We start from the raw sequence: 72089 nt of genomic DNA, 5'->3' as shown, positions 1-72089 counted from the left end.
AATAAGTTGATTGAGGACCAGGTTCAGTGGATGTTCGAGTGGTTTCCCACCGATGCATTCATCATAAGGTCCAGAGATGTCCCACATTTGGTGTTGATCAGGTTAAGAGGGATATACCCTTACACTTCCCTTAGGGTTATGAGACAGGCAGGCAGGAGACAAGTCATACCACGGGTTGCTACGATGAGTCACGTTAGAGCCAATTTCTAGGGTGAAGCCATCCTATACAAGAATGAAGCACAACATATGTGGGATTTGAAGATTATTGTAGAGAAGGATACCATCGAGCCAGACCGATACCATGCGGGCTATTCATACTTTTCCCCTCATGGTTGGACGATAATCTATCAGGAGTCTTTGAGGCAAGGGTTGGTCCAGGAAATAGGGTCATAGATGAGTTTGTCGAGGCAGAGGTGGAGTACAACAAGCTGCGCAAAAGAGTTCGAGAGTCTGAAGCTGAGCATATGGTGCAGCATAAGGCCGACATGGAAATGATCAACAAGTGGAAAGAAAGAGCTGTCAAATCCAGTGAATGGCTGGAATATCTGGAGTACAGTTTGATGGAATTGGAGGGGAAGATAAGAAAAAGGGTCACCGACTATTAGAACGCTGAAGGAAATGAAGGAGGGCATCTGGCAAGGGCATTTTTACTACTGAACCTACGTGAGCTGGAAGAGTTGATCGACAACAGCATCCCGTCTAGAGAGGGTTCTTCTGGGACCAAGTAGATTAGATTTACTTGCTTTACTTTTAAATCTAATAAGGCCAAGTGCCATTAGCGACATTATCTTATTTAGTTTCATTTTGGGTTGTCTAATTTTACATTAATGAAATGAGGCAATTATTGACACTAAATTTCTCCAAATTTATTTGTCGCTAGGCCTACTCGGGCACAACGAGGTTCCCAAATTAAGACGCAAATTTACATTCCCACAATATGTGTTTAAATACTGCAAACATTTCAGAATCCTTACTGACTTGTTTACCTTTTGTTTTTCTTTATTCTTTATTCTCATCCCCTAAGGTTGGTTCGCACATACTGGCATCATCAGCGTATCACACCAGATGTAGATTCCCTCTACCTCCTCCTCCTCCAAGTAATACAAAGAGCAAAGGGAAAGCTAAAATGGATGACTTAAGTGGTATTCGAAAAGAGAACATGGAAAATGCAGAAACTTCAGACGGTCGGAGTACTCCGGCGCCAAATGATTTAGTTTTGAGGTTGGAACAAAAGATAATAGAGTTACAGGGAGAGCTTGAGCAGGTCCGCAACTTGACAAACCTATTCCTCACTCTAAATGTCCTTGACATCAACCAATAAAACACAAAGAACCTAGCACCTCCCCACAACACACCAAACCAACATCCACAAAACCCTCCTACACCGCATCAATATGCAACCCACCTCAAAATCTCAATCCATTACCGATACCAACTCCGCCACAACACCACCATCAACCAATCTATTACCCACCAACCATCACTTATCACACTCCCCAAAACACACCACAACCCATTCCTGATACTCAAAACTCAACCAATGACCACCACTACACCCAGACACCTGACACTCACCAAAACAACCCTATATACGTGGAAACCGTACCTCACTCTATCCAACCAACTTCTTATACACCAAAATCCACTGAGAAGGACCTGCTAATCAAGAACATGGCTGAGGAACTCAAGAAGTTAACAATTCGAGTTCAGGGTGTCGAAGGAGGCAAAGGGATAGAAGGTTTGAATTATGAAGACATATGCATACAACCAGATGTAGAACTGTCAGAGGGGTTCAAACCTTACAAGTTCGAGATGTTTAACGGTACAAGTGATCCTAGGGTTCTTCTAAGGACCTATTATGACAAACTTGTCGGGGTCGAAAAGGATGAAAAGATCCAGATGAAGCTTTTTATGAGGAGTCTTATGGGAGACGCTTTGTCCTGGTACATGAACCATGATCCTAAGAAATGGTCCAACTAGGTCAGTATGGTATCTGATTTGATAGACCGATTCAGGTTCTACACAGAAAATGCACTAGATGTTTTCTACATTCAGAACCTCAAGAAGAAGCCCACCGAGACTTTCCACGAGTATGCTACTCGTTGGAGGTCGGAAGCAGCCAAAGTCAGGCCATCTTTGGACGAGGAACAAATGAACAAGTTTTTCGTCAGAGCACAGGATCCGCAATACTATGAAAGGTTGATAGTTATTGAAAATCATAAATTTTCTGATATCATTAAACTCGGGGAAAGAATCGAAGAAGGCATCAAGAGCGGGATTGTAACAAACTTTGAGGCACTACAAGCCACAAACAAGGCATTACAATCAGGCGGTATATCAAAGAAGAGAGATGTTGGGGCAGTAATGGTGGCTCAAGGCCCGCAATCTCCACTTACATATCAAACACCTCCACCCACATATCAAACACCTCCACCCACATACCAAGCACCACCACCCACATACCAACCCTCATTTCCCAGATACTCCCAACCAGCCACTGCCTATCATACCTATAATTCCCAACCATTTCACTTCTAGTCACCTCCAACTCGCCAAAATTTTCCAAGGTCACGACCCAATTTTGACCGCAAACCACCCAAATAATACATCGCTATTGCTGAACCCATCGACCAGCTGTATGAAAGGTTGAAAGCCGCTAGTTACGTCACTCCCATTCCCGCTGTAGCATTAGAAAACTAGTCCCAACGGGTCAACCCAAACAAAACCTGTGCATACCATTCTGGTATGAAGGGGCACACCATTGACGAGTTCCGAACATTGAAAGACAAAATCCAGACATTAATTGACAACAAGGTCATATAGGCAAAAGAAACTGCACCAAATGTCCGCAACAACCCTCTCTCGGATCATAGGAGTGGCGGGATACATGTGATAGAGATGGATGAAGAATGGGATCCTGAGAGGTCAATCAGGCTTATTCGAGAAGGCGATGACTTTAAACCTGCAGTCACATTTACTCCTGTTGTTGTACAGACTCAGTCACCAATCGAGGTTACGATAGCTACATCAGTTCCATTTGAGGTAGAGGTAGCTCCACCTGCGGCCACCCCTGTTCCATTTGAAGTGGAAGTGACCGCACCTTTCATAGTGACACTATAAACCACACCTTTTTTCAACTCAAAAGTAATACCTTGGGATTACGTTGCCGAAGCTAGGCAAAAAGGAAAGGCAAAGATGGAGGAATCCGATACCGCACAAGGAATGACTAGGACCAGAAGAATCTATACACATGAACACTTGGGAGGACCAAGTAAGGATGCCACTACCAAGAAGCCTATCATTGAAACAGAACCAGATGAATTTTGGAGGAAAGTACAAGCGAGAGAATATTCCGTCATTGATCATTTGAACAAAACCCCGACTTAGATATCCATATTGTCACTGTTGCAAAATTTAGAGACACACAAGAATGCTTTGATGAAGGTATTGAGTGAAGCTTACGTGCCCAACAATATCACCTGCAGAGAGAAGGCTAATATGGTAGGGCAGGTGATGCAAAGTCACAAAATAATCTTCCACGAGGATAAGCTGCTGCCTGAAGGGTTGAATCACAACCGAGCATTGCATATCACAATGCAATTCGAAGACAAATTCATCGTTAGGGTCTTGATTGATGGGGGTTCAAGCCTCAATATTTGTCCGTTGGATACTTTGAAAAGATTGGCCAAAGGTTTCCATGAAATACAGGCAGGAAACATGAACGTGAAAGCCTTCGATGGGTCTTAAAGGACCTTGATTGGGGAAATCAATCTTTGTCTGCAGATGGGGCCAACTTGGTTCGACGTTGAATTTCAGGTGCTCGATATATCAGCCTCATACAATCTTTTGTTGGGCCAACCATGGATACATGCTGCTGGGGCTGTGGCTTCCACACTAGATCAAGCTATGAAATTCGAATGGAACTATCAGGAGGTGATCATTCACGAAGACGGGAATAACCCCATTTACACCAATCAAACCATCCTGGTTATCGGGAGCAGAAGAAGGCTAGGAGGGGAAACCTATCATCACATCGAACGTGTTAATGCTATTGAAAAAGACAAATGGTGGAGTAGCAAAATAGAAAGCATACTGACATGGTCTGGGTATGAACCCGACAAGGGGTTTGGGAAGAATCTCCAGGGTATTACTAAACAAATACAACTGAAATGTCATGGTACTACTTTCGGGCCAGATACCAGTATACGTGGCAGGAGGATGATGATTGGTCGCCTCTATGGCGTGGACCTTATTACCTTCTCGAGCAACCAGTACCACATCTGGGTCAAACTTTTCACCAAGCTGACAGAATATAGGGAACTGCAGAAGAAGAAGCATTAGTTGGGCTGAGGAATCTATTCCTGGAGGACAGGGACATGGACTGCAGTCCAATAATTGAGGAGGAAGAGGAAGAAGGCCTCATTATTCAGACTGTGGAGAAGGGAGCCGTTCTCAGAAATTGGATCGCCGCACCATCCCGGGCCCGCCGAGTCCCTGGGTAGCTTGGCAGATTTTATTTCTATAGCCATTCTAGGCATCTATGATTTTCAGTAATTTTATTTTAAAGACTCACTTGTTTCAAAATAAATGCTCGATTCATCGAGCCGTACTTGTTTAGATGTTTTAAATCTTAATCAAATGCATTTCTCTTTATTATTTATTATTATCTTCTATATTTTTCTTTCTACAACGTTATTATTATTTTCCTGATGAACCGGTGACTGCAACATGTAATGAGGCAACACAACATGAGGATGGTGATTCGGATGAAGAAGATGAGATACTTGAGGAAGTTGTCAGGGATGTTGAAAACTTTGAGAATAAGCCTAAGTCCAACCTGGACGAAACCGAAGCAGTAAATTGAGGGGACGCCGAGACCGTCAAGGAGACTCACATCAGCATTCACTTATCGTCGACAGAGAAAGAGGAGTACATTCATTTCTTAAAGGAGTATGTGGACATTTTTGCAAAGTCATATGACGACATGACCGGGTTGAGCACGTCTATAGTGGCTCACAAGTTTCCTACTAATCCCATAGGTCCGCCAGTGAAGCAGAAACTCAGAAAATTCAAACCAGATATGAGCTTGAAAATCAAGGAGGAAGTTACTAAGTAGATCAAAGCCAAAGTCTTCAGGGTGGTTGAGTACCCAACTTGGTTAGCCAACATTGTGCCAGTTCCGTAGAAAGATGGGAAAGTCAGAGTATGTGTTGACTATCGAGACTTAAACAGAGCAAGTCCTAAGGATGACTTTCCACTACCAAATATACACATCCTGATCGATAATTGTGCCAAGCATGAACTTTAATCCTTTGTAGATTGCTTCGCGGGTTATCACAAGATCTGGATGGATGAAGAAGATGCAGAGAAAATAGCTTTCATTACACCATGAGGGGTGTATTGCTACAAGATGATGCCATTTGGTCTAAAGAATGCTGGGGCTACTTGCAGGAGGGCCATGACAACCATCTTCCATGATATGATACACAAAGAAATAGAGGTGTATGTGGACGACGTCATTATAAAATCCAAGAGGGTCGCGGATCACATAGCGGACTTGAGAAAGTTTTTTGACAGGTTAAGGAGGTACAACTTAAAATTGAACCCCCGCGAAGTGTGCATTAGGGGTTCCCATAGGAAAGTTACTAGGATTCATTGTCAGTCGTCGAGGGATCGAGCTGGATCCATCTAAAGTTAAGGCTATTCAGGAGTTACCGCCGCTTAGGAGCAAAAAGAATGTGATGAGCTTCCTAGGATGTCTCAACTATATCAGTCACTTCATAGCACAGTCTACAGTTATATGTGAACCCATCTTCAAGATGTTGAGGAAAGATGCCGAAACAAGCTGGACCGTAGATTGTAAGAAAGCTTTCGACAAAATCAAGGAGTACCCGTCCACACCACCGGTCTTGGTCCCGCCAGAACTAGGACAACCTTTGTTACTCTATCTATCTGTGTTGGATGGAGCCTTCGGATGTGTTCTGAGATAGCATGACGAGACAAGGAGAAAGGAGCAAGCCATATACTACCTAATTAAGAAGTTCACACCTTATGAAGCACGATACTCTCTGCTGGAACACACTTGCTGTGCTTTGACCTAGACGACCCAGAAATTGAGGCACTACTTCTGTGCCTATACCACATACCTCATATCTATGATGGACCCTTGAAGTACATATTTTAGAAACCCATGTTAACTGGGAAGTTAGCCAAGTGCCAGATACTGTTGAGTGAGTTCGATATAGTCTACGTAACTCAAAAGACGATCAAAGGACAAACATTTGCAGGCCATCTTGATGAAAATCCGGTGGTAAGAGAATACGAACCCTTAAAAACATATTTTCCTGATGAAGAGGTATCATTAGTAGGAGAGGACATTACCGAAGCATACGACGGTTGGAGGATGTTCTTTAACGGGGCTACAAATTTCAAAGCAGGAGGCACTGGTGCGGTTTTGTTATCAGAAACAGGTCAACATTATCCGGTATCTGCTAAACTCAGATTTCCCTGCACCAACAACATGGCAGAGTATGAAGCTTGCATACTAGAACTCAACATGGCAATCAACATGAATATTTAGGAGCTGCTAGTAATCGGTGATTCAGATTTGCTTGTGTACCAACTACAAGAAGAGTGGGCCACCAAGAATTCCAAGATACTATAATATCTACACCATGTACAGGAATTGAGAAAGAGGTTCACGAAGATAGAGTTTCGGCATGCACCCAGAATTCAGAATGAGTTTGCCGATGCATTGGCCACCTTGTCATCTATGATACAGCATCCGGACAAGAATTTCATTGATCCCATCCTAGTGAGAATTCAAAATCAGCCAGCGTATTGTGCCCACGTTGAAGAAGAAATAGATGGAAAACGTTGGTTCCATGACATCAAAGAGTATTTGGCAAAAGGAGAATATCCGGAGCATGCAAACCACACTCAGAAACGCACACTTCGGAGGTTGTCTAATCACTTTTTCCACAGCGGAGGAAACTTGTACAGAAGAACTCCTGATTTGGGATTGTTAAGATATGTCGACACAAAAGAGGCTTCTAAACTACTTGAGAAGATACATGCTGGGACCTGCGGCCCACATATGAATGGTTTTGTCTTGTCCAAGAAGATACTTAGGGCCGGTTACTTTTGGATGACCATGGAGACAGATTGCCTCCAGTATGTCCGCAAATGCTACCAATGTCAAGTGCACGCCGATATGATAAAAGTGCCTCCAAATGAGCTCAATGCAACAAGCTCACCTTGGCCATTCACCGCTTGGGGAATGGATGTCATCGGTACTATCGAGACTACCGCTTCAAATGAGCACACGTTTATTCTAGTAGCCATTGATTACTTCATAAAATGGGTAGAGGCTGCATCCTACAACACTGTAACTAAGAAAGTCGTCGCGGACTTTGTCAAGGATCATATTGTTTGCCGATTCGGAGTTCTCGAGTCTATTATCACTGATAATGCCGCCAATCTCAACAGTGATCTGATGAAAGCCATGTGTGAAACTTTCAAAATCAAGCACAAGAACTCCACAACATATAGACCTCAGATGAATGGAGCCGTAGAAGCCGCCAACAAAAACATCAAGAAGATATTAAGGAAGATAGTAGAAAATAACAAGCAATGGCACGAGAAACTACCCTTTGCTTTGTTGGGATACCGCACTACAGTTCACACATCAACCAGGGCAACTCCCTACATGTTGGTTTATGGTACCGAAGCTATCATCCCAACCGAGGTAGAGGTTTCTTCTTTAAGGATCATATGGGAAGACGAACTCAACGATGCAGAATGGATAAGGAGCTGCTATGAGCAATTGGCCCTTATAGATCAAAAAAGGATGAACGCAGTATGTCACAGTCAACTTTACTAGAACAGAATGTATAGAGCTTTCAACAAAAGGGTCAACCAATATAGTTTGCACCAGGACAACTGGTACTGAAGAAGATCTCCCCACATCAAGATGAAGCAAAAGGGAAATTCTATCCCAACTGGCAAGGTCCTTATATGGTTCATAGGGTGCTAACAGGAGGAACACTCATACTTACAGAAATGGACGGAGAAGTCTGGCCAAAACCATTCAATTCAGACGCAGTCAAAAGATATTATGCTTAGATGTTTCATATTCACATGATGTAATTGAATACGCTTGACCTGATTCCCGTTTAAGAGGAGATACGTAGGCAGCTCTACGGGTTGGGTCATATCATAATAAAATTTCCATTTCCCCCCCAAGATCAGAAACTGGGGCAGAATTTTTAGGAGGACCCTCAAAATTCCGGAGCAAGTCCAGCTGATGCCAACGTATGCCAGATGGTCAAAAATTGGTTAAGAAACTGGGGCAGAATTTTGAGAAGGATTCTCAAAATTCCGAAGAAGGTTCAACAAGGCTCGTTACCCGCAAATAGCCGAAGGATCATCTACCAAACTGGGGAAAATTTTTGAGGAGGACCCTCAAAATTCTAGTACGAGAAAGCTGCAATGTCTCTGAAATGTGTTACAGTCACTAGTTCGTCTAAAAACTACTTGATATTTCGCTATGTTTCTAAAATGACTCTATTTTTATCAATAATTGCATATTTTCGAAAACTCTATTTCCGTAATAGCCAGGTGTTACCCAGGAAAACTCAAACAAAGCAAGGCCAGCGGACAAAGACATGAACCAACCTCCCCGTTACAAAACTTAAAATTTTTCTTTGAGCGCATGCACATCTGACGTAGCAGTAGCATTCGCAAATATATATATCCACGGAGTAAAATCACTCGGGCCACCAGACACTGAATATATCTCCAGCTAAGAAATATTCTACTCTTTTCTACCTGCTCTTTGCATGGGACTAAGCCCTGTCCCGCATCTTGCATGAGGCTAAGCCCTGCCTCCATATTTGCACAAGCCTAAGCTCTGCCTTCTCTTTGAGTGGGACTAAGCCCTGTCCCGCATCTTGCATGAGGCTAAGCCCTACCTCCATATTTGCATAAGGCTGATCTTTGCCTTCTCTTTGCATGGGACTAAGCCCTGTCCCGCATCTTGCATGAGGCTAAGACCTGCCTCCATATTTGCATAAGGCTAAGCACTGCCTTCCATCTGCATGGGACTAAGCCCTGTCCCCCATCTTGCATGAGGCTAAGCCCCGCCTCCATATCTGCATGAGGCTAATACCGGCCTCTATATTTGCATGAGGCTAATCCCTGCCTCTATATCTGCATGAGGCTAATCCCTACCTCCAAATTTGCATGAGGCTAAGCACTGTCTCCATATTTGCATAAGGCTAAGCTCTACCTTCCATCTGCATGGGACTAAGCCCTGTCCCGCATCTTGTATGAGGCTAAGCCCTGCATCCATATTTGCATAAGGCTAAGCTCTGCCTTCTCTTTGCATGGGACTAAGCTCTGCCCCGCATCTTGCATGAGGCTAAGCCCTGCCTCCATATTTGTAAAAGGCTAAGCTCTGCCTTCTCTTTGCATGGGACTAAGCCCTGTACCGCATATTACATGAGGCTAAGCTCTGCCTCCCCATTTGCATAAGGCTAATCTTTGCCTTCATTTGCATGAGACTAAGCTCTGTCTCCATACCTGTATGAGGCTAAGCCTTGCCTCCATATTTGCATAAGGCTAAGCACTGCCTTCCATCTGCATGAGACTAAACCCTGTCCCGCATCTTGCATGAGGCTAAGCCCTTCCTCCATATTTGCATAAGGCTAAGCACTGTCTTCCATCTACATGGGACTAAGCCCTGTCCCGCATCTTGTATGAGGCTAAGCTCTGCCTCCCCATTTGCATAAGGCTAATCTCTATCTTCATTTACATGAGAATAAGCTCTGTCTCCATACCTGCACGAGGCTAAACTCTGCCTTCAATTTACATTCTTTCACTGAGACTAAGCGTTGTCTCTCCAGCACTATCTATTTGCTCCTATTTCGGGTTAAGCTCTGCCCTCAACCTCACAAGACTAGTCTTGTTAAACATCATTATTGCATTTTCATAGGCTGAAATATCGCCAATCTATCCAAAGGCGTCATAGTCTAAAAGCATCATCCTCATAGCCGGAAGACACCATGCCATAGCCTAAGGATCTGTCAACTTTGCATATCATTATTCAAAGGCGTCATGGTTCGGAGGCACCATCTTCATGGACCGAGAACATTATTTCATGGCCTGCGAATCCCTCACTGAACAATTCATGGCCCAGGACATCATGGTCTGAGGACGTCATCCCTAACCGTCCGAAGACAACTTTCATGGTCCAAAAGGGAATCGGCATCATGTTTAAGTTTTTGCACAAATACATGTTCGTAGAATCTCTTTATCTGTAGGTGACCAGTAAGAAACCACTATCCCAGCAGGAGGAACCTCGCTCCAGTTCCTTCAACCATCTCAAACTTGACCATTTACCATAACAACTATTTCACCCATCCCGGAATCTCGTGTCCATTCTTGAATGAATTCATCGATATATTCTGCCAATGAATCTGGAACTACACATGGCCTGATTCCTGTAAAACAGGGATATGTAGGCAGCTCAAAGACTAGAGTCCGACCTCTATCTTTCAAAACATCTCATCCGGTCAAAATTGGCCATCATTTCTTTACCCGAAAACTCTTTCATCCTTCTCGGGTAAAGATGGGTAGCTGTTGTTACCCAATTTTTCCTATAATATTTTTTGAAATGCATATATACCTTTAAAACTATGCATTAACATTAATGGGTATTTTCCCGTAATTATTACACCATTAAATTAATTTATTTTATATTTTCTTCATATAAATAATTGTAAAATTACATCACAAATGAATTTAGAACATGTCTTGATTTAATATTACTATTATAGGTCCTATTGAGTCCAAATTATTTCATAAATATTCAAATTGGCACCTTTTGGCTATTATTGCAATAACTTTGCAATTATAGCCCATGCGTACATTTTTGGTATTATTTTACGAGAAACTAGTCCTCCGTATTTTTGAATACTAAATAACTATTTTTAAGACATTTCTATACATGAGATTCATTTTTTATAATTAGTAATTATGTTACAAATTATTTTTTAATCAATTGTTTGGGGTATTTAATAAATAGCCTCTTTTTATTTCAGTTTTGTCCTAAAATTAACTAGTCCAATACCCCTTATAAACCAACCCAAAAGATCCCAGGCCCAATATCCACCTGCCCGACCCAAACCCCGTGACCAATCCTGGCCGTTGATCACTTTTGATCAACGGTCAGGATATTTCCCACCATAATTAAACCCACCTACACCCCCAAACCCTAATCATTTTCCACTCTTTCCCCGCCGTCACCTGTTCCCTCATCTCTCAGATGCTCTCTAACTCTAACCCTAATTCACCCTCACCGTCACTCACCTACTGCCCTCCTATAGTGGTTCTTCACCACCCCAGGCCTCTAATGGCCTCCTCTATGCTATGGTATCTCCATTTCTTGGATCTTTGAGGAGATTTTCAAGGGACCTAGGCGGTCTGTTTACACCTTGTGGTTTTCTTGCCTATTTAAGGCCATTTGACTCAACCTTGAGTAAGATCTTTCTCATTTTTATCCGTGGACTCCTAAGTCTATGTTCTCATCTCTGTTTGACTTCTAAAAAACCCTAATTTTATCTTTGATTTTCTCAGATCTGTACAGATTTGAGATAGATTGAACATACTTCACATGTTTTCTTGAAAGTTTCCTGTTTTTTCATGTGATTTTCCGTTGTTCCTAAAACTAGGGTTTACTGAAACTCGTCTTCTGAAAGTTTTCCTGATTTTCGAATGTTAATCATCTGTTCTTAAGTATTATTGATTGATTTCTGCTAAAATTGTCTGGACCCTAATCGATTTATGCTGAACCCCCAATTTTCTTATAATTTGCTTCGATTATGAGTCTTTCCGTGTTACTTGTTACATCGTTTTGTTCTGTGCTTTGACTTTTATGATTTCCCCTTAGTCTAATTCAATGTCTTGTGATTTTTGCCCTAGTCCATCTCTATTAGGGTTTATGATTCGATTTCTTGGCTAATTTCTGAAATTCTATTTGGCCTAGTTATCTATTTATGGAAACTGATATTTTTCCCCGTAAATCAGTACTATTTTGAATTTTGATCTACTGATTTGCTATGTCAAAACTTATGTATTTATTCTTGATTATTTCCATTATTTACAACCTTAATTAGTTTTCTTACCTTATGTTTAATTATTAATTGGTGCTGCTAGCCTGATTTTGCCCTTTGATTTTCAGAACCAACTTCTAATTGATTTCGGAGTTAGTTCTTACCTTATTTAACCTAGCCCTTAATTACTGATTGATTCCATATACAATTTTCCTTAAATTAAGTACCTAGCCCTTATCATATGCATTAAGTACTAAAGCTGGAACTTCATACAGTGTTTTGTTAAATGTCACTAAAAAGCATGCCTATAGGATAAAAGAACTTCAAACTCTTTCCCAGAATCGTGACTGCATATACACACTTAGGCAAGCCTTAGGACATTAAATAATTGTGAAACCAGTCCTGTTTAGGTGTTTATGTATCCAGGCTTAACATGCTATAAAACTAGTAGGCAACTGGTTAGGATTCTGCCACTTCTCTTAAAACAAACGCTGCATGTATCCAGGAGTTTCCTATACTAGACCAGCTAGTCCTCCTATCTCCTCTAGCAAGGGCATCATTTCAATGTCCCCAAAGCGGAACACGGCCCTTTCACAATCCCAAAACAGTATGGCAGCTTCTATGATCATGTTGTTAGGTTGGATCTCCAGGAGGGATGGTAGATTTCCCAGATATTTGCGGATGAGAGTTTGGTCACTAGAGGGTATATCTCTCCACCAGCTTAGCAATCTTGGGTGGACGTTGGTGACCATGCCGAATCTGGGGACTTCGTGCCTCATATTTCTACAAGACATATAAGGTTAGGCCCTTACCCCCACCAGACTCGACTATTTAATACCAACAATTAGCATGAAGCATTTAGTTCTCCAAATAAATGCATAGAACGTGGTGATGTCCGTTTGGGTTTAGGGAAACCTAGTGTACTTTGGACAATGCTATCTTAAAGGATCATTATATGGACAACATAACTGATTTGGCTAGGTTTGACCATGATGCATGCACAATTTGAACAGAGTAAGGTTTCTATGGGGTTTTAAACTAGTACCCTTGAGCGAACAACTCAAGGGGGAAGTCACAAAACTGTCAACTACACCGCTGATTGACTAGTTTTACCACAAATATGCCTTTCCGAATTTAGGGGGTAATGATATAGGAACAGCGCAACCATACATTAAAAGCGTTGCTATAGTATTTGTTTGGTACGAGTGGAGTATGATGTTGAGCATGATGATGCAATAATTAAAAACAACCATGTTGACATGTATTTGCACGTTTAGAAAGCGATAAATACAACACTTTTATAATTTAAAGCAGCAATAAAGGAAGGAAACAAAGAAGATATGTCAGTTTTGCTTTTGAAAAGAGAAATTAAATGCTTAAAGAAATTTAAACAAGTAATTGCACACAAGGGAGGTACAAATTCACAAGAACAATCTGAAATGGTAAAAGCCTAAAAATCCTCAACAGAGTCGCCATGCTGTCGCGCCCCCCTTTTTTCCTTTCCGTTGGAGAGGAGTCCGGGTTTCAACATTCATGGGGTGTAATGACTCATTTCCTTTTGGGAATTGGGTATTTTTAAGAGTCGCCACCTAATGATTTAGGGTGCATTAGGACACCTATAGGGCTCAACTACGACTATGTTTGATAACCAGAGATAGGGTAAAGGCTTGAAATTATCCCAAGGGGAAGGTGTTAGGCACCCCTCAGGATCTACTAGTGTGGTTCCCGGCCAAATAGTTTTTTTTTTTTGTAAATTTGCAATTAGCAAGTAATCAAATAAGGCTCAATTAAGAGGGGATTTAAGTTAAACACCAAGTGTAAACAATTATTAAAAGGGAAAGATTTTAGAAAAAAGAGTTATAAGCAAAACATGCTTGTAAAAAATAAAAGGGGGTCCTAGGTTTGTTTATAATATGGATCACCTCAATGCAATACCCGGTATAACACTCATCAGAAGAGGGGATACACGTGGTATTAGCGCACCGGTCATCATATCCATATATACCCTTCCCACCCCGTGAAGGTAATAAAGTGCGGATTGGTCTCGACCTCTATTGCATGCTATTACCCGTCTCATTCCTATCAGTCCCGGAGGAATTTAGGACTACTATTCCTACAAGAGGGAGGTTGTAGGCTGAAACTTAGGTTTAAAGGTGAAAAGGCTAAGGTTACATACAAAAATATGTAGGACTGCATTTAGGGGGAGCATATATACAATTAGAAGGCTCATGTATACCTCCACAAACAATGCATATAAATAACATGACTTAAACATAGTTAAGGTCTGAATTTTAAAAATCCTAAAGCAGAGTTTGAGTTAGAACCATATTCATTATATAACTCAGAAAAGAAGTCTGAATCAGGTCGGCCTGCTGGTTGTAGCAGTTGGTAATTAGCAAAGGCAATTCCAGTTTTATTCGAGTAATTACCTAAGGCTTGCCTAGGCGCAACAGTGATGTCCTATGAACATGATATCTATACTGATTAGGAAGCAGTAGAGCAGTGATTAAGCAGACAACTTGAGATCCTATAAACATGCTTTCTAATGGTATTAATTTAAGGCAGTGTCTGAAAACTTATTAAAGAAGAGACAGATTAATTAACTAATCCAATTCAGAATGACAACGTGAACTAAACGGCTTCTCCAACTAAACTGGTTTAAGCTCTATAAGCACGATTTCTATTATAGTTATTTAGATCCTGTAGGCATGGTATCTAAATGTTAAAAAACTGACTTTGGACTTATAGGCATGATTTCTAGGGAGATGAATCTGAATGTATGCTGTAATGAAAACTGAACTTCAATTACTTTACACCCTATGGGCATGATATCTGATTATAAAGCTGATTTTAACCCTATAGGCATGATCTCTATTATTAAAGCCATTTAAATCCTATAGACATGGTTTCTAATTATGTGAAGTAAGGCAAGCAGAATTTATCTTAAACTAGAGCAGATCCTATATGCATGATATCTAACAGGCCATGTATGGAATCGAAACAGACCCTATAGGCATGTTATCTACCCAATTTACCCACAACATACGACTACCCACCCTTTTCACTAATCATCCCGATATTGTTTACAAATTATTACTGACCAAATGATTGAATTACAAAATAAGTGCATAAATAAGAAATTACAACCAAAGAAAGCTTGATCTTGACTTCCTATCTGAGTTATGTAATGAACCACTTCAGTGCCAATATTTCAAAGCCTTTCTCATACCTGGGTGTGTCAAAGTTCCCTAAGGACCTCAAGGGATCACAGGCAGTGCTCATACCCAGATTTGCATAACCAAACAGAATTGGTACAGTGTGGAAGGGCCAACTCTTATGTGTCCAAGTTTAGAGGGAGCTCAAGGGTCCCAAGGCAAGGCTCACACAAGAGGGGCAGAACCTAGATTTTAAGAATATAGTGGGAGTGCAGAACACATGTTGAAAGAGATTTTGTTTAAAAAGCTGGACTGATAGTCTATTTTTTTGAAAGCAATTAGTGCCAATCAACAGTAGTAGTAATACTCAAAACTACACAGAATCAGTAGCCATTCAAAAGGGGTCAATGGATTTTGGGAATATATTTGTCTGTAAGCACATAAACCCAACAAGGGTCGAGTTTGAGTCATGCACAACAATAGCTGATGCTGACATGGCTACAAACCAGCCAAAGGAACACAAACACATAGAAGGGATATGGGGGTTTGGGATTCATAAGACAGTAGGTACACAACAAGTGACTGGCAAAATATGCTTTAAAACACACATAGGGGGAGCATTAATCTAAAGGGAAAGGGAACATATTACAGCATGCTAGTAATGTAACTTGACTGCAGAACCACAAACAGAAGTAAACAAGAATGAGGCAAACTAAAACAATTAAAGGAGCATGTTGTTGTTGAGGCTTTAAAAATAACTAAGACATACTAGTAGAGAAAGCAAGGTGCAGAAAGGTAATGTAAGCAGGATTCCACAATCTAGCCTTGGCTTTTAGCCGACTAGACAAAGCAATAGCACAAGTAGTAATAGAGAAAGAGAGAGTTTTGAGTGTAAGTGTGTTTTGAACTCAATTATTCGTGTGTTTGAAAGATGAGAGGGTAGGTTATTTATAGTTTTGAAAACAAGTGAAGAATAAGGTAACCAGTAAAGTTTCAACTAAACATGGAAATAACCACAATCAGAATCAATTAACACACGTACTCCCCTTTAGTCAAGGGATTACTTGCTCAAACGGATACTAACAGGGTTAATTAAGGAAAGAAATCAGTTTAAGACAGATTGATTATTGCCATATAAGGGGGCAGTAAAAGTATGAAGTAAATAATTGAGTCTATGTACAAAGTATGCTTAGTTTTGGGAAAGAATTTAGCAAGGTAAAACATCACAGTAATTTAATGAGGGGAATCAATTAATTTAAACAAACGAGTAAAATTAGGGTTCATAAGAAAACTTTTGCAATCAGTCGCAATATTGAGGGAATAAGGATCATTCAAGAAAGAGTCATGACTCTGCATTTCAACATATAAATAACAAGGAATGAACATACGTGCAGGGTCAAACATGTTGACAAAAGAAGCAACACAAACATACAATAGTAGCAGGAATAAGCGAGGATTCAGTAGTAAAAGAAATATACTCGAAGCACAGTAGTCGACAAGGTCAAGTAATAACATAGAATCAGAGTGCAGAGATCCAAACTAACAGATAAGAAAGTCAGAAACAAGTAAAGACCTTTAAACTCATAGTAATAAGCGAGGGAAACCCTTTTAAGAAATTAAGGCTTCAACAATGGTCGAGTTTAAGAGATGATAAGAACTCAGAATCAGACAATTCAAACAAGGAAAATAGAGTCAGAAACAAAGAACTTAATCAAACAAGTATACAATCAAACAAACAAGGATAGTTTCAGGACTCGGATAAAACCAAAAAAGACCTAGGGTTTTCAACATGCTGAATCAAGTAGAAGAAAAGCATAAACAAGTCGTTTGAACATAGTAAAATTATAAACAACATTAAAATTAGAGAAGTGATATTTAAAAAGATTTAAGAGAAAACCCGAATCGTTGAAAAATGAAGAGCCATTTTGAAAGAAAATCGGAGAACCTTTGGGAAAACACTTAAGAAGCTCATAATATGCACAGATCTAAGATAGATCTGAAGAAAATTGAAAGATCTTAAAGGTTTAGGGTTTCATAGAACCCAGAAAAAGTGAGAAAGATTTTGAAAATTACCGATCTAGCCAGAAAAGTCAAGGATCTGACTTGAACGACCATGGATGGCCGGAGGAAGGCCATAGATGGCCGGAGAAAGGCGATGAGTAGAAGTTGAACAAGAACTGGACTAGACTTCTTCGAGATCTGTCCATGAAATCACACGAACGGGACACCAGAAGATGTAGGAGGCTGGTATACATCTCAAACGGACGTGGGAGTCCATGGGTGGGGATTGAGGTGGATTAGGGTGGAATTGAGTGGAGGCGGCTAGGGTTTATGTGAGGATGCAGAGAGAATTGAGAGGAAAGGGGTTCAAGGGCGGCAGGTGGTGAGAAATGAATTAGGTTAAGGGGTCATTTGGGTTTAATTATGGAAGGGTGAATGGTGGTCGTTGATTTGAATGATCAACGACCTAGATTAAAAGGGTAGGTGTGGAATCCGGGTTTGGGTTGGTTAAAATTGGGTTGGGGTCGGGTTAAAAATAAAATTAGGCTGCGGAAATTGGGGCCTGATTTGGGATATAATTGAAATACAAATGTCGCTACGAGTTAAATAGCCATTTTCCCTTTTAAATAATAAAAAAATAGTAAATAGTTTCTAAAAATAAATTGAAAATACTGAAATGATTTATAACACATAACTAATAATTTAAAAATACCAGACTCGATTTTATGAATATAAGACACAATTAAACCTTAAAATGGCTAGTGCTGCAATTATATGCAATTAACTTTAAAAAATACTAAATAAATTTGTAAAAGTATGTAAAAAATTGTTTTAGCCATATTTTGGCATAAAAAAATCCCGTAAATGAATCATCAAAATACTAATTCTGGAAATAATTATTGAGATTTTATGGATAAAAAGGGGAAATAAATCGATTTAAAAAACTTACAAAATTATGGAAAAATAATAAAATATTTGGACATGCTTATATATGCATATATATGCTATTTTGAAAGTATTTTGCATATTGAAAATATATAGGAAAAAATTGGGTATCAACAATGTGTAGTACCATCAAAGTACATCCTCCATGGAGACCATTGCGCCCTCATCTGGTAGTTCGTCAGTTTGCTCTCAATCATCAGGTATAGGGTGATCTGCCAAGAAGTCCGCTAACGCTTGTACTTTTATATCCTTTTAAGGGATGTACACAATTTGAAATTGTTGAAACTGGAGGTACCACCTTGCTAGTCGATCACTAAGGATAGGTTTTGACATTACGAACTTGATGAGATTTGCTCTAGTAACCAAACGAACAACATGATATTGAAAGTAGTGCTTCAACTTTTGGATTGAGAAGACTAGCGCCAAACGTAACTTTTTGATTTGCGAATAATTCAGCTCATTTGGTGTCATCATCCTGCTCAAGTAGCAAAGGAAGTTTTCTTTTCCTTCACTATTTTCTTGGGCCAATAGCGCTCCAACATACCTTTTTTATGCTGAAATATATATTATCAGCGGCTTTCCAAGTATAGGGGCTGCCAAAATCGGAGGCTTCATCATGTAAGTTTTGATACTTTCAAAGGCATTGCTACAAGCTTGGTCCCACTTGAAAGGAACGCCTTTCTTCATGAGGTGACTGAATTGTTGACACCTCCCAGCTAGGTTTGAGATGAATCTACTAAGGTATGCTAGCTTTCCTTGCAGACTTTTTAATTCATGAATATCTCGAGGCTCGGGCATTTTCAAAATTGCATCTACTTTGGCTTGATCAATTTTGATCCCTCGATGCCGGATAATGAAACCAAGGAACTTTCCAGAAGTAACTCCAAAGACACATTTTAATGGATTCATCCTAAGTTGTACCTCCGGAGTAATTCAAACACCATTCTCAAGTCTTTCAAGTGAGTCACTATTCTTTCTTGATTTTACCGCCAAGTCGTCAACATAACATTCGACATTCTTGTGGAGAAGGTCATCAGAGAAATTCTGCATAGCTCTTTGGTAAGTAGCACTAGTGTACTTCAAGCCAAAAGGCATTACCTTGTAGCAATAAATATGCTTAGGGGTACGGAATGCAGTAAACTCTTCATCTTTTAGCGCCATGCGAATTTGGTTATAGCCTGATGAACCATCCATAAATGGCATTGCCTTGTACCCAGTAGTGGCATCAATCATCAGCTCTAGAATAGGAAGTGAGAATTCATCTTTTGGACACCCATTGTTGAGATCCCTGAAGTCAACGCACACTCGAATATGGCCATTTTTCTTCCTTATAGGGACAATACTTGAAACCCATGTTGGGTATTTAACTTCACGAATAAAGCCAGCTTCGATGAGTTTGCTAACTTCGATTTCAATCAAGGAAACCAAGTTCGGCCTAAAGCAACTTTGAGCTTATTTAATAGGGCGAGCACCATTCTTGACTGCAAGGTGATGCTACTACTTTCGGGTCCAAGCTAGGCATCTCTTTGTAACTCCAAGCAAAGACATCCCTGAACTCCTTAAGTAACTCAATATTAGTGCTTTCTTCATCAACTTCTAGTAAAGCACTTAGGTATGGGGGTCTTGGTTCTTCACAGGTGCCAAGGTTAACTTCTTTTAAGGCATCACTTGTCGTCTTCACTCCTTTAAGTTCAGGTGGAGCATCTTTCACATCTTCATTTTCTTGAGGGTCCCCATCATTGAAGGATATGTGATAACACGGCGAAACATCCTCCAATTCTGCATTATCTTCTATTGAAGATGGAACACTATTCTTGCCTTGTATAGTAACATGATACGAAGAACCCATATTTTCTTCATCTTCGTCACGTTCCTTAGTGTAGACCACAATATATGGTTTTACCTTCAGTACTTCTTTACATGAAACCACAAGTTTTGTTTGTCGCCTCATTCTAGAAGGAACAAAACTTTGGAAATCCTTAGAGATCTTATGGATTTTGGGTGAAACGAGTGTTCTTATGCTTTGATAATTTCTCTAGAACTTGTTCCCCTTCTTTAATGGACTCAATATCTCAAAAGTCCTTACAGGTGATTTTCCAAGTCGATCAAAGATTGAAGGCTTGCTATAAGCGGCAGATTCTTCTTCTACAGTGATATAATTGCTGCTCACCCTTCTTATGGAGATGCACACCGGTAACAGTTTCTCTTATCCCAAACCTTCATGTGGTTGCCTCGTCACATCTTCCAATGAGATCTTCCCTAACTTTTATGACTCATTGGGATTGTATTCAGCTTTTGAGAATAGCCTATAAGCGTTAGGATCAAAACTTTCATATATTCTCTTTGTAGGGAGTGCCATATTCTGCAAACAATTTTGGGCCACATACCCTGCAAGTGGCTTTGAGGATAACTTTACTGCTTCAATTCGTTCATGTTAATTTCGAGATTAGATGATTCACCTTTATCTTTCCTTCTTTTAGGACATATTGGAGCGCAAGAGTTACTTTCTTGCCATAAGACGCAATATCCCCTCTATAAGATTTATTCGAGTTAGGTTGTACCTCCTCAGTAACAACTTTGGCTCTACCAGCAGTCATCTTAGCTTTTTTAGTTATGGGCTCGTCATTCTTGCTTTTTATTACATCATCAACTTTTAGCTCCTTAACAATGTGGTTCTTCAAGTAGAACTTTGCATCGGCGAAGTGTGACTCAACCTCGGTGAATGGCTCATTATCAGCAATTATCTTCTTCTCGACTTTACCCTCGTAGTATTTTAAACACTGATGGTAGGTAGATGGAACCACTTTATTCTCATGTATCCAAGGCCTTCCAAGCAAGACATTGTATGAAGTCTTTGCATCGATTACATGCAGCCATGCACTTAATTGTATATCTTTAATGGTGATTCCCAACCTGATCGCACCTATGGCTCTTTGCCACCCTTGGTTGAATCCTTGGATCATCATATGACTTTTCGAGAGTTCGTTCATGTGAATACCAAGTTCTTTCACAGTGCGAATTGGCAAGATGTTCACTGAGGATCCTCCATCAACCAAATTCAATTTACCCTTTCATCACGCATATAACCAACCAGGTACAACAGGCAGTTATGAAGAGTGTCACTTAGTAGAAGATCGTCATTTGTGAACGTGACTTTCCTTGCACACGTTAGCTTCTTGAGGAATAGATTCGATGAGATTTTCTAAAGTTGGTGCCAACATTAGGTCATCACTCTTTTTTCCCCTTTATCAGCATTGCAACAAGAGACCTCAATACCATCACGGGAAATCTTCATACGGAACCAACACGACAAGAAATCCTCCAAGGTCACTGGATGTCGTAGCTTTTGAGGGTGGTGTACCTCTACATTTTCTTTCTTCAAATGCCTAACTGGATTTTGTTTCCTTGGTCTTTTTACCATCATTTTTCTTGTTGGTTGTCTATTGATTCTTTTCGTGGGTTCCTTCTGTGGCGCCTACGATGAGTCACCAACGTCTAACCTTTATCATTATCAGGTTGATCGACTTCAACTTTGTTGTTCTCTAATAATTCTTTATCTTTACTTTATTTAAAACCATACAATTCATCCTAACTGAATTAGCCAAAGGTGATAGGACTTGGTTTGTGCTTTCTTTCTCATCTTCAACCACGATCTTCTTTTCATGAGCCAAGTCCATATTGTCCTTGAAGACAAATCACTTCTCTAGAGGGTGGCTCACAAATTGATGGTATTTGTAGTAATTTGGGTCATTCATTTTACCAGCTTCATTTGGCCGCTTCATCTCCGGAAGCTCAATGAGATTTAACTCGAGGAGATCTTCAAAAATTGCTGGCACATCAGAATCCAGAAATGGGTACTCTTTCTCTTGCATTTCTTTTAGATTCAACTTCCACTTGGTTTATCTTGAAAAGAAGTAGATTTTGTACTCTACTTCTTGCTCACCTTCGTTGTGAACTTCACAGGTGATGTGTTAACATTCATGGCTTTTTTATTTTCAGACTTGGGTGCAAACTTGCCCCATTTCCTGACTTCTTTCTTGTCGTTCCCTTTGCGAAGCTCATAGATAGGTGGCCTTTCGTTTCCAGCGGAGGCCATGCTCAACTCCATGTCATGGGCGCGAGTCACAAGTTCTTCAAATGTGCTAGGCTTGATACCTTGCAAGATGTAGCGGAGTCCCTAATGGATGCCTTGGATGCACATCTATAAGCCAGAAACTTCACTAAGCCTCTCTTTGCAGTTGAGGCTTGCATTCCTCCAATGATTGATAAAGTCGATAACTGGTTCACCCTTTCGTTGGCGAGTATTTGTAAGTTCTATCATACTCACAGTACGTCTCGTGATAAAAGTGATTGAGGAACTCTTGCTCTAGTTGATCCCAACTATCAATAGATCCAGCCTCGAGGTCTGTGTACCAGTCAAATGCATTTCCTTTTAGCGAGCGCCCAAACTGCTTGACGAGGTAATCTTCATAAGTCCCAGCATTGTTGCACGTCTCAACAAAGTGCGCCACATGTTGCTTTGGATAACCTTTACCATCAAACTGTTGAAACTTTGGAGGTTGATAGCCAACAAACATCTTCAACATATCGATCCTTGTAGTGTACGACTTTGCATATGTAAGGGAGGACTTGGCAGCAACTTCATACTTGTTCTTAATAGTTCCTTCAATGAGTTCCTTTAGTTGATCAATTGGAATCACCCTTTCAAATGAGACAGGGGGTAGCCTTAGTGGATGCTACTTGTCTTGGGGGAGAATCACTCTCTAGAACTTCTAGGATCTCGCCAGGTACGTGGGTGGATTCTTCTTCCATCAAATTTTCCACCTTATATGTTAGCTTGTCAATTCTAGCATCTTGATTCATGCACTTGGTCAAGCCAGCGATTGCTTCCGTCAAGTTTGCCTACTGCTCCTCCACAGATAAAGTGTTTGTCACCATGGCTTGCATGATTGTTGTGGGTGATGGAGTGTAGCATGGATTGTCACACAGATTGATCTTCGATTGGCTCATACTATGTGGTGAAAGTGGAGAGGATCCATCACTTGAAGCATCATCGTCTTCCTTTACAGCAGAGTTCCTGGATCCGGAGAGGTCAAGCAGAACAAGAGTTTTCTTAATCTTTTCAGCAACATCGCTTCCTCCTTCGGGTGCATTTGTGGAACATCTTGCTCCTTTTGAGGATGAAGATCCGAAAATAGGGATTGATGCAGAAGGCACTTAGAGTGCTTGTTGTCCTAAAGAGCTTGCATTGCTCCTAGTAACTGGTCCAAAGCTTCCAAAGGTAACATCGAGAATTCTTTCCACATCACCGTAGAACCTGAAATTAGCAGCCTTGGTGGAAGTTGATCCGGAGTTGATTTTATTTGAAGTCATTTTGACGTTCTTGGACTTTAGAGACAGAAAAGTTGAGATGAGAGGTAGAGATTGTCCCACCGGGCATGCCAGAATTTGTGGACAATAAATTACGTCAAGGAAATAAAATCAAGACCGAAAAATATTGCAACAATCGTAGTATTTGATTTCAAATAATTGAGTATACAATCTCTATGGTTCCTCTAATTCTAATTTCCAATAGTAAATAAATCCAAGGGCCTTTAAGCATGATCTTGAATATGTAGTTGTTGGCATGAACGATGATCTTGAATTCAACTAGCACGAACTTTGATTTGAACTTGTACTCCTTGAATCTTGATTTGTTCTTCGTTCTTGAACTTGAACTTGATTTCTTCAACTTGGATTTGATTGCTTGAGCTTGAAACTTGTAGAGAAATTTGCGACGTTTGATCCACGAGCTCTCTCTTTCTTCTTGTTATAACTTTTGGTATTTTTTCTAAGTTATGAAGACCCTTATTTATAGTTCTGGGGGGGGGGAAGAGTTATGATAAGAACAAACTCTTTCCAACCAATCAAATCGAAGTGTGACAAGGCCGCATTTGATTGGCAAGAACATGTCACTTGCACACGTGGCGCGATTTCATTAGCCCTTTAATGTGACTTGGCATGCCTTGTCATTTTGACACATAGCATGATCCCATTAGCTCTTCTGTTTGACTTGACGTGCTATGTCATTTGACACGTGGAACCAAACTGAGCCTCTAGAAAGATGATATCTTGGGCTTAATAAAGTGGGCTCATCACATTAGCCCAATTAAATGGGCTAGCCCAATGGATTAAGACTTGTGGACTTATCCATATATATTGGACTTACATAATTAATCCAATTATATTAGCCTATAATATTTATTTGGACCGAAACATATTTAATTTTAGATTAAATCCAAATTTGTTATGAATTTAAATCTAATAAAATTTTCATTGCCTACAATATATTTACAGGTGCATTTTCGTATCTTATTTTTATGGTGTTCTTGATGATGCATTGGTATTGAATTATTAGAAATCAACTTTCAGTAACATCGCTGCTAGTTGAGTTTTTAGCTCATGGTCTTCAATTCAGTGGTAAGAACATTGTTTATGTTGTATAATTAGGTATACGTCATAATTTCGAACTTAGACAATGATAAAAAACATTGATATTTATATAGAAAAGGAAAGATGAGAAAAAAAAATTTAAAACTCTTTTTTAACCATCCCTACCTCACCTTCCAATTCACACCCTCACCCCTGCCCCCTACACCTCTAACCTCACCCAACAAACCCCCGCGCAACTCATTATGGCACCTTCCTACCCACCCTCTAATCTCCACCCCTGGCTACCACCTACCACCTACTCCTCTCCCGGCCCTATTCCTTTACCCCCATACTACCCATTCTCCTCACCCCAAGCCTACTAACTCCCGCCACCCCTCTTCTACTCGCCCTTGGACCTTAGGACGCAAAACAAGAACCAAACGTTAAGGGGTCAGGGTCTAAGGTTTAGGGTTGGGGTCGTGCAGTCAAGGTCAGGTTCATGATCTAAGGTTGAGGTAGGGGGTTAGGGTCAAAGTTACGGTTAGGATTTGGGGTCAGGGCTGGGAGTCAAGGTCAAGGTCTAGGGACGAAAATAGAGATCAAGGTCCGTGGTACTGGATCACAAATAGGGATGTGGATTGGTGTCTAGGCTAGCGCCAGGGTCGTGATACAAGACAGGGTTTAAGGTCAGGGTTCGTAGCTAGGTCTAAGATCAGGTAGGGGTCGAGATTAAGGTTGGGGATCGTGGTCGAGGTTGGGGTTTAGGCTTCGAGGTCACCATTAGGGACTGGGGTCGGGATCTAGTATGGGGTCAGGGTCGGGGTTCGAGGTTAGGGTTTAGGATTCGAGGTCACCATTAGGGACTAGGGTCGGGTCTAGGTTTGGGTCAGGGTTAGGGTTCGAATTTGGGTTCGGGGTCGGTGTCGAGGTTCGCAATCCAATGCGAAATTGGAATTTGAGGTCAAGGGTTACCAACCATGATTTCTGATCTCTATGCCGACTATTAACCTCAAAAGTTGACCCCAACCCCGAGTATGTAACCCAATCCCCGACCCTAATCCCTATCCCCGTACTCTAATCCCTCCTCGAACCCTGACCCGTCGACCCTAACCCTAACCCTAACCCATCCTCGAACTCAACTGCAAACACCGACCCCAACCCTAGACTCGATCTCGAACCTCGACCTTCATCTTGACTTCGACCCCCATCATCCCGACCCCAAACCCTAATCTCAACCCTAAGCCTAATCCCTAACCCCCAACCCTATCATCTCGACCCCAAACCCTAACCTCGACCATAAAATCTGACCCTAATCCCTAACCCCACCCCCATTATCCCAACCCCAAACCCCGAACTTGATCCCTCGACCCCCATCATCCCGACCCCAAACTCGATCTTGACCCCCTGATCTCCGACCTCGGCTCCGAACCTGGACGCCCCACACCCCTCCTGCCCCTGCTCCTACCACCATCCTCACCCATTTCGTCTCTCATAATGTTTGCCTTGATTATTTATTTTCTAAAAAATATTTTTTGCTGACTAATACATCAGAAAATAATTAAGAATGACCACTTATTTTTCAAGAAATTTTTTTTCAGAAAAACAGTTTCGTGGAAAATATTTTCAAGGAAAAAGTTTCCGCGGAAAATATTCTTCATTCCGAACACACCCTTAATAATTCTCATGAAGTGGAGATAAGAATTTCTATTTGTGAAAGAGCTTATATAGAGAATTTATAAATAAAGCAGAAGATGGAATATGCTTATAATGTATAAAGATGTAGCAATACACTCTTCCAAAAGAGAGGCATATGTGATTCTAATGTTGGAGTTCTATTTCTTCAAGTAAATGTTTATGTTAGGTTCAGTTACTCCAATTTATTGTGAAGTGCGAACAAATTACGTTGATGCAGAATTCATGAGGTAAATGTTGAAGTTTGGCAAAATGCCAAAGTCCCACATTGGTTGGGAGTTAAGTTTGGAGGGGATTTTTCCCCTATAAAAGAAGGCCTAATGTTTAGGATTGAAACACACCTCTCATTTGCCTTCTCATCTGTTTAAGGCATTTGTATCTTCTCTCTTTAGTATTATTTCACTTGTATTTTTGGAGTGGAATAAAATATTGGTTGTGTCCGAGGAGTAGGCAAAATTAGCCGAACCTCGTAAATTCTAGTGTTTCCTTTATTGTTGTTTTATTGTCTTATTTATTATTTGGTGGCTGTCATAATTTTTGGTATAGTAGTTGTGACTTATTCACACTATATACATTTGGCTTCCGCAACAATTGGTATCAGAGCCAAGGTACTGTCTAAGTATGCTCTGTGGTTGCAGCATAGTCTGATCTTCCACATCAGAAAAGATTTATCTTGGTAACTGAGTCAAAGTTCTGTCTGAGTATGCTCTGTGGTTGCAGCTTAGTCTGATCTTCCACACCAGAAAGGAAATAATCTTGATTTGTGTCGTCAGCTATTAAATAATATTTGTGTCAAAGATGGGAGACAATAAACAAGAAGAATCTACATCAAGTGTCAACAATACGTCATCATTGGCATCTTCGCTTATGACAAGAATTGTGTCAAATGCGAAATTTGCGGTCGAAATATTTGACGGGTCCGGACATTTTGGGATGTGGCAAGGCGAGGTTCTAGATGTCCTTTTTCAACAAGGGCTAGATCTGACCATTGAAGAAAAGAAACCAGATGTTATTGGAGAAGAAGATTGGAGAATTATCAACCGTGTTGCTTGCGGTACTATTCGATCCTACCTTGCTAGAGAGCAGAAATATCCATACACAAAGGAAACTTCTGCAAGTAAATTATGGAAAGCGCTGGAGGATAAATTTTTGAAGAAAAACAGTCAAAATAAATTGTACATGAAGAAGAGACTGTTTCACTTCACCTATGTTCCTGGTACCACGATGAATGAACATATCACCAGTTTCAATAAGTTGGTCACAGATTTGCAAAATATGGATACAACTTATGATGATGGTGACTTGGCCTTAATGTTGTTGGCGTCACTTCCTGATGAGTACGAGCACCTTGAAACTACTCTACTCCATGGAAATGACGAAATTTCTCTCAGAGAAGTTTGTTCGGCTTTGTACAGCTATGAACAAAGAAAGCGAGAAAAACAGAAGGGCGGAGAAGGAGAAGCACTGTTTGTGAGGGGTCGTCCTCAAAATCAAACGAGGACAAAGAAGGGAAGATCCAAGTCAAGATCCAGACCCAGCAAAGATGAATGTGCCTTTTGTCGAGAAAAGGGGCACTGGAAGAAAGACTGTCCGAAGTTGAAGAATAAGGCCAAACATAACAATGGAAAGGCTATTATGGATTCAAATGTAGCTGATTGTGATGATTCAGACTTCTCATTAGTTACAACAGAGTCATCAACATCATCAGACATATGGTTGATGGACTCGGCTTGTAGCTATCATATGTGTCCCAACAGGGACTGGTTCGTGGAATTTCAAGAAGGAGAATATGGAGTCGTCCACACAGCAGATAACAGCCCTTTTACCTCATATGGCATTGGTTCAATACGATTAAGGAACCATGATGGAATGATCAGAACATTAACAGATGTTCGATATGTACCGGATTTGAAGAAGAATCTCATCTCTGTGGGAGCCCTGGAATCAAAAGGGTTTAAAATCATTGCAGAAAATGGAGTGATGAGAGTATGTTCCGGTGCACTAGTGGTAATGAAGGCTAATCGGAAGAATAATAATATGTACCGCTATTGTGGCAGTACAGTTATTGGGACAGCGACAGTGACATCCAGTGACGACAAAGAGGCAGAAGCAACCAAGCTATGGCACATGCGCTTGGGACATGCTGGAGGAAAATCCTTGAAAACTCTATCAGATCAAGGATTGTTAAAAGGAGTCAAGGCTTGCAACTTGGAGTTTTGTGAGCATTGTGTTAAAGGGAAATAGACAAGGGTTAAATTTGGTACAGCGATCCATAATACTAAAGGCATTTTGGATTATGTACACTCTGATGTTTGGGGTCCTTCCAAAACACCTTCATTGGGTGGGAAGCACTATTTTGTAACCTTTGTTGATGATTTTTCCCGAAGAGTATGGGTGTATACAATGAAGAGCAAAGATGAAGTGTTGGGAATTTTTCTCAAATGGAAGACGATGGTGGAGAATCAGACAGGCAAGAGGATCAAGTGTATTCGCACAGACAATGGAGGTGAATACAAAAATGATCATTTCAATAAGGTCTGTGAAAATGATGGCATCGTCCGACACTTCACTGTTAGACATACACCACAACAGAATGGAGTGGCAGAACGTATGAACCGGACCTTGCTGGAGAAGGTACGGTGTATGTTGTCCAATGCTGGCTTGGGCAAAGAATTTTGGGCTGAGGCAATTACATATGCATGCCACCTCATTAATCGTCTACCATCTGCTGCTATTGATGGCAAGACACCATTTGAAAAATGGTATGGAAAACCTGCTATAGATTATAACTCTTTGCACGTGTTTGGCTCAACTGCATATTATCATGTGACGGAGTCAAAATTGGATCCAAGGGCAAAGAAGGCTATTTTTATGGGAATTACTTCTGGAGTCAAAGGATATCGCTTATGGTGTCCTATGACAAAGAAAGTAATATTCAGCAGGGATGTTACCTTTGATGAATCTGCTATGGTAAATAAGGTAACAGAAGATACCAAACAAAATGAAGGTGCTTCTAAGCAGGTGGAGTTTGAGGGAAAATTTATTTTTCCTACACAAGAAGCAGAGGAGGAAACAAATGAAGATTATCCTCTAGAAGGAGAGCCAGTAGAGGAGATTCCAACTCAGGAATCTCAACAACAACTTGAATCAATAGCAACCAGCAGGCCAAAAAGAACAATAACGAAACCTGTTCGTCTCATAGAGACGGTTGCTTGTGCAACCTCAATTGTAGCTGATGATGTTCCTACTACTTATAAAGACGCTGTCCAAAGTTCAGAAGAAGATAAGTGGAGGATTGCCATGAATGATGAAATACAGTCCCTTCATCAGAATCATACATGGAGATTGACCAATCTCCCGAAGGGAAAGAAAGCAATTGGGTGCAAATGGGTATTTGCAAAGAAAGAAGGATTTCCTAACCAATTAGATGTTCGCTACAAAGCAAGATTGGTGGCCAAAGGATATGCTCAAAAGGAGGGAATTGATTACAATGAAGTGTTTTCTCCAGTTGTAAAACATTCCTCCATTAGAATTATGTTGGCTTTGGTAGCACAATTGGATTTGGAACTAGTTCAGATGGATGTAAAAACTGCGTTTTTACATGGAAACTTGGAGGAGGAAATCTACATGACTCAGCCAGAAGGATTCAAAGTTGCTGGAAAAGAAAATATGGTGTGCAAACTTGAAAAATCGTTGTACGGATTGAAACAATCTTCTAGACAATGGTACAAGCGATTTGACGAGTTTATGTTGCGGCAAGGGTACAAGAGAAGCAAATACGATCATTGTGTGTATTTGCACAAGCTTAAAGATGGTTCCTTTGTATATCTTCTCCTATATGTTGATGATATGTTGATAGCTTCCAAGAATTTGGAAGAAATTGATAAGTTGAAGATTCAACTGAAGAAGGAGTTCGAGATGAAGGATTTGGGTGAGGCAAAGAAAATTCTTGGCATGGAGATAATTAGAGATAGACGTTCAAAGAAACTCTGTTTATCTCAAAAGGAATATTTGAAGAGAGTACTTCAACGTTTTGGCATAGATGACAAGACTAAGTCAGTTAGTACTCCACTTGCTTCCCATTTTAAGCTAAGTACTACTATGTCGCCAATGGATGAAGCTGAACGAGAGTATATGTCAAAGGTACCATACGCAAATGTTGTTGGTAGCTTGATGTATGCAATGATTTGCACAAGGCCTGACATTTCACAAGCTGTTGGAGTTATTAGCAGATATATGCACAATCCAGGGAAGGAGCATTGGCAAGCTGTGAAGTGGATTCTACGGTATATTCATAATACTGTAGATGTCGGGTTAGTTTTTGAGCAGGAAGACAATCAGTCTGTAGTTGGATATTGTGACTCAGATTTTGCGGGTGATATGGACAAACGAAGATCAACTACTGGTTATGTGTTTACTTTTGCAAAGGCACCAGTTAGTTGGAAGTCTACTTTGCAGTCAACAGTTGCTTTGTCTACAACAGAGGCAGAGTACATGGCTATTACAGATGCTGTGAAAGAGGCAATTTGGCTTCAAGGATTGCTAAAGGAGCTTGGTGTTGAACAAAAAGGTATCACAATTTTTTGTGATAGTCAAAGTGCTATTCAATTAGCGAAGAACCAAGTTTATCATGCAAGGACGAAGCACATTGATGTTCGGTATCATTTCGTACGAGAAATCATAGAAGAAGGTGGAGTCACGGTGAAGAAAATTCATACTACAGAGAATCCAGCTGATATGCTGACAAAGGTGGTGACTGCGGTCAAGTTTCAACATTGTTTGGATTTGATCAACATTGTTGAACACTGAAGATTGAAGATGAAGACACAACCAAAATTTGTTATTGAGAGAGAATTGAAAATGTGGAATTTTGCCAAGGTGGAGATTTGTTGAAGTTTGGCAAAATGCCAAAGTCCCACATTGGTTGGGAGTTAAGTTTGGAGGGGATTTTTCCCCTATAAAAGAAGGCCTAATGTTTAGGATTGAAACACACCTCTCATTTGCCTTCTCATCTGTTTAAGGCATTTGTATCTTCTCTCTTTAGTATTATTTCACTTGTATTTTTGGAGTGGAATAAAATATTGGTTGTGTCCGAGGAGTAGGCAAAATTAGCCGAACCTCGTAAATTCTAGTGTTTCCTTTATTGTTGTTTTATTGTCTTATTTATTATTTGGTGGCTGTCATAATTTTTGGTATAGTAGTTGTGACTTATTCACACTATATACATTTGGCTTCCGCAACAGTAAAAGGGTCATTGCATTGAAGAATTCGAACACATCGTCTGATCTAAGATTCTTAATAGAGGCAGAGAATTGGTTTTTGAATAAGGAGAAAAAATTTCAGTCGTTGAATTTCGTTAGGAAAAAACATGTCAAGAAAGAAGTCATCGACCAATATAAGGAAGTTTCTTCTACTTGTATGAACAAGTTTGATATGGTCCCCAAACATCCATATCAACAAGAAGAAAAGGGGAATTAATTAGATGCAGATTCACTTAGTGAAAAAAGGAATCTTAGTCTGCTAGCTAATAAACAGAGTAACACACTCATACTGTTAAACGTTTCTTAGTAGTTGTTTTCGAAATTTTGAATGAAGAATCATGTAATTTCATTCATTTTCCCATTAATAATAATGTTTTTGGTGTTGACTACATGTTTGAGCTATTCTTTGCATTCAAACATGAGCATATGCTTTCGCATACCATGTCAATGAGGATATACTATAGAAGTTTTTTCAGTTTCATACACAACAATAATATACATAGAAATATTTCTATAAACAAACATACTAGTTGTAGTATATATCAGTAATTTTATGGCAAATCATAAGCTTTAGAAGCATCTGCCAATAAAGTCTATTACTTCTGGACCAGTATCAAAGTCATTGATACACTGGCTATTCAAATCAAATGTCTCGACGAATTGCTCATTAGTTCTCTGAGTGTCACGTATTTTCCCAGATGGTTCTTCAATCCAATTCTCATTGCAAATATTGGTTCTGCTCTTCTTGCTTATTTTTGCTTCAGCGTTCGAGCCACTCCCATCCCCTGGATTCAATGACAGAATACTGGAATTTCTCTTCATTAATGTGCCTACCTCTTTTGTGATTGAATCATCAATTTTAGTTAATGTTGATAATGAAGAACTTGGAGAATTTCTTCTGTCTCTATCTTTTGAGATTGAGCCATCGATTTTAGTTACTGCTGACATTGAAGAACTTGGACAACATTTGTTAACCATCGAAACGAATTGAGAGAGTTCAGCTTTGGCAAGTTCATCAGAAGAAGCATATCTTGCAACTGTTTCCTGTGCTTTCATCAAAACTAATTGCAAATACTTTCCTTGAGCTTCAATTCTCAGTTGTAAATGTCTTTGTACCTGAAAATTATGGATCAGCTTGTTAATTTTACGCTATCCGGTCCGCAAAAATGCTATTTACATGTAACTTCTATAGCAACCAGGGATGGAGCTGGGTAGGCGGAAAGGGGTTCAACCTAAAATGCCATTGCGTATATAAGGTTTTTTTTTTTGTATATTTATTATATTGAATCCCTTTAGTTTCTTCGCGTGTTAGATTTTTTTATTTTTTGAATCTCCCCGGTAAAAATCATGCTTCTGCCACTAATAACAACCTCATGATTGGTATATTGTAGACATGGTAAATGACCTACTATTACTTACAGCTGGTAAAACTATAGTGTAAAATTTTATAATACGGTTAATTTATAATAAGTTAAACTCAATATATTTACCTCAATTTGTTCATGAAGTTTCCTCTGCACCTCCATTTGCACTTTTAAAGCGCGAGCTATTTGCAAGCTTATGACAAAGCATAAATATCAGTAATTATTAGTGAAATGCTGTTATTGCTTTAGTTTATATACAAGTATATTAAATACAGTGGAAAACTATATTACTCATTCATCTGAATTTGTGCTGCATCACGAATATCCCTACTCTGCTTTTGTCTAAGCGCTGCACCAAAGTAATTCCTTGAATTTTCATCTTCTTTTGGTCTGTTATGTGCTATTGCAGACTCCAAGTTGTTCTCTTGTCTGTTTTTGTGGTCGGATTGGGCTAGTTGACTTTTCGCCAGTCGATATTTCTATATAGAAAATTAAATTTATCAATCAGTTCAAGTGAAATGTGCAAAAGATTTTATGATCAACTCAAAAGTGACAAGGAAATAAATAGGATAAAATATAAAATTGGCTGCTCGAAACTAATTGCATTTAGTTGGTCAGCAGTATATAAAATATGTATATTATATGTATATAATACATATATATACAAAAAATATATATTTTATCGGCTATTATTTTTTGGAACGGCTAAAATATATTTTTTAAAAAAAAAAAAAAACCTGCAAATGGCTCTTGAGGTGATACAAAGTAAGCCCGTGAATGTTCATTACACTCTTCAAAGATTTTGGTGTGGCCTCTGTATAATCATCAATAATTAATACTATTATATATGATTTTGATTGCAAGAAGGAAAGAAAGTAGACTTGTAATTATACTCACTGTCTGCACCTCCAAGCTGAGTGACTGAATCGACGAATCGTTGGTGGAGTAATGGTGTCCATTTCAGCCTAGGTTTGGCATCTCTTGACAAAACCAACCTCATATCTTCACTTTCTACATTTTGAAGACCCATGATTTTGGTAGTAACAACTTAGTGAAAGTACAGTAGGTAGTGGCTAGAAACATGTAAAGAAGAGCTTTATTTTATTCTTTTGCAGTTACTTGTGCATCAAGCTGTGGCTGCTCCACTTAGTTTTTATAGAGTTTTAACTTATCTCACAAAAGGACTTTTACATCACTTAAAAAGATAATTATAGGTATTTGTCCAATAATAATAGAATTAGTAACCTAAAAAAGGATTTAACTTGTATACTCTGGCAGTGTAAATTTTTTTTACACCATCAAATATATTTTAATATGTCATAATAGTAATTTACTCTATTTTTCAACTTTTACCGTATCAAGTTATTTACTCTATTTTTCCGGTTACCTTATCAAGACTTGCTATGAGCAATTACATGTTATTATAGGTAACTTAGCCTGATGTTGTAAAATAATTCCATGCACCAGTTAAATCGGTTTTTATATTAGTAGAGTTTTTATGCTTTCCCATGCAGTTGTCACTCCATATAGGGAAACAGAGGCCGGGTGTTGTTCGAGAGGAATATATGCCCAATGATGAGTTGTTGCCCTTCTTTTCTTCATTTCCCATTTCATATCAAACTTTATTTATTTCCTGTTTCCAAGTTATTTCTTTCTCTTTTTCTTCTTTGATTTTTAAGGGTGTTAGAGAATATTTCATACTGCAAAAGCAAAGAAAGCAACATATACTTCAATTGATTCTCGGAAAGGGGAGAAAAGGGGAAAAGTGTATGGTTTGTTCTTTATCCTCCTGTTTTTCCTTCTTTCTCCCTCTACCTATGATTAACTAAGGGAACTAATTTTCTAAAATGTGGAGATAATTTGATGGAAGAAAAAAGCTAAGTTACTGACGATCTTGGATGTTTTATCCATTTCTGCCCTTTTTTTTTTTTGAAAAAGAACTATTTTATAGACATGATTAGAACCGAGGCGATTTAACCCCCATGCCACTAAAGAAGTCGTTTTAGGCCTCACAAAGGCCCCAAAAACTACTCTTCTTATATGTAATTTATAATTTTATTGTACTTATGTGATCTTTCTTTTTTTGTTGTAATTGGTTGACAAAATTCTAATGAAAGTGAAAGGCAACTAACTCTGTACTTACTTTCTAATTCTTCTCGCTCCAACTTGAACAAATTTTATTTACAACTCTAACTTTGTGATATTTTCCTTCAAGGTCTCTGTTGGTAAGCTTCAAGCTAATCAGATCGTAAAAAGATATAATTGATTTGTTTGTCATCTTTGTAAATACAAATTCCCACATGATTGTTACTTTGGGAGGCAGTGATATATAGTGAGTTATGTTGACAGTCATGTGGAAAAAAAAATCAAAATTAAACCTAATAAAATCTTATCAATAGTTAGTAATGTTTCAACAAAGATTAATGGGTTGGTTACAATTTCAATATTAAATTGAATCTCAAAAAGTATAAAGAATAAACTGTAAACAAAAATATCTAAAATTATTAAATAAATTTAAGTCCTCTTATTACGGCTTGTCTTTAGGCCTCCAACACCATTGAGCCGCCTTTGTTTTCTCTCATGAGATTATATTCAATAGAAGAGTTCTCTCTGTCACATAAAATCCTCGAATCAATTGACTATTATAATTAAGAGGGCGAAAGAGCTTATGCGTAGAAACCTTTTTGAGGTCGCTCTCTTCCTTGTTTTTATTTGAGTGAGTCTGTTGACTACCTCATAGTCGCGTGCGATGGGGAATGGGTTCCTCGTCTGGTGCTCTTGATTAATTCCCTCCCGCGAGAGAACCAGATATGCACGTTCATGAACCCGTGGTTGCGACCATTCCACACGAGGTCCTGTTTCCAGAATTAGACCACTTCTCCTTCCTGATATCCAAAGAAGGATAGAGAAAGCGGTTGCCGAAGTACTTTACACAAAACATAAGAGTGGAAAGAACCACTATTATTCCAAATTATACGACCCTCCACTCTAACCTCTGTGTCTTTCCTACAGGGGTGGATCTATGTAGTGGAGACGGGTGGTACACCACCCGGTCGCTCGGATAAAATTTCATGTGTATCACTAGTAATTTACGTGTATATAATGAAAGAGTGGCACCCTATGTCACAATGGGGCTTTAGGTGTCATGGTCTAACTGATTTTTGCTACGTCCAAGGCCCAAGATCGAGCCCCCACTTCACTCATAATGCAAAGCCAATTTTACTTTTGTGTTTTCTCTCTTTCCAGTTTGTTTTTCTTAATTTCTTTTATTTCCATCTTTGTATTTTCTCTCTCTGTTCAATCTTATTTTATTAGTTATTTATATTACAAAATTATATTTGCTTATGTTTTCTTGTTCTAGATCTCAATTTTTTTTATTTGTTTATGTTTTTAATCATTTTTCTTTTTTTATTTATTTAATATTTTTTCCTTGAAAACACCAAACATTTTCAGTTTGGGTATCATGTATTTATTTATGTACTGACAAATCTTGTAAAGCAAACCGAATTAATTCAAAATAGATCGAACCAAACAGAATCGAACCGAATTAATTCAAAATAGAGCGAACCGACCAAATGTACCTCCGAATTTCCTTGACAACTGAAAAATTGATATTAAATATAATGACATCCGTAACCATCAAATCCTAAATTCGCCTCTGCTTTCCTATGATCTATTTTTGAATTTCAAATTTTCTCTTACGATCGAAGAGCATACTATCATATGCTTGAAATCTGATATTCTAGATTTATGCAGAAATGAAGACCAGAACCATCTGACCAGTCCTCACCCCGTACCCCTTTCCCATGCAAAAATAAATGAAAATGGGGAAAGGTAAATAAAACAGAATAGTCCGATCCGTTATTCTAATTTTAAAGTGTAATTATTTAACAGGTTCCTGCCTTGCGAGTAAAGAATTTGTTCACAGTTCTCAAATGCATGGTTAATTAATATATACACTTTCCCTGCACAAGACTGATATGAGAATGATTAAAGTACACACAAGAATGGATTCTGTAATTAGCCGAGATTTCTTAAAGATCAGATTCAATTTCTTATACACTTTGTTAAAGGGAAATTTTTTTAATGTAGCTTGGCTTAATAATTCTATGATCACTCATTACATGTTAGCTGAATATCCTAGAAAGGTATGTAATATGTAACTTACATAATGTAAGGAAAAAAAGATTAAGATAACTTGAGAATTCTATCACTGATCATAATTAGTGGTGGATCAAAATTAAATGCACTTGGTTCTGGGCTTTAGCTCGAACTATATATATATAAGAGCAAAATTTAATGATTCTAAATTATGAGTCCATTCCGTCACATTATTGTATGCTAAGACAGGTAGATCCTACTGATATGATTGGAAAATGTTATGACAAAATTCTAGTAACACTCCCCTCCTCCCACAACAATAATGAGCTGGGTGGGAGAAATGAACTAAATTAGAAAATTCCCTATATAATATTTAAAGAATTAACTCAAATAGCCGTTCACACTATCACTTAAAATAAAATTAGCCAGCTATATATAATTCATATTTAATATATTTATAATTGTTTAATCTACGTATACAAATTACGGAAGGTAACTAATGAATCCAGCCAAATATTTGTATAAATAAAGGGATCGTGGAGATAGACTTTTTCAAAAGCTCTATCCACCTTAATTCTCTTTATCTGAATAATGAATACAGCAGTTTTATGCATAAAGAAAAGAAAGAAGAAAAAGGAAAAGAAGGCCAACAGGGCAAAAAAAACAAATCCTAACTTAGATTGGATAAATGTTGGTATTTCTTGGGCTGCAGTCAACACTCAAGAGTTCGATCAGCTGGAATCAAAATCAAATGATTGATCCCAAAGCTTTGCAATCTCAGTGCACTCACCTCGTTTCAATTTGTTTGAAGCTTTTGAGAGTATAAACGTCAAAGTGAATAATATTTGGTGTAAATTCCGACCTAGATTCTTTAAGTTTTCTGAAATATAATTTATATATTTAATAACTACATAAAATAATACTATAAATTACAGTAGTTAATAATTTAAAAAATTTTAAAAATATTTGCAAACAATATGAGTAAAAAAATCGTGTTTGACTTCCTAACTAGTAATAGGTTTATTTTATTAAACGGATAAAGTATAGTAATTTGAAAAATAAAGTAAGTTAGGTTCCAAAATAGGTTTGAAATGCTAATAGCTAGTATTGAATTTCTTTACAATGTCAGCATATATGAATTAAGTATCCTTAAAATAATAGAGTATATAATACCAAGCTTTGAGCTTTTCAAGGCTAAGTAATAATGAGAAGCTACACTACATATATTAAACTTGTGGACGAGTTTCATTGCGGTGTGAGAAAAGTTATATCTTGTGTGTGCTTCAAGTTAGAAGGAAAAAGAGAAAAGAGATGGAAATAAGGTCTGATTCATGAGCTTCATAATGTTTGTGGCACAAATGTCTGAAAACCGATAAAAGAGAAGGAATAATTAACATATTTTTTTCCATTCAACACACTTGATGTACTACTTTCCTGCTTTAATATATTCTATAACAGGTAAAGGAGATTCTAGGATGATGCATGAAGCAAAAAAAAAAAAAAGACTCCTCGGGATCATCAAAAAGTCACATGATATTAATCAAAGTTTTCTTCTGGTTGATCATCAATTATTCAAAAGCAATGAAAGAAAAGGAAAGGATATATTAGAAGACTATATGGCCTCAGGAATCTAGAAAAGTGAAAACAAAAGGAACTATTAGTCACAATCCCAAGAAAGAGTTCATGTTGATATAGAATAATACCAGCTAACATTTTTACTCCTTGAAGCATAATGACATCAGCAATATGTCATTCTTTGCTATATTGTATACGGGTGAAATCGGGAGGCCTGATCCTCCCGATTTCACGATCACTGTATCTCTCCCTTAGCTTCAAAAAGGCCTCAAAAATCCGGGGGCGCAGTTCGAAGTTTCGGCCTCTAGGGTTCTTCACACTCGACCTCGATGCAGCATGAGTCGATGCTTATCGAGAGTAAGTGGAAATTCCCTAGTCATGTGGTCCGAACTGACATCACCTGCGAGAATAGTACCAGTCTGCACCAGACTGTTAGGTAGCTGTGCCAGCTACTTTACTTTGTAATAAATACATACGTAGAAAAGGCTTCTATCAAGGTTTTCATAACTGTTAATCCCCCATCGACTATCCTCGGCAGGGCATCCGACTCGATCTCGAGACCCCGAAAGCGCAAGTTCGAGACCCCGATTATTAGCCATTCGGTTTGATTATCACATTGTTTTCAAGCTATTATCTTATTTCCAAGTCTTTTACTTAGCATCCATTGCCTAACAACTGGCATAAAAATAGATCACGTATTTTTAGAACCACAAAATCAAATCTAATTATTAAAACCATTTTCGTGGTAAACAGTTTGGCGCCTACCGTGGGGCTAAAAATATAGTGATTGTTTTCTTGCTGGTTTACTACATAACGCAAGTTATCTTTCACACTTTTTCTTGTCCAAGATCTTTGATTTCAGGTCAATATGTCTAACCCAGTAAATGCACCTGAAAATAAAGGCCTTAAGGATTATGGAAAAGACGGTATGGTTATTCCAGGTATGGGTGTGCCACCGCAAAACCCTGAGAGTGCATCAGCACTGATTCCTGAGGGTACGACCTCATGCAATGCCCAATATGTTAACGCCGGTCCCCACATTAATAAGAGCGCATGCCACGAAATTCAGCGAGAAACTCGGAAAAAAAGAGAGATTCCTCAGCATGCCGTTCATATGATCATTAGGGGGACCGACATTCCTCAACGACCCGTGATCAAACAGATAAAAATATCCACAACCGCAGAAGGGCCGATCCGAGGCTGCATGACCGAAGACACACTTGCATTAAGCGAAGAAGATTTCGAGACCTTGACGCAACCACATAACGATGCACTGGTAATTTCATTTCTTTTAAGTAACATTCAAATTAAATGTGTACTCGTGGATCCAGGTAGCTCGGACAACGTAATCAGGTTAAAGGTAGTAGAACAACTCAGTTTGCTCGATCAGATCGTACTCACCTCCCGGGTCCTCAGCGGCTTCAACATGGCCTGCAAAGTAACAAAAGGGGAGATCAGCCTCCCGATCGACATATCTGGTACAATCCAGAACACCAAATTCCATGTCATTGACAGTGATATGAGATACAACACATTGCTTGGCAGGCCATGCATACACAACATGAGGGAAGTATCGTCAATCTACATCAGATGATGAAGTTTCCAACAAAGGACGGTATAAAAACAGTATATGGAGAACAACATGCAACAAAAGAAATGTTCACGGTCCACTAGGAGGCATCAAATCCTATACACTCTACCTCGGAAGAGTAAGGGAGCGTACAGACCCCTGAGGGTGATGAAGAAGATTTCCTCGCTCCCCGAACCTTCGTTGCCCCCGAAGAGTCGGATGCAACGAAATCAACAATTGAAAAGCTGGAGCAAGATGTTTTGATCGAACATCTCCCAGATCGGAAGGTATACCTGGGAACGGGATTAACCCCCGAACTCAGAAAAAAACTCATTCAATTCCTTATTGATAACATCAATTGTTTCGCTTGATCCCACTTAGATATGACAGGAATCCCACCGGAAATAACCACCCATCGACTAAGTGTCGACCCCAGATTCAAATCGATAAAGCCAAAAAGAAGACCCCAGTCCGAAGTAAAACACGCATTCATCAAGGACGAGGTAACAAAACTCTTTAGAATAGGTTCTATTATAGAGGAAAAGTATCCCGAATGGCTGGCCAATGTGGTGGTAGTCCCCAAAAAAGGAAATAAGCTAAGAATGTGTGTAGATTATAAAGACTTAAACAAGGCATGCCCCAAGGATTCGTTCCCATGCCTAACATCGATCGTTTGATCGATTCCATGGCTGACCACGAGACCCTCACTTTTCTCGACGCTTACTCGGGGTATAACCAAATTCAGATAAACCCCGAGGATAGGGAAAAGACTTCGTTCATCACGAAGTACGGTACTTACTGTTACAATGTAATGCCCTTCAGGCTGAAAAACGCGGGAGCTACGTACCAACGCCTAGTTAATAAAATGTTCGAGCATCAAATAGGCAAATCCATGGAATTTTATATTGATGGCATGCTAGTTAAGTCCTTACGCACAGAGGACCATTTGAATCATTTGTAGGAAACATTCAACATCCTCAAAAGCTACAACATGAAGCTCAATCCCGAGAAATGTGCCTTCGGAGTGGGTTCGGGCAAATTCTTAGGCTTCATGGTGTCGAACAGGGGAATAGAGATCAACCCCGACAAAATCAAGGCCATCGAAGAAATCTCAGTGATAAATAATGTATAGGCCGTGCAACGGCTGACAGGGCAGATACCAACTTTGGGCAGATTCATATCAAGGTCATCAGACATGAGTCATCATTTCTTCTCTTTACTCAAGAAGAGAAACAACTTCGAATGGACTCCAGAATGCCAACACGCCTTGGAGGAGTTGAAGCGATATCTGACTAGCCCACCTTTACTCCACACACCAAAAGAGGATGAAACACTATATTTATACCTGGTCGTATACGACATAGCGGTAAGCGGTGTGCTAGTTCGAGAAGATCAAGGTACGCAATTCCCTGTTTATTATGTAAGTCGGACCTTGGGAGATGCCGAAACTAGGCATCCGCACCTAGAAAAATTAGCTCTTGCATTAATAAGCTCATTACAAAAATTGAAACCTTATTTTCTATGCCATCGTATTTGTATTTTAACAACATATCCTCTCCGAAGCATATTGCATAAGCCCGAACTATCGAGCCGATTAGCCAAATGGGCCATCAAACTCGGGGGGTATGATATCAAGTATCAACCCCGAATGTCTATCAAGTCCCAAATTCTGGTGGACTTTGTGGCCGACTTCTCGCCCTCCCTCGTGCCCGAGGTAGAAAAAGAACTTTTACTAAAAACGGGTACATCTTCCGGGATATGGACACTGTTCACTGACGGCGCCTCGAACATGAGAGGATCCGGACTCCGTATAGTCCTAAATCCACCTACGATCGGCATAATCAGGCAATCTATAAAAACTTCAAGATTGACTAACAACGAAGCTGAATATGAAGCTATGATTGCAGGTCTGGAATTGGCCAAAGTCTTAGGAGCCGAAATCGTCGAAACAAGATGCGATTCGCTTCTGGTAGTAAATCAGGTAAATGGGAGCTTCGAGGTCCAAGAAGATAGGATGCAAAGATACTTGGACAAAATTCAAATCACATTACACCGTTTCAAAGAATGGACTCTGGTCCACATACCTCGAGAGCATAATAGCTAGGCCGATGCCCTCACAAACTTGGGATCTTCTGTTGAAGAAGATGACCTACTCCCCGGGGCTGTTGTTCAGCTATCCAAATTAGTGGTCAAAGAAGATCATGCCGAGATCAACTCCACTAGCCTGACATGGGATTGGAAGAATAAATACATCAACTATTTGAAAGATGGGAAACTACCCAAAGATCTAGAAGATTCGAGGGCCCTGCGAACCAAAGCAACCCGATTCTTGCTCGACGAAAATGGGACTCTGTACAGAAGAACCTTCGATGACCCCCTAGCAGTATGTCTGGGGCCGGGAGACACAGATTATGTACTCTGAGAAATCCACGAGGGCACCTACGAAAACCATTCCGGCGCCGGTTCCTTAGTTCGAAAGGTGATCAGGGTAGGCTGCTATTGGGACAACATGGAAAAAGACACCAAGGAATTCATTCGAAAATGCGACAAATGCCAGAGATTTGCCCCAATGATTCACCAATCTGGTGAACAACTACATTCGGTCTTATCGCCGTGGTCGTTCATGAAATGAGGGATGAACATCATCGGACCTCTACTAACGACATCAGGTAAAGCTAGATTTATTTTATTTATGACTGACTATTTCTCAAAATGGGTGGAAGCACAGGCCTTCGAAAAGATAAGAGAAAAAGAAGTCATTAGCTTCATATAGGACCACATCATGTGCCGATTCGGGATTCCTTCCGAGATTACATGCGATAACGGGAGCAGTTCATCAGAAGCAAAGTGACACAATTCCTCGAGGATCACAAAATCAAAAGAATCCTATCGACACCCTACCACCCGTGTGCAAATGGTCAGGCCAAGTCTACAAACAAAACCATCATTCAAAACTTAAAAAAGAAGTTGGAAAACGCTAAGGGAAAGTGGAGAGAAATATTGCCCGAAGTGCTATGGGCATATCGAACAACTCCAAAATCAAGCACAGGAGAAACACCTTTCTCTCTAGTATATGGTGCCGAGGTTTTGATACCAGTGGAGGTTGGAGATCCAAGCACCAGATTCCAACACACCACCGAGAGTTCGAACAACGAGTCCATGACTACGGCCCTCGAACTATTGGATGAAAAGCGAGAAGCTTCACTAGTTTGAATGGCCACCCAAAAACAAAGGATCGAAAGGTATTATAACAAAGACATCTCGGGGTCGGGGACTTGGTCCTAAGGAAAGTCACCCTCAACACCCGAAACCCTAATGAAGGAAAGCTAGGCCAAAACTGGGAAGGACCGTACCGCGTCCATGGAGTAATCGGCAAAGAGTCCTACAAGCTCGATACCATGGAAGGCGAACAACTTCCAAGCAATTGGAACATATCAATGCTCAAACGATACTACTGCTAAGGTGTCAGATGGAAGACTCCGAAACACCCTCGGGCTCGAGCACCTTGGGTTCTTAAAAGCGTGCGTTGTACTCTTTTCCTTCGACCAGGTTTTTATCTCGGAAAGGGTTTTGCCGGCAAGGTTTTTAATGAGGCAACATCCATATGCTGCCTAAGGAAGACTCAACAAGTATTCAATGCTTCTATTCAATCAACCTCGAATACTAGGGGGCGTCCCCACGGAAGGTCACCTCCTCGGAGAAGCCAAGATGTGCTAAATAGGGTCTCGATAGGAAAATGATGTACCGGGTCAAACGGTCGAACGAACCATGTCCGTATAGAATAACCAAGCCCTTGACAACAAAAACGTGTATACTTGTACCAAGTAAATCAAAGAATACTTTCCCCTACATCAAAGCATTTCGAAAGAGTTCCGTTTTTTTTACAAAAATGGCTCCAGAGCCAAAAACGCCCCAAACACTCAGAGACTGGCGTCAAAACTCGAAACCATATGACCCCGGGTCAGAAGCTTTAAACTCACAAGCCCTCAATGAGGCAACGACAAGTCGACTGAAATGGCTCTAGGGCTAACAAAACTTTCAATGTCCCGGGGACTGCCGAGTCCATAAGACCCCATATGGGTAACCTCGATCCCGTAAGACCTTCATAAGGAAACACCAAAACTGTAAGACCTCAAGCAAGTCATGAATCATAATTGTATCAAGTAACCAAAACTGTAAGACCTCAAAGGCGTGTAAAAATTATAAGACCTTACAAAAAAGCATTATCCCGAACTTAAAGTTTAGCTATATATTCGAACTTGTGAGGCACTTAAAAAGGCATACCTCGATATAGACGCTAAAACTACTTCACTCGGGGACTGAAAGGCTCTGGCCAAACATAATGACTACAGTCACAAGGCTGTACTAGCCAAACCAACGTGACTCGGAGATGCCTGACCGTCACTATTAAATCACAGGCCTTCAAATACTTTGAAAAGAACCGGTGAAAATGGCTACCCTCGACATAGGCACAAGAGCTTTGACCATGTCAGCTCCAAACTATAGTCTTTGAAATATTTAGCCACCGAGCAAAACCTCTCAAGGTGCTCATTCATTTCTACATAATGACTCTCAATCGAGGTTCCCATCGAGTCGTCAAAGAGTCGGGCAAACATAATTTCAAAAAGTCCTTAACGAGCGAAAAATAAAGCCTATAAAAGGTCGTACCGACCCAATGCATAAAAGCCACTGCCACCATCCATATGAAAGGTCATACCGACCTAATACGTAAGAGCCTAAGGACCTGCTTTAAATTCAAAAACTTAAGGGCCAATGAGCTCGAGTCGAAACCCGACTCGGAGACCGAGCCCAAAACAGTTGACTAAAAAAGCCTAAGGGCAAACTTGTAAGAGCCACTGACGCCAGCCTAAAATCAAAGGTCGCACCGACCCAATGCGTAAGAGCCACTGTCGCCAGCCTAAAATCAAAGGTCGCACTGACCCAACGCGTAAGAGCCAAGATCGGTTTCTAGATCTAAGGGCCGGTAAAACCCCGCTGAGGTCCCGACACGGGGACTAGGCCCCGAACGTTCGACCTTCGACTGTTACGAATCGCTCAGCAACAACAAAAACCCAAGGGTCTAACCCAAGGTCTAAGATCTCAGACATGTTATCAAAAAATATCACAGATTATTCCTGAAAGACAAAGGAAAAAAGAAGTGATAAACAACGAAAAGCCTTCTATATATATATTGCTCACAAAGATACGATTACAAGGCCTTTAAAAGCTCTTACAAGGAAGAAGTCAAACTAAACTCTACTCTATCATCGGGCCTGCACCTTCAACGGCTTCATCGGAGGTTGTGCCCTAACGATTCCGGCCACGGCCTCAGGACCTTCAACGGACTCTCCCCCTCTGGGGATTCCGCCTTCATTCTCATCATCTCCTAAACCACTACTCGACACACCTCTAGAAGCAAACAGGGCAGTAGCCTGCTTCTCTAGGGTCTTCACCCTCTCGAGCTCGACAGACAAATCAATGCCCCCCTACGTGTATATCCGCGAAAGTCCGCCTCCGAGATTCTAACAGAGCATATTCCACAGCTCAAGTCAATTTAAGTTCGGACTCCTCGGGCACTCCCCCAGCTTGAGCATTCGTTACAATGTCATCCTTTTTGTGCAAGGATATAAGTGCCTCAGCTTCAACTTTGATCCCGGATTGCGCAACAACTAACTCAGTATGGAGACCCCTATACTTGTCACTATCCTCCCTCGTATCATGAAGTTGGTGCCCGACTAAGACCATCTTTCCATGGAGGGTATCCCTGTAGGGCATCTTTCTTGTCAAACTGCACAAATCAGATCAAAGGTGTCAAAACGCCGAGATCTGGCAAACATTCAGATAAAAGCAAACTAAAACTAGGTAACCTATTCAACAAGATGAGTCTTCTCACGCTCGTAAGGGTCACCTCAGCCGGATAACCGGGGGAAGGTCTAATTATAAAGCACCCTATCCTGGAGCCATGAAAGAGGCAGAATTTACAAAAACTACCTACTCACAAAGCCTGTTCATCTCACTGAAGAAGAGTGAGGCATCGAGCTCAAGAATTTTCTCAGGAGCGGCTAAAGTCCTTTCAAACGCATCTCTACCTCCGGTGGGCACCCCCACATCAAAAGGTTCTTTATTCTCGGCATCTTGCATTTCCTCAAGAGGTAAGGTCATCCCCAATGGGGAATCACTCACTATAATAACACCAACGGGATCAATCAGGGCCGCCTCTTGTCCCTGAAGGGATTCAGAACTGGGTTCCTCCGAACCACTTACCAAATGCATCTCAGCTCGAGGAATATTTTTGCCATCAGCCGGCTTAGGGACATTACCCAATACCTCCTCGGTGGACTCTTCAGCCGGAGGTTGGACCACGACGATACCAAGCTCCGGCTCGAGAGCCACCGTCTCTATGATATAAGGGTCAATCGGGTTTTCCCCTCCATCCAATGCTATAGAGAAATGCCCCGAGATGAAGGCAAGGGGACTCCCTATTGCTTTTGGAGTTAAGGATGCTAGGTCGGCCTTAGGTTCTTCCATTTTGGTCTTCTAGGATTCCAAAGGCTCATTCGACGATTCCCTTTGTCTTTTCTTCCCTTCGTCGGGTTTTGAGGTTTTCGCTTCACCAAGCAATGTTTCCTTCATCAAGGGGACCTCCCCCAGACCTGCAAAAATGCAAAAGGTAAACACAAGGAGTGAGTACACTATCAACAACAGTTCTGTTAAAAGGTACGACTATACCGGGAGAAAAGGCTCACCATGGTCCTTGGCTTTCCATCAAGCTCGGGATAGATCATGCCACACACGCTCAACATACGGGCAAATCAAATCCAGCCGGTCAACCCAGCCCGAGAGGTTCTTAACTGCTCCAGGGTAAACTACAACGGCTGCATCAATAGTGGAAGTTAGCGCATAGGGAGATATATCTAAAAAATAGCAAGGGAAAATTAAATAACGTATCTACTTACATTCCGTGTTCCACCTTTCGGGGAATGAAATCTTTTCCACCGGAATCAGGTCCAAAATCCTAACTCGGAATAAATGTCTCATCCACCTTCCGTTCCCAACTTCGTCGGTACAAGCAAAAAGGGCCCTCGAAGCTCGATAGTGGAGCCTAATCAGGCCCCCACGGAAGAGTCGGGGACTGTATATCCTGACCAGATAATCGAGGGTGAAGGGCATCTCTTCAATCATGTTCATATAATGCCTGATCATGTAGACAATACGCCAGAATGAAGGATGAATTTGGCCGAGGGTCACTCGATACCATTTGCAAAAGTTAAGAATCATGGGGTCTATCGGAGGCAAGGATGGCCCCACCAGACTAAGGGTAAATGGGTAAGTATACACACTGAGAAAATTGGCCTTGTATGTCGTTATATCCTCCTCTCGAGAAGGGATCTCCACAAGTACCGCGTCCCCCAAGTGGCAGTCAGTCTTTACCTTTTCGACGTCTATTATTGAGCTAATATATTGAGACGCAGGCTCGCGTCGTCCTGGTTTCGAAGAAAGTTTTTCAATCTTGAAATCGGAAGCCATTGCAAAGGACCCTGGAATGCATTCCCCAACACGAGGAGGCACTGCTGCTTTGCCTTTAGACGAAAGCAAGGAAGATGAGGCTACATTTTCTCTGAGGGCTTGGCGGTGCAGTGAAAAGAGAGAAAGAAGAAGTATTTGTAAAGGCCTAACACGCACGTTGGAGGAGGCCAAAGGACAGCCAACTACTGTAATCAATTCGAAGGCTTTTAAGGGCTGTGTGTGTGCAACCTTTTGGCACCTTATTTTGTCGCGCCAATCATTTGGCAGGGCGTGACTACCATCGTGATGGAATTACCGAAGGGGCAGGTATTCGAGATCATTTCTTATTGTTTTATTCTAAGAAATGCGGGGACTATCTGTATACGGGTTAAATCGGGAGGCCCGATTTCACGATCACTGTGTCTCTCCCTTATCTTCAAAAAGGACTCGAAGACCCGGGGGCGCAACTCAAAGTTTCGGCTTTGAGAGTTCTTCACACTCGACCTCGATGCATCATGAGTCGATGGTTATCGAGGGTAAGCGGAAAGTTCCCTAGTCATGTGGTCCGAACTGACATCACCTGCGAGAATAGTAGCAGTCGGCACCAGACTGTTAGGTAGTTGTGCCAGCAACTTTACTTTGTAATAAATACATACGTACTATGAAGGGTCCCATCCTCCTATATAAAGGGAACCTTTACTGTTTTTTTGGGGGATATCATTTTCTTACAACATTGAATATACAAGAACATTCTCTGTGCTCTCTAACTCAACATATTCTCTTGATTTCACTACCTACATTTATTGCTTATATTCTTAGTGTTCTATTTATTGTTCTTCATTTATTGCTCATTATTGGTCATAAAAGGCTTCCATCAAGGTTGTCATAACTGTTAATCCCCCATCGACTATCCTCGGTAGGGCATCTGACTCGATCTCGAGACCCCGAAAGCGCAAGTTCGAGGCCCCGATTATTAGCCATTCGGTTTGATTATCACATTGTTTTCAAGATATTATCTTATTTCCAAGTCTTTTACTTAGCATCCATTGTCTAAAAACTAGCATAAAAATAGATCACGTATTTTTAGAATAACAAAATCAAATCTAATTATAATTATCATTTTTGCGGTAAACATATATATATATATATATATATATATATATATATATATATATATATATATATATATATATATATATATATTAATCTCTCCTAATAAGAAGAGTAGTGTCAAGTTTATTATCAATTGCATTTATTTTCTTTATGAATAATTAATCATGATAATAAAATAACAATAAAATGCACGTAACAAGTTTTCAGCTATCAGGACCTGAATGCCATGATATTATATTAGCTTTAGTAGATTTAAAGGTGTCAAAACGGGTCAGCCTAATCCAACTTAGCCTAAGCTCGCGAGCCTTTGAATTTGGTGGTTGCGACGGGCTAGCCCGCCCATCTTAATGGTCCTTAAAATGGAAAGCCTAACTCAGCCCTTAGAGGCTGTTGGCTAGGACTGGTTGGTCCTTTTTTTTTTTAATTTTTAATAAATCTTTAAGGATTTCTTCTTGACATAATACTCTAATCATGTGAATAACCTTTGTTTGCATATAACCATACAATAAGTTTGATATTTGACATGAATCTCGTAACGAAAATATAAATTCTCTATATCTCTTGCTTTTTCTTTACGTTAAATGAATGGTTTTTTAATTCTTTTCTTTTCAACTTCCTCAGATTCTGGAATTGTTTCAATAAATTTAAAAATAAAGTCTTTTTAATTTGGGTTTAAGATCATATGTTGATTTCATCACCATAGTCTATTGAAATTTTAAAATTCATGGAATTTGCTCGTGTTGTCAAACTTTTTTTAGGAGTTAAAATTAATCTTCTCCTATATTGAAGAGTAGTTTAATTATAAGCAATATATTTTAGTAACCCAAACTGGTTAATAATAATATTTTTGTTTAAAAGGAATCATTATTGACCACTTAGAACTTTTTTACTTCGTTAATAATTGAGCAAAAAAAAACTAATCTTGTTGTCACGACACATTTTCTCTCTCCGTGAATTGTCGTGATGGCACCTAGTCTCTACGACTAGGTAAGCCTAATATTTGCGGAAATGAAATGAAATACATAAAAGTTAACAACTAATAGTAACCGATAATTTAAATAAGCATTCAAGATGCCGCTCGACATATACAATAATCAACTCTCGAAATATAAAGAACTCTCCCAAGACCCTAAACACCGTAAGTCACAAACTTCTAAGAATTTCTAACTGTTATATACATCAGTGTCTAAAGAAATAAGGGAAGAATCAACATAAGGGGATAGAGGGGGGATTCGAGGTCTGCGGTCGCGACAGATGTACCTTGAAGTCTCCTGAACAGCAACAACCGTGCAACTAAACTCGAGGCTAGTAGGAGGTACTTGTATCTGCACATGAAAAACATATGCAGAAGAGACATGATTACACCACAACGGTATCCGTAAGTGCCAAGCCTAGTCCTACTGGTATATATATATAAAATAAGACGGAACAAAAATATCGCAGTAAAATAAAGACTGAAATTTAAATGGAAGGAAATCACAGAAAGGATAACAGTACAGTACATAAAATAATAACAGAGGATCTCCCGAGATACTATCTCGTAGTCCCAAACATAATTGTGCAGGGGGATATCCCGAAATACCGTTCTGTAGTCTCAAAGTAAATATGTAGGGGGATCTCTTGGGATACCGTCCCGTAGTCCCAAAACAAATGTGCAGGGGGATTTTCCGGTAATACCATTCCGTAGTCCCAAAATAAATATGCAGCTCAAACAATGAAAATAACAGTTACTGTAGAGATCCTACATTTTAGACTAAGTGCAAGTCAAGAGAAAAGCAGGAATTTCACTAAGCATGTTGCACTGAGTTCAAATAAGCATTTAAGACATGTATACATGCTATTCTAAGCTAAACACAATAATTACACATGCTGATAGAACTCAAATAAGAAGAAACAAGTTATTACTCAGTAGAAAATTGGATTTTACAATAAATAGCCCGTGTACGCACTCGTCACCTCACGTACACGACGCTCACGTATCAAAACTATACCAAATCCTTAGAGGAGTTCCACCACGCAAGGTTAGGCAAGCCACTTACCTCGAACCAAGCTCAAATTAATCTATAACAATGTTTTTTGCACGAATATCCGACTCCATATCGTCCAAATCTAGCCAAAATCAACTACATATCATAAATATAACTACAAGAAACTAATCTAGCTAATGAAATCAAAACTAAAACAAGAAATTGGAAAATCGCCCTAAAAAGTCTCCCCGAGCCCACATCTCAGAATCGGGTAAAAGTCATAAAATATGAACACCCATTCAATCATGAGTTCACTCGCTCGTACCAAAATTATCCAAATCTGATATCTAAATCCCAATCAAATCTCAAAAACTTGGTTGAAGAACTTCCACCATTCTTCCCCCAATTTTTCACCCAAATTCCTTAATTTAATGATGAAATCAACTATAGATTAATGGAATACAACCAAAAACGAGTTAGGAATCATTACCCCAAAGTTCTCTCTGACAAATCCTTGAATTATCGCCTTAATCCGAGCTCTCAAAGTCCCAAAATTAAAAATGGGATAAAACCCTCTTTTTCTGCCCAGCGATTACGCACATGCAGACTTCTAGTCGCACCTGCGAAACCGCCTGTGGAATTTCCATCGTAGGTGCGGAAATGACTTAAGATCCAAAATCCACTTCTGCAACACATGGGTCGCACCTGCGCACCCGCTCCTGTGGAATCGTTTCTGCATCTGCGATCCTCCAGCTCCAAGCCATTCCGCTTCTGCTCTCCACCTTCTGTAGAAGCGACTCCGCTTCTGCGGCCATAATCTCACACATGCGACCTCAGGCCTCTTCCTTCCAAACCACACCTGCACCCTTTGGCTCGCTTCTGCAGGCTCGCACCTGCGGTCAATCTTGCGCAGGTGCAATTCCACCAGATGCAGCAAACTTCAGCCATTTATCCCAAAACTCAACTTGATCCGTTAACCATCCGAAATTCACTCAAAGCCCTCAGGACCTCAATCAAAGCACCAACAAGTCCTAAAACACCATACGAACTTAGTCGAGCCCTCAAACCACATCAAACAACGCTACGAATCACCCTCCAATTCAAACTTAAAGAACTTGAAACTTTAAATTTCTACAATTGATGCTGAAACCTATCAAACCATGTCCAATTGAACCCAAATTTTGCACACAAGTCATATTCAACATTGCGGACCTACGCCAACTTCTAGAATGAGATTCCTACCCCGATATCAAAAAGTCCACTACCGGTCAAAATCTCCAAAAATTCAACTTTTACCATTTGAAGCCTAAATCAGCTACAGACTTCCAAAACACAATTCGAAAACGCCCCTATGTACAAAATGCCCAACGGAGCTAACGGAACCAACGAAACTCTATTCCGGAGTCGTCTTCACATAGTTCCGACTACGGTCCAAATCCCAAGACTTAAGCCTCCGTTTAGGGATTAAGTGTAACACTCTAAAAACCAAAACAAAACTTCCCGGCAAGTCACATAAGCAGAAAAATATACTGGGGAAACAGTAAATAGGGGATCGGGGCTATAACTTTCAAAAAGACCAGCCGAGTTGTTACATCATCCCCCTCTTAAAACAATCATTCTTCCTCGAACGAGCTTAGAGACATACCTGGAGTGGTGAAAAGATGAGGATAATGGCTGCGTATATCCTGCTCAGTTTCCCAAGTCGCTTACTCGACCGGCCAACCTCTCCACTAAAGCAATGTTTTTTGACCTCAACTTTCGAACCTGCCTGTACAAAATAGCCACTGGATCCTCAACATAAGATAAATCCTTATCCAACTAGACTGAGCTAAAATCCAACACGTGAGACGAATCATCGTGATACTTCCAGAGCATAGAAAGATAGAATACCAGATGGACTCCTGCTAGATTGGGAGGTAAGGTAAGCTCATAAGCAACCTCCCCAACTCGCCGCAATACCTCAAATAGACCAATAAACCTTGGGCTCAGTTTGCCCTTCTTTATTAACCTCACAACGCCCTTCATAGGTGAAACCCGAAGCAAGACCCGCTCTCCAACCATGAATGCAACATCGCAAATCTTCTGATCCGCATAACTCTTATGTTTGGACTGGGCTGTGCAAAGTCTATCCTGAATCACCTTAACTTTCTCCAAGGCATTCTAAACTAAGTCCCTACCCAATAATCTGGCCTCGCTCGGCTCGAACCAACTTACTGGGGACCGAGACCGCCTACCATACAGAGGCTCATTCGGTGCCATCTTAATGTTGGACTGATAACCGTTATTGTAGGCAAACTCTGCAAGGGACAAAAACTGATCCTAAGAACCTCCAAACTCCATCACACACGCATGAAGCATATCCTATAGAATCTGAATAGTGTGTTTAGATTACCCGTCCATCTGAGGGTGAAATGATGTGCTCAACTCCACCCGAGTACCTAACTCCTGCTGTACGGCCCTCCAGAATCGTGATGTGAACTGCGTACCCATGTTAGAGATTATAGATACCGGCACGCCATAAAGCGTGATAATCTCGCAGATATAAACTCGGGCCAACTACTCCGAAGAATATGTAGTCATCATAGGAATGAAATTAGCTGACCCATACTGCATCAAACTTCCGCTGAGTCCGTGGGAGTCCAACAACAAAATCTATAGTAATCCGCTCCCATTTCCACTCCAGACTCTCTAACTTCTGAAGAAATCCACCCGGCCGCTAATTCTCATACTTCACCTTCTGGTAATTTAGACATAGGGCTACATATACCACTATGTCCTTCTTCATTCTACGTCACCAATAATGTTGCCTTAAGTCCTGATACATCTTCGTGGCACCCGGATGAATAGATTACCGCGAGCTGTGAGCCTCTTGAAGAATCAACTCATGCAATCCATTTACATTGGGCACACATAGCCTGCCCTACATCCTCGATGCACCATCATCCCCAATATTGACCTCCTTATCATCACCGTGCTGAACCGTGTCCTTAAGGACAAGCATATGGGGGTCATCATATTGACGCTCCCTGATACGATCATAAAGAGAAGACCGGAGACCACACAAGCCAAAAATCGACTCAGCTTAGAAATATTTGATCTAACAAACAGGTTGGCTAAGGCCTGAACATCCAGTGCCAATGGCCTTTCTGCTACTAGCAAATATGTTAAGCTCCCCAAACTGCCCGCCCTGCGACTCAAGGCATTGGCCACCATATTGGCCTTCCCGAGATGGTACAAAATGGTGATATCATTATCCTTAAGTATCTCTAACCATCTCCATTGACGCAAATTGAGATACCTCTACATGAACAAGTTGCTGCAAACTACAGTGATCAGTGTAGATCTCACATGGGACACCATACAAATAGTGCTTCCAAATATTCATGGCATGAATAATAGCTGCTAACTCAATGTCGTGGACAAGATAGTTCTTTTCATGCACCTTCAGTTGTCTAGATGCGTAGGCAATCACCCTACGGTCCTGCATCAACACTGCGCTGAGAACAACTCACAATGCATCACAATAAACAATATAAGACCCCAAACCTGTAGGCAATACCAATACTAGGGCTGTAGTCAAAGCTGTCTTGAGCTTTTGAAAGCTCTCCTCATACTCCTGTCCACCTGAACAGAGCACCCTTCTGGTCAGCCTGGTTGTAGGTGCTGCAATAGATGAGAATCCCTCAACAAATTGACGGTAATACACCGCCAAAACAAGAAAACTCTGGATCTTCATAGCTGAGGACGGTCTGGGCCAACTCTCCACTGTTTCCACCTTCTTCGGATCCACCTTGATCCCCTCACTCGACACTATGTGACCCAAAAATACCACTGAATCCAACTAGAACTCATATTTTGAGAACTTTGCATATAACTTCTTTTCTCTCAAGGTCTGAAGCACTGTCCTCAGGTGTTGCTCATGATCCTCCCAATTCCGAGAGTACACCAGAATGTCATCAATAAACACAATGACTAACGAATCAAGATAAGGCCAAAATACACTGTGCATCAAATGCCTAAATGCTACTAGGGCGTTGGTTAGCCCAGATGGCATCACAAGGAACTCGTAATGACCATACCGAGTCCTGAAAGAGGTCTTCAGGATATCTGGCTCCTGAATCTTCAATTGATGATAACCTGAACGCAAGTCAATCTTTGAAAACACTTTAGAACATTATAACTGATCAAATAGTTCATCAATACGAGGCATAGGGTACCTATTCTTCATTGTGACTTTGTTCAACTGGCGATAATCAATGCACATATGCATAGAACCATTCTTTTTCTTCACAAACAAGATAGGAGCAACCCAAGGTGACACACTGGGCCGAATGAAGCCCTTATCAAGAAATTCTTGTAACTGTTCCTTCAACTCAGGATGGGCCATACGATATAGAGGAATAGATATGGGCTGAGTGCTCGGCAACAAATCAATACCAAACTCGATATCTCTGTCGGGCAGCATGCCCGGAAAATCAGTTGGGAAAATATCAGGGAAATCTCTCACTACTGGGACTGACTCAACTGTAGGGGTATAAATACTGACATCTCTCACATAAGCTAGATACGTGTCACACCCCTTCTCAAGCATTCATTGAGCTTTAAGAAATAAAATAACTCTGCTGGGAGTGTAATCTAAGGTACCCCTCAACTCTAATCATGGTAAACCTGGCATAGCCAGTGTCACGGTCTTGGCGTAAAAATCAAGAATAGCATAATAGGGCACCAACCAGTCCATGCCCAAGATAATATCAAAATCTACCATACTGAGCAATAATAAATCAGCTCTGGTCTCAAAACCACTAATAACAATCAAACACGACCGATACACATGGTCAACAATAATAAATCTCCCACGGGTGTAGACACATGAATAAGAGAACTCATAGAATCACGGGCTACCGCCAAATACAGGGCAAAACAAGATGCCACATAGTAATAAGTGGAGCCTAGATCGAATAGAACCGATGCATCTCTATGACAGACCGCGACGATACTTTTAATGATAGAGTCGGAAGCAACTGCCTCTGCACCAGAAGGAAAGGCATAGTATCTGGCATGGCCTCCCTCTCTAGTGCGACCTCTACCTCCTCGACCTCCACCTCAAGCTGGCTAAGCAGGTGGAGTAGTAGCTAGTGTTGTAATCATGGCTTGAGGACTAGGTGGAGCATGCAGTGCCTGAGAAGTCTGTGGAGGTGCACCCCTCCTAAGTCTGGAGCAATCCCTCACCATATGGCGAGTGTCACCACACTCAAAACAAGATCTAGGATGACGTGGATGACTCAGGCTAGGTCTGCTGGACTGACCGCTAAAAGTACCACGTGCAAGAGGAACACTAGATACTGGAGGTGCATAATAAGACTCCTGGGGCCTAGAAGCAGCTGGAATACCACTGGCGGCTGGAAGAGCTGAATAAACAGGGCGACTCACATAGCCCCTACCATGTTGAACTACAGCTGGAGCACAAGCACCAAAATAATGGCCAGACTCTCGAGGCATCTTGGACTCTCTCTCCTCCCTCTCCCGAGCAAGCATGCTCTCCACTCTCCTAGAAATACTCATAATCTGCTGATACGAGATATCCATCTCAAACTCCTCGACCATGCTAGTCCCGATGCTGGGATGGAGTCCCTCAATAAACCAACAGACCCTCTCTCGAATTGTAGAAACCAAGGTCAGTGCATGTCTAGCCAAGTCACTAAAATGAACTACATACTTTGAAACAATTATAGCACCCTGATGCAACTACTGAAACTCCGCGTGCCATGCATCCCTGAGGCTCTAAGGGACATACACTCTCAAAAACATGTCCTAGAATTGAGTCCATGTAAGTGAAGCTGCCTCTGCCGGACTATGCAAACTCATAAGCACGCCACCACTGATAGGCAACTCCTCTAAGCTGAAATGCTGGGAAAGAAACCCCACTAGACTCCGCTATGCCCATAGTGCAGAGGATACGGTGGCACTCCTCCAAAAATCCATGAGCATCCTCTGACGCTAGGCCACTGAAAGTCGAAGGGTGGTACTTCTTATACCTCTCGAGCCTATGTTGCTCCTCCTCAAAAAATGCTGCCCTACTCTCGGGCTGAACTGGGGCTACAGGTGGCACCGGTATAACCTATCTGATCAACCTAAACCTGCTGCTTTGGGGTTGGGGTGGTGGGAGTCTGCGTTCCTCCCTGGCCTGAGATGTGACTGGAGCAAGGAGAATCAACACAGCCTAAGCTAGAGTAACAAACATTCTTAGAAGTTGTGCAAGGGTCTCCTGACAAGCTGATGTATTAGTAATAGATGTCTCAGGTGCATGCGCTTCGACTGGAGCTACTGGTGGCTCCTCTATAGCAGCTCGCTTGGGTGCTCTAGCTATACCACGTGGGCATCCTCAGCCTCTACCCCAGCCCCGGCCTTTGGCAGCTCTAGTAGGGGGCGTGGGTGCCTGGTCATCTCTGGTTGTACGTATCCTCACCATCTGTGAGAGAAGAGAAGAAAGAAGTTTAGAATTTCAAAGTCAATAATTTTGCACGAAAAGGATTCAAAAGTAGTGAAATTTTCCTAACAGTTTTATAGCCTCCCGAAAATAAGTACAGACATCTCCGTACCGATCCGCGAGACTTTAATAAACCGGCTTGCGACTCACGACACCTATGAACCTAGAGCTTTGATACGAACTTGTCACGACCCATTTTCTCCCTCAGTGAATTGTCGTGATGGCACCTAGTCTCTACGACTAGGTAAGCCTAACATTTGCAGAAATGAAATAAAAAACATAAAAGTTAACAACTAACAATAACAGATAATTTAAATAAGCATTCGAGATGCCGCTCAACATATACAATAACCAATCTCTATAAATATACACAACTCTCCCTAGACCCGGAACACCGTAAGTCACCAGCTTCTAAGAATTTCTAACTGTTCTATGCATCAGTGTCTAAAGAAATAAGGGAAGAATCAACATAAGGGGATAGAGGGGGACTCCAAGGTCTGCAGACACGAAAGATGTACCTTGAAATCTCCTGAACAGCAGCAACCGTGCAACTAAACTCGAGGCTGGTAGGAGGTACCTAGATCTGGACACAAAAAACATGTGCAGAAGAGGCATGAATACACCACAATGGTACCAAGTAAGTGCCAAGCCTAACCTCAGTCGAGTAGTGACGAGGTCAGGTCAAGGCCCTACTGGTATATATATAAAAAGTAAGATGGAAGAAAAATATTGCAGTAAAATAAATACTGGAATTTAAACGGAAGGAAATCACAGAAAGGATAACAATACAGTACACAAAATAATAACAGGGGATCTTCCGAAATACCGTCTCATAGTCCCAAACGTAAATGTGCAGGGGATTTCTCGGAATATTGTTCCGTAGTCCCAAAGTAAATATGCAGGGGATCTTCCGAGATACCATCCCATAGTCCCAAAATAAATGTGCAGTGGGATCTCCCGGAATATATTTCCATAGTCCCAAAATAAATATGCAGCTCAAACAATGAAAATAACAGTTACTGCAGAGATCCTACAGTTTAGACTAAGTGCAGGTCAAGAGAAACGCGGGAATTTCACTAAGCATGCTGCACAAAGTTCAAATAAACATTTAAGACACGTAGACATGCTATTCTAACCTAAATAGGATAATTACACATGCTGATATAACTCAAATAAGAAGAAACAAGTTATAACTCAGTAGAAAAATTGGATTTTACAATAAATAGAATGTGTACGCACTCGTCACCTCACATACAAAACGCTTACATATCAAAACAGTACCAAATCCTAAGAGGAGTTCCCCCACACAAGGTTAGGCAAGCCACTTTCCTCGAACCAAGCTCAAATCAATCCGTAATAATACTTTTGCATGAATATCCGACTCCATATGGCCCAAATCTGGACAAAATCAATTATATATCATAAATATAACTACAAGAAACTAATCTAGCTAATGAAATCAAAGCTAAAGCAAGAAATTGGAAAATCACCCTAATAAATCTCCCCGGACCCACGTCTTAGAATCAGGTAAAAGTCACAAAATATGAACACCCATTCACTCACGTCACTCGTACTAAAATTATTAAAATCCGATATCAAATCTCAAAAACCTAGTTGAAGAATTTCCGCCCTTCTTCCCCAAAATTCTTACCCAAATTCCTTAATTTAATGATGAAAATCAATTATAGATTAATGGAATAAAACCAAAAACGAGTTAGGAATCATTACCGAAAAAGTTATCTCTGGAAAATCCTTGAATATTGCCTTAACCCGAGCTCTCAATGTCCAAAAATTGAAAATCGCATAAAATCCTCGAAATCCTCTATTTCTGCCCAGTAATCACGCACATGCGGACTTCCGGCTGCACCTGATGAATTTCCATCACATGTGCGAAAATGACTTAAGATCCAAAATCCAATTTTGCGACACATGGGTCGCACTTGCGCACCTGCTCTTACGAAATCCTTTCTGCATCTGCTATCCTCCAGCTCCAAGCCACTTCGCTTCTGCGCTCCACCTTTCGCAAAAGCAATTCCACTTCTGCGACCATAATCTCGCACCTACGACCTATGACCTCTTCCTTCCATACCGTACCTACACCCTTTGGCTCGCTTTTGCGGGCTCGCACCTACGGTCAATCTTGTGCAGGTGCGATTACACCAGATGCAGCAAACTTCAGCCATTTCTCCCAAAACTCAACTTGATCAGTTAACCATCTGAAATTCACCCGATGCCCCCAAGACCTCAACAAAAAGCACCAACAAGTCCTAAAATACCATATGAACTTAGTCGAGTCCTCATACTACATCAAACAATGCTAAAATCACGAATCACCCTCCAATTCAAACTTAAGAATTTGAAAAATCAAATTTCTACAACTGATGCCAAAACATATCAAACCAAGTACGATTGACCCCAAATTTTTCACACAAGTCATATTCAACATTACAGACCTACTCCAACTTTCGAAATCGGATACCGACCCCGATATCAATAAGTCCACTACCGGTCAAAATCTCCAAAAATTCAATTTTCGCCATTTCAAGCAAAAATTAGCTACAGACCTCCAAAACACAATTCGGACACGCCGCTAAGTCCTAAATCTCCCAATATAGATAACAAAACTGATGAAACTCTATTCCGGAGTCGTCTTCACACAGTTCCGACTACGATCCAAATCCTAAGACTTAAGCCTCTGTTTAGGGACTTAGTGTCCCAAAAAACCCCAAAAACAAAAATGAAACCTCCCGACAAGTCACATGAGCAGAGAAAAAATTGGGGGAAGCAGTAAATAGGGGATCAGGGCTATAACTCTCAAAACGATCGGCCGGATCGTTACACTTGTCATAATGCAGACATTCAAAAAAGTAAATTCTAATATTATCCATTTCATGTAAAAAATTATCATGTATTAGTGTTCGAATTATTACTCACTTCACTTTCATGGGTCAATAATAATTTCCGTTGATCTCACAATTGTAGTCATATATGGTTAATTTATAATATATGATGCTAGAGTAATGTACAATGTTTGGAACTATATATGTAGATAACTTTGGATCTAAGGTTGGGGAATGAGAATAACTTAATTTTTACTCTTTCTTTTAAATATTAGATATTTAAATTCGAATTTAATTTAATTTTGAGGAAAAAAATAAGTAGGAAAATTTAAGAAAAAATAACACAATCATAGCATTAGCAGCATTACCTAATTAACAAAAATGGCAACTAATTAAGATCATTTCTTAACAAAACATAAAACGGCTTACCTATAATCATGTAAAAAATAGAATCCCTAGCATTTATTGTTAGGTTTCGTGAATGGGTGTGAATGGGAAATGGAAGAGGCACCTTTTGAATTGCACCTCTTCATCTCACCCTTTCATTGTCTATAAATTTAGAGGCTTAGCCTCATTTTTTATATATAGAAAATCTAAAAATTTCTCCCATCTTTTCTACATTGTTGTATTGTTTTTTCAAATAAACAAAGTCTCAAGTGTGATTTGCTCCGTTTGTTGAGTTCGCTGAAGTTCTGTAAATTCGATTGTCAGTATAAAAGAATATTTTTTCTGTTCTATCCTGAGAGGAAGTTATCCATAACCTTGGGCAAGAGTGAGCAAATTAAATTCCTTAAGTATACACAAGCAACTTGTGGGCTCGAAAATTATTTTATGTTTTGTTTATTGAACTAACATTTTTTTACTTCTCTGATTTTCTAGTCCCGAACACAGATTAACAACAATCTTAAAGAATTTAATGTGAATTGTTTTTCTCTAGTTAGGAAAAAAAAAGGATAGGTAAATGTCTCGAACAACCACGAACTTCGAGTGTGCTGGAAATGGAAGGTGTCGGTTCGGCAACCATTACTGTCTTTGTTTATCATTGAAAAGAGTAGTAGTAGCATAACTTGTACATAGGCTGTTGGAGTTGTACATGTTAGTTTAGAGTTAGTTAGTTTTAGATGTATGGTTAGTTGAGTAGTTAAGATAATTAATTGTATAAGTAAGTAGGTAGTATAAATAAGGATAAATATATATGTGTATATTGAGGCTTCTATTTTCTGAATATCATAACAGAAAATTCTCTCTTTCTTCTCTCTCTTCGTCTACATCCTTCTTCTTCGACCAATTCAACATTAATTCCCTTTCAATATGGTATCCGAGCCTTAGATTCATGGCGTTTTCGAGCTGAATTGTTACGAAATTGGTGACTATTGTTGAAGAATCAACTCTATCTTGTTGAAGATTTGAGAGAATTGAAGCATTGATTCAGATTAGCCCTAGAATTTCACGAATCCTATGCAAGAGATTTTGCCCTAAAATCCAGTAACCTTTCCAATCGGAGGCCTTCACTCATTCCTACCTTCATATTAAGGTGAGTTTTGAATTCAAATTGACGAGAAATGGAATGTGAAAATGTCGAAGTATGGAGAAACTAAGACGAGCAATGGAGAGAAGTTCACAGATATTCATCCAAGCCATCCTCTTTACCTGCATCCATCGGATAGTCCAGGTACTGTTTTAATTCCACATCAATTAACAAGAATTTAGAACTATACAGCATGGAGCAATTCTATAAAGGTTGCATCATTGCCGAAGAACAAATTAGGGTTCATGGATGGAACATGTTGTAAAGAACATTAGAAAGGTGACTTAGAGCATGAGTGGGAATGTTGTAATACTTTTGTTCTGTCATGGATCACGAATTCTGTATCAAAAGAGTTAGCAAATGGAATGATGTATTCAACTAATGCTACCAGTGTTTGGATGGACCTTAAGGAACGATTTGACAAGAAGAACTTGACTAGAATCTATCAATTGCTCTGTGAAATCTGCACCATAAGTCAGGGCACATCATCAATATCGAAGTATTACTCAAAATTGAAGAGTGTTTGGACTATGCCATGTGACTATGCAAAGCGCAAAGAGTATGCAGAACATATGGAACAATGGAGACTTGTAAAGTTCCTAATGGGACTAAACGAAATATATGCCCAAGCTAGGAGTCAAGTGTTGCTAACAGTTCCTGTACCAACCCTCAATCAGGCTTACAATATGATAATGCAGGATGAAAGCCAAAGGATTCAGTCCAACATGATATCACAACGTACATCAACACTATAACAGATAAACTTGAATGATTCTACAGCTATAGATGCCAGACAAAACAACAGGTTCAAAAGAAACAATGGACAATACTGTAATTACTGTAATATGAAAGGACACAGGAGAGAAAACTGCTACAAGTTGGTGGGATATCCATCCAATCACAAATTCACCAAAAGGAGAACCTATGATAGACCACAAAGTTCAGGAGATAATATAGGACACTCAGCTAACAATGTCAGTCATGTTGAAGAACCAGAAGCAAGTGGATCATCAGGGATTAGCAGCGTGCCAATGTTCACCTCAGAGCAATATAATCAGCTTTTGAAGTTGATCAACCATGAACCAGCAGTTTCAGAAGCCAAGGTTAACATGGCAGGTATAAAGTAATTCCTTAACACTTGTTTGCTTGTAGGTTCTGAACTTAATTCCTGGATAATTGACGTTGGGGCCTCAAACCATATGGTTTCTAGCCTAGACCTTTTAACTCAATCTGCTCTTATGTTTCCCAATACTAGTAAAGTTTATATACCAAATGAAAATATTACATATGTAACACATACATGGTCACTAACTATTTCTGATGATCTTGAATTGTGTAATGTGCATTATGTTCCAAATTTCAAATACAACCTGTTATCAGTATCCAAACTTACCAAAGAGCTGAGATGTTATGCATTATTCTTCCCTGTGTTTTACATTTTTTAGGACCTTTGCACAGCATGGTGAAAGGGATTGGTAAGGAGAAGGATGGCCTCTACATACTTCAACCTTCCAAGAATCCATCACCTATCAAAGCACCTGAACAATCATCAGCCATGACATTCGATACAACAATACCTACTACAAATTCTTGTTCTGCTGCCTCTATTATTTCAGTTCTAGCCTTTACTCCAGCCTTTGCTTGCTCTCCATCAAAGAATTCAGATCACTGCTCTATATGGCACCAAAGACTTGGCCATGCTCCAGTAGTAGTCCTACAGAAAATTCACTCTCTAAAACACCATGAGTTGAATAAAGAGCAATTGTCTTGCACTATCTATCCTTTAGCAAGGCAGACTAGGCTCCCCTTTCCTACTAGTCATAATAAAATCGTAACCCCTTTTGAACTTATACATATGGATGTGTGGGGTTCATATAGGCAATGTACTTACAATGGATATAGATACGGTCTTACCACTGTAGACGATTATTCTAGGATGACTTGGATCTACTTGATGAGAATGAAAAGTGATGTGTTCTTGTTAATCAAATATTGTATAGCACTTGTTAAGAATCAATTTTCTGCTTCTATCAAGATCATTAGGTATGATAATGGTCTTGAATTTTTCAATGCTCAATATGCAACTCTTTTCACATCTCTTGGAATTGTGCATCAATTTTTTTGTGTGCACACTCCACAACAAAATGGAGTGGCTGAACGAAAGCATAGGCATCGACTTGAAATGGCTAAAGCCCTTAGGTTTCAAGCCCATTCCCCTTTGAAATTCTAGGAAGAATGTGTTCTTACAGTTGTCTTCATCATTAATAGATTTCCTTCTTCAGTTCTTTCGTGGAAATCTCCTTATGAGCTATTTCATGGTCAACTACTTTCACTTACTCACCTTAAGGTGTTTGGATGTTTGTGTTATGCAACTACACCATGCTTCACTGACAAGTTCTCTTCTAAAAACATTCCTGCAATCTTCATGGGTTACTCAGAGACTCAAAAAGGGCATAAACTATATAACATTTCATCAGGAACTTTTTTTGTCAGTAGAGATGTCTCTTTTAGAGAAACCGCATTTCCTTTTAGACATCACAAGTCCACATTTTACAGTCACATCTCCCTAACTCAACTCTTACCTTTCCTAGTCCATCTTCTATTCCTTCTTATGATGATACATTTCTTACCAGGGAAGATGTACCATCCAGTTTACCTCCAACTTTTGTTCTAACTCCAGATCCCTTTATTGCACAACCAGAACCCTCTAGTCCACAAACACCTATATCTCCTGTTATGCAACCTAACCTTACTCCCTCACCACCTTCTACCATCGAGCAACAACCCAGTCACATTTCAGATGTCACTTTGAGGAAGTCTGCCAGGACATCTAATCCTCCCTTGTGGCTAACTGATTATGTGCATCAGGTCAAGCCTACTTCTACCCCTTATCCCATTTCTTCCTCCCTCAATTACTCTTATTTATCACCTTCTTATCAAGCTTGTCTAACTTATTATTCTTCCATTGTTGAACATACAACTTTTGAACAAGCTGCTAAAGACAGAAATTGGGTATAAGCTATGGAACATGAGGTTCAGGCCCTCACTGACAATAACACCTGGGAGTCGGTAGATTTACCTGCAGGAAAGACTCTAATTGGCTACAAATGGGTTTATAAGGTGAAGTACAAGGCTTTGTGACAATGGAAAGATACAAAGCTCGATTAGTTGCCAAGGGGTTCATTCAACAAGAGGCTTTGGATTACCATGAGACCTTCTCATGGTGAAGATGATCATAGTCATGAGTGTTGTTGCTCTAGTTGATCAATATGGTTTTCCTTTGCTTCAGATGGATGTGTACAATGCTTTTCTACTGGGTGACTTTTCAGAAGAAGTTTATATGTCATTGCCTCAAGGGTTTGGTAGTCAGGGGGAGAATAGAGTGTGTGGAGTACTCAAATTCCTCTATGGCTTAAAACAAGCTAACAGACAATGGAATTTAAAGCTCACATCAGCTCTCACAGAGTTTGGTTTCAACCAAAGGAAATTGGATCATTCAATGTTTACTAAGAGAACTGGGAGTGCCAAAGTGATTATATTGGTTTATGTTGACGATCTTTTGATCAGGGGAAATGATAAGTTTTTAATTCAAGAAGCCAAAGATATATTGAATCACAATTTCAATATGAAAGATTTGGGAGAGCTAAAGATTTTCCTTAGTATTGAGTTTTCAAGATCACACAGGGGATTCCTCATGAACCAAAGGAAGTATGTCTTAGAACTTGTGTCAGAATATCGCCTAAGAGGAGCTAAACCAAGCATTTTCCCTTTGGTCCAGAATATGAAACTTACTAGTGTGGAATATGGCAAGCTTTTTGGTATGCAAGGACATGATACAGAACTTGAAGACATCAGAGTGTATTAGATATTTATTGGGAGACTCTTGTATTTGGCAATCACAAGGCTAGTCATTTTATATGTAGTCCAAGTCTCAGTCAATTTATGAATGCACCAAAACAATCCCATTATGAAACAGCATTGAGGGTAGTGAGATATATCAAGAATTGTCTAGGACAAGGTTTGTTAATGAGTGGCAAATAGAGTTTGAATGTATCTGCATTCTGTAATGCAGACTGGGCATCCTGCTCAATGACTAGGAAGTCTGTTATAGGCTTTTGCATAAAACTTGGTGACTCTATGATCTCCTGGAAATCTAAGAAACAGAGCACAGTTTCAAGAAGCTCAGCAAAGGCTGAGTACAGAAACATCGCCAACACTGTGGCTAAGTTAATTTGGATACATGGGTTGCTAGAGGAATTAGGAATGCAAGTTGATTTACCTATGGAGTTGTACTGTGACAACAAAGTATTCATACATATTGCTTCAAATCCAATGTATCACGAGTGCACAAAGCACATAGAGATTGATTTCCACTTTATCCGAGAAAAGCTACAACAGGGCATGATTAAAACGGTTTATGTTCCCAATAAGGATCAAATTGCAGATATACTAACCAAGGCACTTGGAAAACAGCTACATAGTGAGATGGTTTGCATGTTGGGGATGATCAATATTTTTTCATCACCCAACTTGAGGGGGAGTGTTGAAAAGAGCAGTAGTAGCAATACTTGTACATATGTTGTTGGAGTTGTACATGTTAGTTTAGAGTTAGTTAGTTTTAGATATATGGTTAGTTGATTAGTTAAGCTAATTAATTGTATTAAGTAAGTAAGTAAGTAGTATAAATAAGGATATATATACGTATATATTGAGGCTTCTATTTTCTAAATATTATAACAGAGAATTCTCTCTTTCTTCTCTCTCTTCATCTACATCCTGCTTCGACCAATTCAGCTTTAATGTTCCCTTTCAATATTAATGGATCAATTCATAGAGTTGAGAGAGCAATTTCCTTATATCATTGCTCTTACTGATGAAGAGTGGTAACTAGTTGGGATGGAAGTTTAATTTTTTCTGACCGTCCATGTCACTTTTGAAATGTTGTCACAAGCGGATTTTCTGATGGTTGCGTGTTGCAATTTCATGGCAAAACATTAAATTATGTATTCTTCTTCGCTCTTATCCTGGGGAACAAACAAAACGTAGAATTTTGATGTTTGTTTTCAATCAAATGGAAACAAATAAGAACATAGGATCACATTTATAACATTGGATTGGAGTGTCATACTCGAAGATATTCACAATGGAACGATTTTCTGACTGCGAATGATTTGGGAAGAATTTTTGTCACTGTTGGAATCAATGGAAACATAGAATGTGTCAAGGGATATGATATCCATTTGCATATGTTGCAAATGACATCGCGGTTTCTCCGACCAGGATAAACAAGGGACGATCTAAGAAGAAAGTGGTCATAAAGTAGGGTTCTACTTTCTTCACTTTACCTATTAATTTTCTATCCTTTTTATTTATGAAATATAATTTTTATAAATGTTACGATATATGTTATTATGTGATGATCTCAAAATTTATTTGCATGTTGTGATGATTAACAATAATGTATGGTTATTTCGTTTATCAGATAAAATCGATTGTTTGGTGTACACTTTGGTGACATACATAAAATTATTCAAAAATTATTATCAAAGTTGTAAGACATAAATGACGCTTACATTAATATTTGAAAATATTCTTGAGATCATGAATATTATGTGTAAAGGTGTACATGTATTTATTTGATTAGAGTAAGAGATCAAATTATTTAAGTGTTATAATGGTTTAGTTGGAAAGCCATTTGAGGAAAGAAAATTGTGGTTTTCTACTCCCATTTGGAGACTGAAATATTCGTAATTTCTACTCCTACTTAGACATTAAAATCTGCGTGAATGTCTACTCTAACTTTGAGATTAAAATTGTCGTGACGTTCTATTTATTTTTTGGAGCTTAAAGTCTTAATAACTTTCTACTCGGTTTGAAGATTAAATTTCTTACCATTTATTAAATTTTGTTGTGTCATAGATTACTCCGTTTGAAGATTAAAAACTTCACCGTTCATTAGATCTGGTTGTATTAGATATTGTTCAGTTGGAAGATTAAAAACTTCACCATTTATTAATTCGGATTGTGTCAGATTGGTTTGAAGAGTAAAAACTTTACCTTCATTAATTATTGCTCTGTCATGACACATATAACAGTTCATGTGATTTTCTCTACAAAGTAATAGGGGTGACGAATGTGAATCTCCTTTTAAAAAATAAGTTTAAAATATGGCATTATTCACCACACGACTTCCCCTTACTCACCCCAATATAATAAAATTGTGAAAAGAAAAAATAGAACGTCAAAAGAGATGATAAATGCCTAATTGAAAAGTTCTAGTTTACCCAAACGTTATGGGGGAAAGCTATGCTTACAGCTAACCAAATACTCAATTGAGTTCCTTAAAGAAAGATGAAATCCATTCCATATGAAAATGGAACAGAAGGAAGCGAAACTTAAATATGTTAAAGTGTGGGAGTGCTTAACTAAACTGCAAGTTAAACCCAAAAGGGTAAAGATCGACTGTAACGACCCGACCAGTCGTTTTGAAATTTTGCACTCTGCTCATCTGTTCTTGGGCATGATTTCCCCATGTATTGTGTTATGACTTATGTAAATCGTTGGTTTTAATTTTCAGGGCAATCAGAATGAATTTGGAAGAGCAGTTCTCAGTTTGAAGCTTAAAATTTGAAAGGTTTGACCAACTTTAGACTTGTTAGTATATGATCTTGGATTTGAATTATGATTTGGTTAGCTCCGTTAGGTGATTTGGGACTTGGGAGCGTGATCAGAACGTATTTTGGAGGTCCGTGGAAGGTTTAGGCTTGAATTGGAGAAATTGGAATTTTGGCGTTTTTCGGTTGATAGGTGATATTTTGATATATGGGTCGGAATGAAATTCCGGAAGTTAAAGTAGGTCGGTTGTGTCATTTGTGGTGTGTGTATAAATTTTAGGTCATTTGGACGAGGTTTGATAGACATTTTGATCGAAAGCAAAATTTGAAAGTTTTTGAAATTCTTAGGCTTGAATAGATGATGATTTGAGGTTTTGATGTTGTTTTGGGTGTTCCGAAAGTTGGAATACGTTTGAATGGTGATATGCGACTTGTTTGTATTTTTGGTTGAGGTCTCGGGGGCCTCGGAATTATTTCGAATAGTTTTCGGGAAGGTTGAACTTGAGAAATTGCAGCTGATGTTGCTGCTTCTGTCATATTCGCACCTGCGGATTAGGGACCGAAGGTGCGAGCTCCGCAAGAGCGGAAGAGAGGCACATGTGCGTGGAGGATCGCAGGTGCGTCTTGGTAACCGCAGCTGCGATACCGCAAGAGCAGTTAGGCGACCGCAAATGCGAGGCATGGTGAGATAAGTGAAATCCGCAGAAGCGGATGTTTTTCAGCAGAAGTGGAAGCGCAGGTGCGCTTATGGGCTCGCAGGTGCGAAAGTGCTGGGCAGAATATATAAAAAGGCCCCTTCGCGATTTTCAGTCATTTGTTCATTCATCATTTTAGTGCGATTTTGGAGCTCCAAGCTGTGATTTTAAGAGGGAATCAAGTGTTGATAAAGAGGTAAGCTACTTGGGCTTTGTATCTTGTGTTTGTGATAATTAATTCATTGTTTAATCTTGAAAATAGTGGGAAAAATTAGAGAAAGAGTTGTGGAAATTAGGGATTGAAATTGGAGAGTTAAATTGGGGATTTGAGGGGCCATTTGAGGTTCGATTTTGATAATCTTGATATGTATAGACTCATGGGAGGATGAGGATTCTATTGATGTGATTTTAATTGGATTCCGAGACGTGGGCCCAGGGATCAGGTTGGACCAATTTCGGGATTTTGAGTTTAATTTGATTATTTTCGCGCGGCTTTGTCCCTTTGGCATGTACTGATGATATAATTCTGATTTTGGATAGATTCGGGGCGATTTGAGGCCGAGTCTAGAGGCAAGGGCATCGCGGTGTAGATGTTCGTCCGGTTTGAGGTAAGTAATGATTGTAAATGCTGTCTTAAGGGTATGAAACCCTAGATTTCACATCGTTGTGCTACTTTGAGGTGACGCACATGCTAGATGACAAGCGTGGAGTCGTGCACCATTGGGGATTGTGACTTGGTCCATCCCGTACAATTGTTAAGTCACGTATTTGATTTGAAATCTTATGATATTCCATATTTTAGAGATTGATATTATTACGTTGAACTGTACGACATGTTTGGTGCCTTGTGCCGACCTGTTGAGATCCTTAAGGGTATTTTCACTATTTTTCCTCACTCTATTTGTTTTGAAAGCATATCCTCAATCATGTTTTACTTGTTTATTATTTAAATCTGGTTTTACCACTTTACTTCTTAAAATGTAAAAACTGTTTGGGCTGAGTTCCCTGTTTTACTGATAGACCGAGGGTCTGATTGTGAGGTTGATGACTGAGATGGACTGAGGGTCTGATTGTAAGGTTGATGGCTGAGATAGACCGAGGGTCTGATTGTAAGGCTAATGATTGAGAGAGACCGAAGGCCTGGTTGTGAGGATTATATTTTTATGGATCGCTGTTCATGTAGACTTACATTATGAAATATTTGTGTAATTAAAGGCTTAAAATGATTATTAATGATTAAGGGTTAATTTGGGTGTTGTGTCGGCTGGCCTTGTCTTCACAAGATGCGTCATCACGACCGGGTCTGAGTTTAGGGTCATGACAAGTTGGTATCAGAGCCTAGGTTACATAGGTCTTGCGAGTCATGAGCAGGTTTAGTAGAGTCTTGCAGATCAGTATAGAGATGTCTGTACTTATCCTCGGGAGGCTGCAGAACCTTTAGGAAAACTTTACATTCTTGAATTCTTATCGTGCGTCCTTGATTCAGCTTGGAGTGTAACTCTTTGAATTCCTTCCACGCATTTGTATGCGCAGATGAGCGCTCAGAATCAGAGGTGCGTCAATGGCTTGTTATTCCCCTATCAAGGGGCGAGATGTGATTTCTGTGCATTGATGTTGGGCTAGTCTGGAGGACTTGAGGCCGGGTTTTGCCTGCAGCTTGAGCACCGAGGTGCTAATTGTGTGAGCATGTGTTTTTGGATTTGTATGTCCAATAGTGTTCCTATTAGTGGGAGTGATGATTGGATAGCTATGTGATGAGTATGATGTGACTATGAGATGTGTGCATATGATTTGAACGAGACAAGAGGGGTCTGCTTGGGGGTAGTAAGAATTATCCGGTACTTGATTTCCATCGTGACTTGATGTATGGCCCGAGTTGTAGGCGGGTTGAAGGACCTTTTCATGTTGCCTAGTTGAGTAGTGAAGTAAATATCACGTTGTGATATGAGTTCAGACTTAGGAAGAATAAGTGATTGTGTAATATTTATGTCGGTGGAAGGGCATGAAGAGATGCTAGATTGAGGAGAAGCAGGTAGGTTATCTCCTGCGGATTGTTCTAAATCTTGCGTGATCCTTATGTCGTTTATTGGAATATCTCTGTTACCAGCGAAAGATATGTGTTACAATTTGAATGTGGATCGCTTAAGAGAGTGGGATTGACTACTACAAGGGCGAATGCGAGATTCGCAGATGATTTGAGGTACTATATGATCTGTGTTTCATGAGCTTATGAAGGATTGAGGTTAATCTCACTATGGTATTACGACAGTAATAGAGTATATGCATTATGAGTTATTGTGTGTGTGTTTTGATCTATGGCTTCAAGCCAAGCGAGGAAGCCTGTTATTGATTAGTTGATTACACGGTTATATGCTATATTGGTTCCAGTTTGGGGCGTACGGGTGAATCAATTATGGCTTATAGAGATTGAGACCGAGGATGGCTCGAGTAAAGGAAAATTTGACAAAGGTTATATTATGCTTCATAGGTGTATGAGAATCATGGAATGTCTTGAGTGGTTACCAGTAAAGAATGTGCGGTACATAGAGCAGTAAGTTGCATAGTTGCATTAAGGTGAGGTTACATTCTGCAGTGGCGGAGTGCTACTGGAGCACAGGTCGTCTGGTCCATTTGATCAGCCTAATTGTGGTTTGAGTAGAGTGGATGACTCTCGAGAATAGTTCTAATGGGTTCAAGATGTTACATGTAATAATTGGAGATTTTCAAGTTGTATATTTAGCTAGATCTGAGGTTTTCATTAGAGGGTGTCAAGACTCGTGGTATTTTTATATTATTCTGGATTCTACATTTCAGTATTAGGAAGGTAAGATGAACAACTTGAAATTCACAGAAGGTCTCTTCGGAGTGAGTATCTCAGTTGTGGTACTTTTGATTTGCTTAAGAGAATATTCAACGACTTTTGAGCCTTAGGGTGGTGTGTTTTATGCTTGGGTCTCGTGTGGTGAGTCTGGGTTGAGGAATTGTGGTTTTATAGCAAGAAAAAGTATCAAGTCGAAGGTAAATCAAAAGGAACCTGGATAGATAGGATAGCTTGGTAGTAGGCCAGATCGGCATGGTAAGGATATGATTAGTTCTTTGGGGTGCTTGTGAGGTAATGAGTTTCTACAGGTGTTTCGTGGAAATGCTTTTA

General features: G+C 39.9%; 2 protein-coding genes across 2 annotated transcripts; one reads left to right on the top strand and one right to left on the bottom strand.

Moving 5' to 3' along the window:
• Window positions 1-31960: 31960 nt before the first annotated feature.
• LOC107822184 (myb family transcription factor PHL8-like) lies at window positions 31961-34047 on the bottom strand. Its single transcript, XM_016648696.2, has 5 exons — window positions 33840-34047; window positions 33680-33756; window positions 33234-33421; window positions 33069-33135; window positions 31961-32694 (listed from the first exon to the last, which is right to left on the bottom strand). Exons 1-5 carry the CDS (start codon window positions 33970-33972, stop codon window positions 32149-32151), a joined length of 1011 nt encoding a protein of 336 aa, XP_016504182.1. The 5' UTR covers window positions 33973-34047; the 3' UTR covers window positions 31961-32148.
• Window positions 34048-61676: 27629 nt separating this feature from the next.
• LOC142170373 (uncharacterized) lies at window positions 61677-66267 on the top strand. Its single transcript, XM_075232270.1, has 7 exons — window positions 61677-61773; window positions 61981-62367; window positions 62410-62745; window positions 63075-63828; window positions 64263-64641; window positions 64919-65447; window positions 65702-66267. Exons 1-7 carry the CDS (start codon window positions 61677-61679, stop codon window positions 66265-66267), a joined length of 3048 nt encoding a protein of 1015 aa, XP_075088371.1.
• Window positions 66268-72089: the final 5822 nt, after the last annotated feature.

The sequence above is a fragment of the Nicotiana tabacum genome, chromosome 16, assembly GCF_000715075.1.
Source record: "Nicotiana tabacum cultivar K326 chromosome 16, ASM71507v2, whole genome shotgun sequence".
In the NCBI taxonomy this organism is placed as follows: Eukaryota; Viridiplantae; Streptophyta; class Magnoliopsida; order Solanales; family Solanaceae; genus Nicotiana; species Nicotiana tabacum.
The sequence above is the reverse complement of the archived record's forward strand: the minus strand, read 5'-3'. Positions and strand labels throughout refer to the sequence as shown.

Bases quoted from the DNA above. Each gene is read 5' to 3' on its own strand.
- LOC142170373 (XM_075232270.1), top strand. From the start codon at position 61,677: ATGTCGAAGTATGGAGAAACTAAGACGAGCAATGGAGAGAAGTTCACA. The intron at 61,774-61,980 runs GTACTGTTTTAA...CTGTATCAAAAG, and splicing joins GCATCCATCGGATAGTCCAG to AGTTAGCAAATGGAATGATG. The intron at 62,368-62,409 runs GTACATCAACAC...ATGATTCTACAG, and splicing joins GTCCAACATGATATCACAAC to CTATAGATGCCAGACAAAAC.
- LOC107822184 (XM_016648696.2), bottom strand. From the start codon at position 33,972: ATGGGTCTTCAAAATGTAGAAAGTGAAGATATGAGGTTGGTTTTGTCA. The intron at 33,757-33,839 runs GTGAGTATAATT...ATGATTATACAG, and splicing joins TCAGCTTGGAGGTGCAGACA to AGGCCACACCAAAATCTTTG. The intron at 33,422-33,679 runs GTTTTTTTTTTT...TTTTCTATATAG, and splicing joins ACCTCAAGAGCCATTTGCAG to AAATATCGACTGGCGAAAAG.